Source organism: Panthera onca, chromosome X (assembly GCF_046562875.1).
Source record: "Panthera onca isolate mPanOnc1 chromosome X, mPanOnc1 haplotype 2, whole genome shotgun sequence".
NCBI lineage: Eukaryota > Metazoa > Chordata > Mammalia > Carnivora > Felidae > Panthera > Panthera onca.
In genome coordinates this window covers 20,614,586-20,686,674 of record NC_138357.1, presented here as the reverse complement: position 1 = coordinate 20,686,674, position 72,089 = coordinate 20,614,586, and the positions used below count along the sequence as shown (strand labels likewise).

General features: G+C 39.0%; 1 protein-coding gene and 1 pseudogene across 1 annotated transcript; both read left to right on the top strand.

Moving 5' to 3' along the window:
- The first annotated feature begins 25,044 nt into the window (after positions 1-25,044).
- Positions 25,045-34,737, top strand: LOC145713696 (olfactory receptor 13H1-like). Its single transcript, XM_081792593.1, has 4 exons — positions 25,045-25,055; positions 25,212-25,285; positions 27,163-27,349; positions 34,074-34,737. Exons 1-4 carry the CDS (start codon positions 25,045-25,047, stop codon positions 34,735-34,737), a joined length of 936 nt encoding a protein of 311 aa, XP_081648719.1.
- Positions 34,738-46,765: 12,028 nt separating this feature from the next.
- LOC145713695 (large ribosomal subunit protein eL13 pseudogene) lies at positions 46,766-66,826 on the top strand (annotated as a pseudogene).
- Positions 66,827-72,089: the final 5,263 nt, after the last annotated feature.

Below are 72,089 nucleotides of genomic sequence, written 5' to 3'. Positions count from 1 at the left end.
TAAACATCCACCTAGACTGTTCAAGGAAAACAAACAAAAAAAAATGTCTATCAGGAATAAGAGAAGGGACATCATTATAGTTCCTAAAACAATAAAAAAGAAAAAGGAGAATATTATAAATGACTTCACACAAATAAATTTGATAATTTATTTTTTTAATGTTTATTTTTGAGAGAGACGGAGTGCGAGCGCGCACACACGCACACAAGCAGGGGAGGGGCAGAGAGAGAAGGAGACGCAGAATCTGAAGTAGGCTGCAGACTCCAAGCTGCCAGCACAGAGCCCGATGCAGGCTAGAACCCACAAACTGTGAGATCATGACCCGAGCTGAAGTCGGATACTTAACCAACTGAGTTACCCAGGTGCCCCTATAAATTTGATAATTTAGATGAAATGTACAAAGATACAAATTACCAAAATTAACCCAACAAGAAATTGATCTCTATAACTTTATATCAATTAAAACAATTGAACTAGTAGTTTAGTTTTCCAGCAAAAAAAAAAAAAACCTCGAAGACCACACAAAAAAATGTAATTATGTAACCTGATGGAGGTATTAGCTAAGCTACAGTGATAATCATATTGCAATATGTAAGTGTATCAAGTCAACACTGTACACTTTTATATGTCAGTTATATGTCAATTATATCTCAGTAAAGCTAAAAAAGAAAAAAAACCCTCTAGGATCAGATTTTTTTTTGGTAAATTTAACCAAACATTTCAGAGGACAGAGCAATCAATACTGTACAAACTCTTTCAGAAAACAGAAGAAAACAGAATACTTCCAAAGTATTTTTATGATTATTACATTGATAATAAAATCAGACGATGACACTACAAGGAAAAACAACAGACCAATATCCCCCAAGAACATGTATGCAAAAATTTTCAAAATAATTAGCAAATTGAATACAATTGAATGCATTAAAAGGATGCTACGTTATGAGTATGTGTCTGTATCCCAGGACTGCAAGGCAGATTCAATATTCAAAAAATAAATCAATGCTATTCACTATGTAAATACAATAAAGGAGAAATATCACATGATCATTTTAATAAATGCAGAAAAAGAATTTGATCAAATTCAACACCTGTTAACGATAAAAACTCTTGGCAAACATCCTCAACCTGATTAACAGTATCTGTCATAAACAACAAAACTCTACTGTTAGTGTCTTTCAGGTGAAAGGCTAAATTATCTCCACCTGAGTTTAGGACCCAATTAAAGGTGTCCACTCACACCTCTAATACTCAGTGTTGCACTGGAGGCTCTTACTAGTAAAATATGGTAAGAAAACAAAAGTAAAGAACATCAAACTGGAAAACTGTATTTGCAAACAGCAAAATCTTGTAGGTAGCGAATTCTAAGGCATTTATGAATATAAAAAGCTAGTAGCAATAAGTAAATTTATAAGGTTCACTGATGACTGGATCAACATACAAAAACCAATTTCATTTCTATGAGATGTTAATTCTCTCTGTACTGATCTGTATGTTCTACACAATCCAGTCAAAGTCTCAAAGGAATTTTTTTCTAAAATATATATCACAAACAGGGTGAAACAGGGGTTTAAGAGTACACTTATCATGATGAGCACTGAGTAATGTATAGAATTGTTGAATCAGTGTATTATGTACCTGAAACTAATATAACACTATGTTAATTATACTTGAATAAAAATAAAATAAAACACATAACAAAAACAAAGGACCTAGGATAGCCAAACAATTCTGGGAAAAAAAAAAAAAAAAGTTGAATGGCTCACACCACCTGATTTGAAGAGTGCTCGAAAGCTATATTTAGAATGATCTTGCTTTAAGCATAAGTAAATAGAACAATGGATCAGCATACAGAGTCCATAATTTTGACAAAGATTGCAAGGCAATTCATTAGCAAAAAAAGGTAGTCTTTTCAAGAAATGGTGATGGAACAATTGGATATTGCAGAGAGTTGAATAGCATCCCCCCCCCCCCCCGCGCCAAAATTTACATCCACCCAAAAGCTCGGAATGTGACCTTATTCGGAGAAAGTCTCTCTGGAGATATCATTAGTTAAGGATCTCGGGATGATACCATACTGGAATTAGAAAAGGCCCTAAATCCATTAACTGATGTCATTACAAGAAGAGGAGAAAAGAAGACACATACAGAGAAGGCCATGTGAAGACAGAGGCAGACATTGAGACAAGCCAAGGAATGACTGGAGCCACTGAAAGTTGGAAGAAGTAAGGGAAGATTTTTCCCCGGAGCCTGCTGACACCTTGATTTTGTATTTCTAGCTTCTGGAACTGTGAGATAATACATGTCTGTTGTTTTAAGCCTCCCAGATTGTGGCAATTTGTTATGACACCTCTAAAAATGAATATAGATACGTATAAAAAGTGAACCTCAACTCTTACCTCACACCATACTCTAAAATTAATTGAAGATGGATCATACACCAAACTAAATGCTAAAGCCATAAAGCTTTTAGAAGAAAATATAAAATATCTTTATGACACTGGCAGTGGTAAATATTTCCTGGACAGATCACAAAAGAAATTGAACTTCACCAAAATTTAAAACTTCTGTTCTTCAAAAATACAATAAAAGAAATGAAAAGGCAAACCACCAACTGGGAGAAAAAATATTCACATTATTTCTAATCTGATAAAGTTATTATATTTAGGATATACAAGAAACTCCTAAAAATCAACAACAAAAAGACAACCCAATAAAAAAAAAAGGCAAAAGATTTTAGCATATGCTTCACAGAGAGGAAGATTGCGAATTGCCCGTAGTCATATGAAATCTACTCAGCATTATTTGTCATCAGGGAAGTGTCAATTAAAACCACAATAAGAGGGCCATCTTAAGATGAAACTGTATGAGAACTGTTTGTCTCTATACAAGGCTATTATAATATCATTTATATTCTTATATATTCTTTCTTATATTCTTTCTAATGTGCCTTTTATTCACATGACCTATTCATTACATAACTGAAAGCCTGTATCTCCCACTACCTTTCACTCATTTTCACCCATTTTTCCCCCATCCCTCTTCCCTCTGGCAACCAACAGTTTATCCTCTGTATATACAGGTCTGATTCTGGGTTTTGTTTGTTTATTCATTTGTGTTTTTTTTAGATTCCACCTATGACTGAAATCATATGGTATATGTCTTGATTTATTTCAGTCTGATTTATTTCACTTAGCATAATACCCCCAGGTCCACCCATACTGTCACAAATGACACGATCTCACCCTCTTTTATGACTGTGTAATATTGTGTATATATACCACATCTTCCTTATCCATTTGTCTATCAGTGGATACTTAGGGTGCTTCCGTATCTTGGCTATTATAAATAATGCTGCAATAAACACAGGAATGTAGATAACTTTTCAAATTCGTGTGTTCATTTTCTCTGGGTAAATGCCCTTTGTACACTGTTGGTGGGAACGTAAATTTGTACAACCACTGTGAAAAACAGTATGGAGGTTCCTCAAAAAGTTAAAAATAGAAAAATACCATGTGATCCAATGATTTCAAAAATAGTTTTAAAAAACCAATGCGATACTCACCAGATGACTAAGATAAAATATACCAACAACACCAATTTTCGACAAGAAAATAAAGAAACAGGAACTTTCATATATTGCTGGTGGGCATGTAAAATTTTACAAACACTTTCAAAAAACATCTGAAAACTTAAAAAAATTAAACCTGTATCTACTCTAACCCAGCAACTAGCCTCTTAGGTATTTGTCAAAGAGAACCGAAAACATATGGCCACAAAATGACTTGTTCAAAAATGTTTATAGCAGCATTATTCAACATAGCTCCAAATCAGAAACAACCCAAATTCTATCAATAGAAAAATAGGTAAACCAACTGTGGTATATTCATACCATGGACTGTTACTCAGTAATAAGAAATAACAAACAACTAATACATGCAACAACATGGATAAATCTCAAACATGTTATGCCAAGTACAAGAAGCTAGATGCAAAAAAATGCGTACTGTATGCTTTTATGAAGTTTAAGAACTGGCAAAGCTAATCTGGGGAAATGGAAAACAGAACAGTGGTTGCCAACTGAAGTAGAGTCTGACTAGAAGGGAATACAAGAGATTCTGGGGAGATTGTAGAAGTATTCCATACCTTTATTGGGCTTGTGGTTACATAGGTGTACACGTCTGTCATAATTCATCAGTTTCATGCTTAAGATATGTGTATTTCACTATATGTAAATTCCACTGATTTTCAAAAAAGACAAAGAAAAGAAAACTTAAGTCTCATAGAGGCAGAGGCAAATGGATTCCCCAAAGTTTTGTGTCAAGTTCATGTATGTGCCTTAAGACCTAGACCTCACTGTGTCAACAAATACCTTTATTCTAGGCAACTGATACTCTAACAACAAAAATGAACAATTCCATACTCTTAGCACTTCAGTCCAATCAATCCACTCCCACTTCAGTCCAATCCCAGATGTATGAAAAGCCAATCCACTGTGTCTTCCAGCTTCCCTTCTCTCTTCAGGTGCAGAACTCTGATGTGTTTCAAACTCTTAAGAGAATGGGAGTTCTTCACAGAATGCCTCACCTTTGCTCTCCACCTTACCCAAGCCATATCCCCCAAAGCAAGAATTATAAAGGCATTTCTACCACCTTATTGGGTTTATGATATTCGATGCAAAAGCCAAATAGTGAGCTGTCAGCCTTTTGCTGGAGAAGTAAAACAGTAAGACAGGCACAAGATATTATACCCCTGTGTTTATCCTGTCTTGTAATGTAACTAAAGGCTACCCCTATCCTTTACCTACTTTGCTCAAGTGGCCAAGGATTTAGGTGTTCAAAATCGCTACTGTCCAAGCATCCTCTAATATTGCTGTAGTCCCAGGCATTGCAGAGGCCCTAAAGGACTACAGTTGCAGCTCTCCACAAATACCTCTAATCTTAGATTATGCCAACTCAACAGGATAATTGATGGTATACTCTCAGAACTACCTTATACTTCATAAAGTACTACTCTCAGTTAACACCTCCACGGCATCCTCTCATCTTGAGAACTTGATGAGGAAATCTGCTTCTCAATAATAACAGTAGTTACCATTTACTGAATATTTTAATCAGGCACGGCTGTGCTTTGTTTTATTTTACCCCTAAAGCAATCCTATGAGATAAGTATGACTATTATCATATCCATTTTCCAGATGAAGAAACCGAGATGCACAGAAGTGACACAATTAGTAAGTGGCAGATGTGGGGATTTAATTCAGGATCCGCCTGACAACAGACCTCTCAGTCAAATACTAAGCTATGCTGCTTTCTTGCTAAATCTTTATCAGGCCCATAGCTCGGTTTTGTTTACCAAGGGATTTTGAGCCATGAATGCAGCTTCTGACATTTTATAGTAAGCTTATCCCCACATGATGACAGGAGAAAAGGGGGAATATGATCACAGTTATAAAATTGTTTCAAGAAAATAAAGAAGGGAGAGATCGCTAGCAGAATCTAGTTATCACAATATTTACCTGGACAGTCTCTGTAATCATTGCAGTGCAGGCAAGGGAAACAATAAGTCATTGCCCAGGGATCCCGTCCTTTGAGTATTCAAAAGAGAAGAACTTCTTGGCAATTGAATTTATAGACATTAAGTGCTTTCATTGCAATGCTTGTTTTCTTTTTGAAGCCATTAACTACATTTGGAAATATTTGGGGGCCTCAAGGCAAATTGTTCAGCCTTGATGGGAATCTGGCATGACTTGCAAAGTGTTATAGAAGGAAGGTCCAGAATATGAGGCTTGATCTTTTCCTAAGCACCACAATGGGGTGCCTTGGGGTCCAGTCCTTAAAAGCTTCTACCCTCACACAAAACAGTGGAGTCATCATTTGTCAAAACAGTGAAAGACTTCTTTCAGTTCATGCCACAAGTATGAAGAATTTTTCTAGTTTTCCTGAATACTTTTCCATATTTCTTGCAACAATAGAAGATTATTCAAATTAACCTCATCCATTCAGGTATTTAACATCAATATACCCGCATTCAGAAATAAAAGGAGCTTTTCTATCTCGAGAGCTTCTTATTAACTGTTCTTATCTGGTCAAATTTCACTAGGCAGACCACAGGAAGTTGTAGATCCTAGCGCTTCCCGGATATTGGACTTTCTCCCACATCTCTGCCTGGGAACTGCCAGCTGAGTTATTGCTGTCGGAGAATTATGCAGTGTGTCTGGGCTTTGAGGTTATCTGATCAGCACAGGCATTGGTGAGTAAAGTTTACTTCCCCCAGCCGGAGAATTATAAACTCAGAGTCTCAGGCCTGGCATAAACTAAAAGGCCATTTTGTCCAACTTGTAGTCAATGCCTGTGTCACTTGAGCATCATATTCAGGCTCCTGCAATAATAGAAGAATAAAAATAAATTTACTGAGTGCTTAATGTATACTAAGGATAATGCTTTATGCATTTCATTTAATATTTGTAACATCACTCTAACATAAAAATTATTTTACAGATGACAAAAATAAAGTTCAGAGGAGTTAGATGGTTTGGCCAAGGTTACATAGAAGTGACAGGGCCGAGATTCAAAACCATGTCTGTCTGCAGAGCCCATTGCCTTAAACACCACATTGTCCCTCATAATTGAATTACATGAGATAATTCCCAGCTCTAATATTCCCTCATGATGCTCCTGAGAGTTGACTCATACTTGTCAAAATATCCGTATCAGTGTTAGATTCAGAGAATTCAGTTACCATGCCTGTACCTTCTCATTTTTCTTCTTCCTCTACCAAGAAAAACAACAAACCTACTTTGATTTTCAATATTAGTCCCTCTGTCCATGGTGAGAAAAAAACATATTGGTTAGCATAAAAATGAAACTGGTCATCAAATCATGACTTTTTAAGACAAAATAAAAGCTTAATTTGAAGACAATATGGGAAATGGGAAATTTGGGAACAAAGATAAACCGGCCATAAGCCATTATTAAATAATCCCCCAAAGTATCATTGAGTTCAAATTTAAATAGACTCAAGATCTCCTGGTCAAAATGAATCTCTCAGTTTTTCACTTGGTTCTATAAAACAGAATGGTAAGACATGTTTGTCTGACTTGTTCAAAGTTATTTGTATTCAGAGCTCTTTTCCCCTTCTACCTGCTGGTTTGTGACCTCTTCCAAAGCAGGGACCATGTCTTTAATTTACATCTGTTTTCATTCTGAAGTACCTATACATTTATCCTTCCAACATTTATTGAGCACTCTTTGTGTCCTTGACACTGTATTGAGCACTGGATACACTTGAAAAAATGTATTCTCCGTCTCAGTTTATTGAAGAAACTGAACTCTAAACCAACAGCTGCAATTTAATATACAGAATGCTCTAATAGAAGTATATGCAGAGTACGGTACGAACACATCAGGTAGCACAGTGTCACACACATTACAGATGCTCAATATCCATTTGTTAAATTCAATCTACCTCAAGAGGAGTTTAGCTCAGTAAAAGGGGACCATGACCTATGAGGTAGATCACGGCCACGGTAAGCATCGAAAACCAAGTGCCCTCAGTGCAAGTTCCCCCATGCCTCCCACTTCCCCAAATTAAGACCAGCACACAGACTAAGGATATTAAAATGGAAGAACCGATTCCTTAATTTTAGGTGTTTTTACCCGAACACTTTACTCTGCAAGTGTAATCTTAGGGAATATACTATTATTGTGTGGCCCAGAAATAAGTTGAGTGGGTTGAAACTGAAGATAGTACTAGAAGAGATGAAATAAACTGGTGAAAATCTTAGGGGTAGAGATGGTGGGGGTAGGAGATGGATGGGTAAAAAGTGACAAGCTAAAAGGGATATGGGGGTATGAGCCTCTGAAAATAAGGAATAGACAGTTGTATAATGTTGGTTGGTAGAGAGAAGTAAATAAATTGGTGTTTCCAGCAGAGGTAAACAGTAAACAAGACTTGGTAATCAGTAAGAAGTTGATGAAAACCAATTATCTAAGTAGATTACTGGTTGTTTTGGGATAGTTATTAGGAAAACTGTTTGGGTGGAATACTACTGCAGGAGAAAAGAGGGGGACATGCATGAGACTCCCCCATTACCTGTCTCTTCTACCCTCTGTAACCCCTCTATGGTCACATTTCTTTATTTCCTTGCGCTCATCTTTCTTTTTGATCCCTAATTTTCATCAAACAAGTATTTATTTATCCCTATTGTAGATAAAACAGTATGCCAGCTAAGGACATAAATGACATGTGGTTCCTGCTCTCAAAGAGCTTACAGTCTCGAGAAGGAGATGAATAGTACAATATGTACTCAATTCACAATTTATTGAAGAAAGTGGTTAAGTGTTATAACAGAGGAGGAAAAAACAGAACTACTGTGAGAGAACACTAGAGGAAAATATTAATTCTGACTTAGGAGAAAGACTTCTTGGAAGAGATTAAGAAATAAATGGCTAGAATTTTAGTGGAGAGAATATGGGTGGGTAGCCATTCTGGTCAGAGGGATGGGAGCAAAGTCATAGAAAATAGAAAGTGGCATGTCTGGAGAATGGTGTGTATATCAAACCTAGGGAAGCCAACTCATCCTAGTTTGCCTGTGATTTCCCAGGTTTGGGCACTGGAACTCCTGCATCCCAGGAAAACTCTCAGTCCCAGACAAATAGGGACTGTTGGTCACTCTAAATATGCGTGGGACATTGGGTACCTACATCAAAGAGAGCAAATAAATAAAAGAGAAACCAAGGATCGGTGAATACAACAAACAGAAAACTAGGTAGTACAGATAATAAAGGATAATGAAAGGTACTGAATGTCAGGCTAAGAAGTTATGACTTGACTTTGGAGGCAGTAGAGAATGAAAGGGTTTTTGGATAAGGGAGTGATACAATCAAAACATAAGATTATTCTGGGAAAAAAATGTCCAGTGAAGATGAAAAGGGTAAAATATTTTTTTTTAGTTTTTATTTAAATTCCAGTTAGGTAATGTACAGTGTAATATTAGTTTCAGGTGTACAATTTAGTGATTCAACACTTCCATTTATCACCAGGTGCTCATCACAAGTGCCCTCCTCGATCCCCATCACCTATTTCACCCATTCCCGTACTCACCTCCCCTCTGGTAACCATCAGTTTGTTCTCTATAGTTAAGAGTCTATTTCTTGGTTTGCCTAGCTCTCTTTTCCCCTTTGTTTGCTTATTTTGTTTCTTAAATTCCACATATGAGTGAAATCATATGATATTTGTCTTTCTCTGACTTATTTTGCATAGCATAATACTCTTTAGCTCCACTCAACATTTCATTCTTTTTATGAGTGAGTAATATCCCATGGTGTGTGTGTGTATATATGTATATGTATATACATATACATGAATATATATGTATATATATGTGTGTATACATATATATGTATATATATATATGTGTGTGTATATATATATATACATGAATATATATATGTATAGTGGTCATTAAAATCTTCCAAATGTGTGTGTGTGTGTGTGTGTGTGTGTGTGTGTATGTATATATGTATACAAACACACACACACATTTGGAAGATTTTAATGACCACTATATATATATAGATATATAGATATATAGATATATAGATATTCTTTATCCACTCATCAGTCAATGGACATTTGAGCTCTTTCTATAATTTATTATTGACAATGCTGCTATAAACATCAGGATGTATGTATCAAAATGGGTAAAAATCTATTTTGGAACCTATTTCAGGAGTCCATGTGAAAGATACACAGAAGACTTTGACCAGGGCATCTCTAAGAAGAAGGAGCAAAGGAGCCACAATGAAGACATAGCGCAGTGGTAAAAATCACCAAACCTTAATGACTGATAGAAGAAATTTAAAGAAAGAGGGATGATGACTAAGTTTTCCAACCTGGTTTATTGGGAAAATTCAGGTGCCATTAGTAGAAGTAGGAAAGTAAAAATGATAGTTTCAAAATAGGATACTAATGAATATATTCCAAAAAACATTTTTTAAATTTAGGTTAGGTTTCAACTGTCTGGGGCTTGGTAAGTCAAATGGACTTATGACTCTTAGGCTAAAGAAAGATACCTGGCCTGTATTTAAAAAAAAAAAATTTTTAGCATTTATTTATTTTTGAGAGACAGAGCATGAGCAGGGGAGGGGCAGAGAGAGAGGGAGACACAGAATCCGAAGCAGGCTCCAGGCTCCGAGCTGTCAGCACAGAACCTGATGCAGGGCTCGACCACAAACCGAGTTCGTGACCTGAGCCGACGTCAGACACTTAACTGACTGAGCCACCCAGGCACCCCTGGCCTGTATTTTAGATACCTGGCCTGTATCTATAAGATTTGGAAGCCATGAATACAAAGAATTATGCAAAATCATAAAGCCAGACATGACCATCTATGGAAAGAGTCGAGTTACAGAAATTAGGAAGGCATATATGGTGGTCATTAAAAATCTTTCAAAGGTACTCCAACTCTCATGTTTCACCGGATACAGGACATCATTGCCATTTACCAGACACATGACATCACTGCCATATGATTACTTTAGCCAACTAAACATGAATAGAAGAAGTGACTTATGTCACTTCCAGGCAGAAGCATAAAGAGGCAATGCACAATTCAACATGTTGTTTCAAGCCATTCAAAATCTGGGGGTTGTTTGTTGCTTAACAGTAAGCTAGATTATCTTGAAGGTTATGGAAAATTTTTTAAATTATTTTTTATATAATTTATTGTCAAGTTAGCTAACATACAGTGTATACAGTGTGCTCTTGGCTTTGGGAGTAGATTCCAGTGATTCGTCACTTACATAAAACACCCAATGCTCATCCCAACAAGTGCCCTGCTCAATGCCCTCTAGAAATGCATACATTTAGTGATCAGAAAGAAGAGGGAGCTGACATAGTAAAAGAATAATCAAAAAAGTGAGAGGTGAATTGAGAGAAAGTGAATCTTAGAAGACAGGGAAGAAAAAATTTCAAGAAGGGATAATGGTAAGAAGTGTTAGGTGAAATTAATTGAAGACAGAGAAAGAATATTGGATTCAATCAGTAGTAGTTCATTGGGTCACTTTCTAGTAGGTTCAGTTGTGTGATAGACAGAAGCTGTGAGTTGACTTACTCCTCTTGTATAACTGAAACTTTGTATCCTTTGACTACAGCCTCTCCATTTCTCCATCCTCCCAGGCCCTGGAAACCATCATTCTACTCTCTGCTTATATGAGTTTGATTATTTTAGGCTCCTTATGTACGTAGTTTCATGTAGTATTTGTCTTTCTGTGCCTGGCTTATTTCACTTGGCATAACACCTTCCAGGTCATCCATGTTGTCACAAATAGCAGGATCTCCTTTTATTAATTAATTAATTAATTAATTATTGAGAGAGAGAGAGACAGCAAGCATGAGCAGGGGAGGGGCAGAGAGAGGGAAAGAGAGAATCCCAAGCAGGTCCTGCACTATCAGCACAGAGGCTGATGTGGGGCTCAAACTCACAACTGTAAGATCATGACCTGAGCTAAAACCAAGAGTTGGACCACTTAACCAACTGAGCCATCCAGGCACCCCTCCTTTTTTTAAAGCTGAATGATATTCCATTGTATGCATATGTGACCGGAGTCAGGTTCTTGAGCCCAACAACCATAAAAATGAGGCTGGATCCTAAAATCAAAGGCACAGGTAAGGCCTCACTGGGGCTAAAGCTTTAGTTAAAGGAAGACACAACACCAACAGAGAATAGTTAGACTGGTCTCCCCAGAGGGAAGGCTCTGCTTATATAAAGAAACTTCCCTCGTCCTAGTTGGTTGGAAGGCAACTCAGGCAGCTCGTTGGTGCTTTTTGGAGCTACATGTCCTCTGTTTTAAGTCCGGCTTGTATTTGGGACTGCATCCTCAAGGCATCCTGGTTCTGCTCTGCAAGAGAAGCAGTTTAACCACAGCTGCCAGCAGAAAGCACCCCAGGTGCCCAACATTTTTCACTCGGGACTTGTGCCCATGTACTCTAAATGCCTCAAATATACCACATTTTCTTTATCCATTCGTCTACCAGTGGACATTTAGGTTGCTTCCATGTTTTGGCTACTGTGAATAATGCCACAACGAACATGGCAGTGCAGGTATCTCTTTAAGATCCCGATTTAAATTCCTTTGGATATAGAAGTGGGATTGCTGGATCATCAGTGCTAGAGATCTACCATACCACATAGAGCATACAGTTAACAATAGTGTATTTTATACTTAAAGAAATTACTAAGAGAGTAGATCTTATGTTGTCACAAATTTCTTGTCACAAATAATAATTAAAGAGGGCAGGAAGAAATTTTTGGAGGTAAATATATTTATGGCTTAGTTTGTGGTGACAGTTTCACAGGTATATACTTACCTCCAAACTCATCAAGTTGTATATAACAAATATGTACAGCTTTTTGTATGTCAATCATGCCTCAATAAAGTGTTTTCTTAAAGTCACATTGAGCTGAGGAGCTAACCGGGAGTGTGGAAGTGGAGCTGAGTGATGAGCTTATCCCTAAATTAAAACCTTGGTGAGAGAGACTCTTAAATACAGAGAACAAACTGAGGATTGCTGGAGGGGAGGCGGGGTGAGGGGTGAGCTAAGTGGGTGATGGGCATTAAGGAGGGCACTTGTTGAGATGAGCACTGGTGTCATATGTAAGTGACGAATCACTGGTTTTTACTACTGAAACCAATACTACACCGTGTGTTAACTAATTTGAATTTAAGTAAATTCTTAAAAACATTTAAAAAAATAAATAAAAACTTGGTGAGAAAGGGAAGTTGCTTAACTAGTGCTGTGCCTCTCTTGATAAACATGATTCCTTATGTCTCTTTCCATCACTCTTTGCTTATACTCTTCCTCCATATCACCCTACTTTTGCCCCCTAGATCTCTAGTTCTCCTAGACATCTCTTCTCTCCCTTGCCTTCTCTATAACCCCGTTTCTTCCTGCCATGTCGTCTTTCTCATAATTATGACATCATAGACTCTCCAGGTGCACAGTGGGCCCAGTTCAGCCTGTGGTCCAATACAGGAAATCCATCTACTGTACTGCTGACCGGGCTGAAATTGAATGTTGCATCAATGTGGGAGTGAGCTCACTAATTTATAAAACTGCTTGTTCCATCATATTAAATGACTTTAGTTCTCTAGACGAAAAACCTGTCCTTCTACTCAGCTGAAATATGCCTCCCTTTCGCTTTCTCCCAGTCCCTGTTCTACCCTCAAGTGCCACAAACACAACTATTCTCTTCCGTATCTCCTTCTTGATACTTCCACTCTCTTTTCCCTCCATTCCTCATTCCTACCTCTCACTTCCTGTTCTCTGTCACAGATGGCCCTGAAGTACAAACTAAACATAAGTTTCTTAATGCTTATATGCTTAATATCCTTAGTTTCAAGTGGTTGAGTAAACTGGCCTCACTTTTTAACATATATGTAAATGTAAGTATAGATATATGTAGGCATCAGTATTCAGATCGATGTATTCAGAACACCACATTTTTAGCTCTGAAAACAATGTATAAAAGTGTATATTTTAAACTAGTTTTTGTGCAGCCGGTCTTATGTAAAGAAGTGTTAGGTTTCTTGTTTTTTTTAAAGTGTTTTTAGGTTCACAAAGAAAAAGTTAGGTTGAACATTTTAAAATCCTCTTTTTTGCTTCACAAACAAAACCATTAAAGTTTTTAAAGTTACTTTTTACTTATGTATGGCCCCTGCCTATATGTGGGAGTTGAGTCAGTTACCCTTAGTAGGTTCAATTAAGAGAGTGAAGGATCCTGGAGAACATCACTCAGCACTGCATTTCTTTAAACTCTCCTCCCTATTCCTCTCAAATGCTGAAGCCTTAGCTTGAATGGGCTATTCTGTTGCTTTTCTAAGGGCTTACTGACAGGCATACAGAGATGGTGGGAAATCTGTTCCAGCACTTAAAGAAACTGTTTATAAAGCTCTTCTCTGGCTGAATATTGTTTCTAACACTAGAGGGGAAGGAAAGGTGCTCATAAATGCACTACTGACTTCCTAGATTCCCTTACACCTTGAAAAGAAACAATAAGGTTAAACAAGAGGAAATCTTAGTTATATTTCTTCTTTCAGAAACAATACTCACTTTTATATCTGCATATGTGTGTAATTTTCACAGCGTTTCCCAACCCATTATCTTGTTAGGGCTTCACAATTCTGTGAAGTGAGGTAGGGAAGGCATGTATGTTTTCATCAGTCTATAGATAATGAAACAGCAGCCCACTTAGGTCACACAGCAAGTAAATGGTCAAACCAAAACTAAAATGCCCTTACTTCAGTATTGTTTCCAATGGTTCACACTGGTTCTTTGAGTTCTATTCAGCTCCAGAATGGTATAGTTATGCTGTGGCTATCCTGAAGATCCACTCTGCAGAGGCCAGACTCAAGGCTTTTCCTACCTGTGGCTTCCACTTGACCGTGGGCATCATTTACTATGGCACAGCAATCTTCACGTACATGTGCCCACATTCTCAATCTTCCCAGGATGAGGGTAAGATCATTTCAGTGTTGTATGGGGCAGTAACAGCCAGGCTGAACCCACTTATTTACACTCTGAAAAACAAGGATGTGAAAGATGCCCTAATGAAGGTGGTCAAAGGAAGGATAATGGTCTGATGGCCATAGGTATCTTGCCCAGCATCCTTTTCAATGAGTCACCAATCCTCTGCTTTTCACAATTGTCCACAAAACAGAATTGAATAAAAGATGAACCTATCTCAGATGCAATCAAATGGAAGTTGGTGTTGTCAAAAGACTCTTTTCCATGACAGTTTCATCTTTAAGAACATGGATCCTGAAGATGGTTCTTTAGTGCATGAATTTGTTTTTCACTGATTATAATCATAACCAAGGAAAAGCAAGTGCTAGAACTTGGGATACAGTGGACAATCTAGTCTCTGTGGTACCACACGACGGAAACTGCTGTTTTACATACAAACAAAACAGAATGCCCTTGCTTATAAACTGCCCCTTCCCAGAGAAGGGGTAGCCACAAACACATGTGATGCTAACCCACTAAGAGCAACACATTTCACATACTAGCTCTGAAGCAGCTAGGTAGCCATGGTGTTCACCTGATGAGAGAAAAAGATATGGCAGGGAGGTACACTCCACATTCTCCCTGGCATGCCATTTATCTCGATATGTTGGCTGCAACAAGTTTGTAATTTCCAGAGCCAGATTAGAATGACGTATGGATCAGCTCTTGCTTTGTTTTGCCTACCCTAGCACTTCCCTACCTACAAACGGAAATGAGAGGGAAGAAAGTAAAGGGAGAGGTCTGTATATCTTCCCGGAGCATATACTCTGAAAAGGACCAGGTGACTGCTAAAGATCTAAGACTAGGAGAATAAGAAATTTAGCAAGATTCAGATGTGCATACCCCATCTATTCTAGGTAACATCTATGGTGCTGCCGAATTGGCTTTCCCCTATTCCCTTCCTTCCTATGGAGTTGGTCTGGCTTACCCAGTACTAGCTGTGTTGAATGGGTAAGGGGTGTGAGATTGGGTTCTAAAGAGGTAGAGCTGCAATATACACAGTATATATTTATATGTTGAAAGCAACAGGGACACCACGTTGGTTTAGTAAACCAACATTCATAAGGAAAAGTAGAATTTCAGACACATGAGGGGAACACATGCACTACAAGGAAAGACTAGTCAAGAAGGCTAGAGTCATGGATTGACATAAGGATACCAGATCAAAGAAGAGTGAGAGGCACAGGAACAAAGCCTAAGGAGACTGAAGTGGGCTGACTTAAGAGGGCAGGTTAGTGTAGACCCCTGGTTTTCAAACTCTATGAATCAAATGGGGTATCTTGATGAAATGCAAATTCTGATTCAATAGGTCAGAGTTATAATCTGAAATTCTGGATTTCTAGATTTCTAGCAAGCCTCCAGGTGATTCCAGTTGCTACCAGTATGTAGACCACACATTTGAGTATCCAGAGTGTGAACAATCTCATGCAGAAGAAAAATTTACATACATAAAATCACACAGAAGTCCTTAAACAATTAGACATATTTTATAATTCTTATGCATTTCTATAACACTGAGAATAAAGAATACATTTTTCCATAAAGAACAGATTTCTACCTTGGATTAGTCAGGACTCTATAGCTTATGTGACAATGACTCAGTGATGCCTTTCTTAATCCTTAATGATGTTGTTTACAAAATAACATCTAAACTGGGACTTCTCCAGAGGATAATGAGACATTTGCTGCATAGACAGGGGCTTGTGGGCCATAGTTTTGGCATCAGGCTGGAAAGGACAAAGCAGTGGCCCAGTAACCTAACATCATAAATATATGAAATTTGTCCACCCTGAAACCCACATTATTGCATTGGTATCATTGCAAAACTTAAGGCAAATCATATAAGGAACTCTATTCCCCTCAGTACTAAAGGTACTTTCTTTTAATAATAGCTAGCATTTACATAACACTTAACAATTTATGAATTTATAAATTATTTTCACATATGTTATAATATTTCATATTCCAGCAAACCTATGAGATAGATAGGGCAAATATTAGCCCCATTTTCAGAATAGAAAAGGGACTCAGAGAAGTCAAATGATTCACCAAAAGGCACAACTTATACTCAGGTGTCTTAACTATAAATCCAGTGTAGTTTCCATGGTAGGTACATCATGTGCTTTAAAGTAAATTGTTTTAATGCACACTGATTGCCATTCATTTTGGTGGCGTGTTCAAGTATTCTAATCAAACAACTGAAAAAATATGAATTTAGGTCATAACATGAAATGCTAAACCAAGAGGCATGGGGTTTACTCCTGTATGAGGAGTAAATAACTTACTTCTTTCATCTCAACTACCAGGTCTTGTCAATTTCTATGTCATTCCCAGTCTTTGGTGTGTGAAACACTTCTTTCCACATAGCAGGGATTACTTTACCTAGCTGTCTACCTATTGAGCCCCACCCCAATTTCAATCTTGAACTTAGACAAGGAATATTTAGGTAACTCTAAATACTTTTGTGATTAAATATCAGGGAAATCAACTTCTATTCCACGATTTGACCCTGTGTTTCAGTTGACTTCCATTACCTTCTTCCAATTAGTTCTTTGGGTCATGGTCAGCTGTCTAGTAGTCTAGGCTCTCTAGGACTCATGAGAAGCCTTACTCTTGCCAGCAGTGTTACGTCCTCCTTCCAGAGACTAGAATCCTACCTGACCAGTACAACTTTCTGCTGTCAAAATTCCTAAGTGATGATTGTCTGCCTCAACTACTTAGTACTGAACCTACACACACAATGAATTTCTGATTACCATGTCCCATCAACATGTCTGGGTAAGCTTTCGTTATCACTAACCCCCAATTCTGACTGGTGATGTGTATCCTCTACTTGTTTCTTTTAGTCACCCTTGCCTAAATTATGTCTTACCTACAAGGTCTTGTCTCATATCACTACCTAGATTTGACGCAGAGTAATTACATGGAGATGTTATATTGGGAGTACAATTTCAGAAAATAAGAAAACAGGACATGGATAATGAATCAAGAAAGCAGGGGAAGCCAATTCAAGGATATGTTATTGAGGGGACCTCAGCTAGGTGAGACTCTCTGCTTAATCCAGTTGAATTTTTTAAAGAAGTTGTATGAACTCAGTCCCATTCATGGGTGGAAACAGCGGGATGAATTAATTTTTTTCCCAAATTTCTGAGGGCAAATTGGGAGACAGTGATGTGGTGAAAAAAATCATCATTAACCAACGTTCCTGAATACTTACTTCATGCCCTGCATTGTGCTAAGTGCCTTATATATGTGACATTGTGGAATCCACACACCAAAAATCTCAGATAGGGACTATTCTTCTCTACAGTAGCTAATGAAGAAACTGAGGCCCAGAACGGTTAAACAATTTGCCCATGGTCACACAGCATATAAATGGTAGAGCCAGGATTTTAGCTCAAACTGCAGGATTCCAGGACCCTTAAACACTATTCAGCACTGTCTCCAGGGGGATGAATTTAGCCACCATGTCCCATCTCCCAGTAGATAAGGATTCACCCATCCACCCAGTCCTTAGGCTTCTGAGTTACACATATATATGTAGGCATCAAGGATGGTCTCACAGTAGTGTTTACTAGTAAATCCCAACTCAGGAGTTGAGAGGCATACAATGAAGGTATGAGATGAGGTATTGTCTGGTTGCACCTGCATGAAGTATGTTGGAACCCACACAGCTGACCACCATAGTGACAGCTAGAATAATGTATAAGTGAAGCCAGGATGTACAAAAAAGATGCCTAATATAGCCCAACACCAGAGTATGGCCTTTTCTCCCTGTGCCAGATCCACCCAAGTGCCTGAGTCTTGTCTTTTTTTTTTTTTTTTTTTTGCTACATCTGGCACCTTTAATTATCTCATGTCTAGCCATATCAAATCTCTTTGTGTTATGGGAGTGGCTGGTTACAAAAGACAATAGGAAAAAACCAAATAGGAAAAATATTTCAACACAGGGAACACAGTATGAGAAAAAGTGCTTGGAAACAGAAACTCAGGCCCTGCTTGGTGAGATAGACCACCTTTTTGGATGGATTCCACTTTTTCATAAAGGAGGCGACTGACAGCCAAAACCGAATGGCCCATTTCACAAGCCTGGATGACTTCAAGGGTGTGGAGAAGTGCATAAAAGTGTTTCCCAAGTACATGAAAAGGTGCTGGTGCTGGTAAAGTTTTTAGCAGTCTATGTTGAAATGAAAAGAAAAGAAAGTAAAGTAATGAGTTCTTTGTAGTTAGTTTCATTCAATTTCACAGAGTGTACTAAGCCAATTCAGTGAAGCACTGTTTAGAGTAGCAAATGGTTGGAAATAAAAATTTCCATTAATAAGTGCCTGTTAAATTTGGTAAATCCATGCAATAGACTACTATGCAGACATAACAACAATTAGAAAACTCTTTATGTACTGACATGCAATGCTTTTCAAGATATCCTTTTTCATACAAACAGTGTGTATAGAATACTAAATACACACATGTATTTGTTTCCTTATACATGGAATATCTCTGGGAGAACACCCAAAGAACAGGTAACAGTGGCTGCCTCCAGAGAAGGAAACTGGGTGATAAAGGGAGAGGCGTAGGAGAGAGCCTTTTTATTGTGTTTTCCACGTAATTACATTTTGAATTTTGGACAAGAGTTCTTTAAGTTTGCTTTCTCCTTTTTTTTTTTTACCTTCAAATACTATTTATTTTTTTCAGTTTATTTATTTTATTTTGAGAGAAAGAGAGATCGAGCTCAAGTGGGGAAAGCAGAGAGAGAGAGAGAGAGAGAGAGAGAGAGAGAGAGAGAGAGAGAGAGAGAAAAGCCCACCAGGTTCCATGCTGTCAGCCCAGAGCCTGAGCTGGGGACTCACCAACCAGTCTGTCTTTTTGTTATTCTGCTCATAGTTTGTGTCTCAGTCCTGGACCTGATCTTCTGCCTTTAGACATCTGCTTAGTACCTCACTCTTTATAGGACTCAGAGCTTGCTGTGCTTTTGCCAGTCAGTGTCCTCTACCATTACCACCACCTGTGCATTAGCATCCTAATCTGCAATGGTATACTATACTGTGACTGGGGCCCTTCTACCTACTGATTCACCTTTCTGGTATACACAACTTGGTTGCTTTCCTTCTAAACATTACTTATTCCCACATTTTTTCTTTACTCTTCTCTAAGTGCCTGTGAGACCATCCCTGGTAACTCATGTTGGATCTCCCTGATGTCAAGTGTTTGCCTGGACAACCCTTCTTAAACATTATGTTCTATTTCTCAGACTGGAAGTCTTCCCATGGAACTTCGAGGCGATCCTTTCCTTTCAGTATTTCTTCACACCAAATGGGGCCAAATTAGATTATATCCTGTGGCAGAGATTGCTTGTTATCTGTGCCATTATCCATTCTCCTCATCTTCTTTGGTGACAGACGACTGAATTGTATTCAAATAGCAACATATCTAGCTAAAACACAATAGCTCTCAGATTTTCTTGAAGCTAAGTGTGTCTGAGTGACTAAATTCTTATCAAGGAAGTAGAAGTAAAATTGTGGACAATTTCTAGCAAGTCCTAAATAGAAGCAAATCAGCACCATCTTTTCCCCATCCTCCATTCTTTCTTTATGGAATTACGTTTTTTAATGTTTGTTTGTTTGTTTGTTTTTGAAAGAGAGAGATAGGGAGAAGGGGAGGGGAGGAGAGAGGGAGAGAGACAGAATCCCAAGCAGGCTCATGTTGTCAGCGCAGAGCCTGATGCCAAGCTCGAGCTCTTGAACTGTGAGATCATGACCTGTGAGATCATGACCTGAGCCAAAACCAAGAATTGGACACTTAACCAGCTGGGCCACCCAGGCACACCCCTCCCCGTCCTCCATCCTGATGTGTAGAATGTAAATGTGATATCTAGAGCCCTACCAACCTTCTTGGTCTATGAGAATGTGGGCAGAATAGTTAGCTGGAAGGGCTATGAATCCATGAATATTGCAGAACCACCATAGTTATTCTGGGCTTCCATCTTCAGTGATCTGCTATGTGACATACAAAAAGCCATCCATCTTGTTTCAACCACTAAACATTTTCTGGCCCTTGAAGCTGAAACTGATTCTGACTGACACATTGTCCCTGCCAGTGTGCCACCTCCCTTTGAAGATAACTATGCCTTTCTCCATAATGTTTCTTTTTTATTATTGGATTTTTTAATTTTTTTAAGTTTTTATTTAAATTCCAGTTAGTTAACATAGTGTTATATTAGTTTCAGGAGGACAATATAGTTATTCAACACTTCCACACCTCACCCAGTGCTCATCATGACAAGTGCACTCCTTAATCCCCATCACCTACCTCACCCATCTGCCCAGCTTCCACCCCTCTGGTAACCATCAGTGTGTTCTCCATAGTTGAGACTCTTTTGCTTTCTTTGCCTCTCTCTTTTTTCCCCCTTTGCTCACTTGTTTGTTTCTTAAATTCCACAGTGTTCTAATACTCAGCATGTCTGACTAAAGATACCTCCCTATATAGGTAGGGAGTATAGATATTTATAGATTTTTCAACCCTATCCATAGTGTTAATTCCTTTACTGCCTACATACTGATTTATTATTACTCACTGTATATTTGGTGATTATTGCTTTATAATTAATTTAATTCTCCACCCCAAACCATGAGGAGAGGACATACCATGGCATGGGTTAAACGTGGCTTTTCCAAAACAACCTGAGAAGATGTTGGTTGGAGCAAATTCAAACTCATGAACACTGTCACGTTAATATTAGAGTAATAACTACCAAAGTTCTATTTACTGCTCAGACATCTCTTCTGAGCTCCAGTCACACACATTCATGGAAAATGGACCCATATTTACCTCAAGTTTTATGGACAACCCATATAATACCATTCAAAAACAGAGAGCTTCATCTCTCCCCTTAAATCTCCCTTTCCCCATGTTTTCTGGGTCTCATTGAATGGTACCACCATCCACCTGAGAGTCATCTTCTATTCCTCTTCCGCCCTCACTACTACCTGTAATTATCCTTGAAGATTTGCCTATATATTCCTGTGATAAATCTCAATTCCATCCCTAGTCACTCACCTTACCGTCTCTCCCTTTTCCAGGGAAATCATTTCTTTTTTTTTAAGTTTATTTCTTTTTTTTTTCTTTTTTCTTTTTTTTTAAGTTTATTTATTTTGAGAGAGAGAGATAAAGTGTAAGCAGGGGGAGGGGCAGAGAGAGAAGAAGAGAGAGAGAACCCCAAGCAAGCTCCACAATGACAGCGCTGACAGCCCGATGTGGGGCTCAAACTCACAACTGTGAGATCATGACCTGAGCCAAAATTAAGAGTTGGATGTTTGACTGCACCACCCAGGTGTTCCAGGTCCCATCATTTCTTGCTTTGACTATTGCAACAATTTGAGACATGGTCTCTTGAGCAACCCACTCCAATACAGGCTCCACACTATGGTGTCACCTATCTTTCTGAGATGTGTCAGAGTATATCACTCTTGTTTAAAATTCCTGGTGGCTCAGTAGGTTGAGCATTCAACTCTTGATTTCAGTTCAAGTCATGATCTCACAGTTTGTGAGTTTGAGCCCCGTGTGGGCTCCATGTTGACAGTGCAGAGCCTGCTTGGAATTCCTGCTCTCTTCCTCTCTCTCTGCTCCTCCCTTCTCTCTCTCTCTCTCTCTCTCTTGCTCTCTCTCTCTCTTGCTCTCTCTCTCTCTTTCGCTTAACATAAATAAACTCGAAAAAAAAGTCCTCAATGATGTCCAGTTTTTTGGAGGCAAGAAGCTAAACTCTTCATTGTGACATTTAAGACCTTCAAAGATCTGAACCCAGCCTGCGTGGGTGAACTGACTGTTGCCGATCCCACCGTACAAATGTATTACCATTCCCACAAACCCTTCATTCATTTCCAATCGCTATATAGGATTGATGTGGACTCTGCAAAATGGGTGCATTTAAAACCAGTGAACTATCCAATCTTAGGAACCCAGCAAGATTATCTCCTCTAATTTAAGCTTTCTTCAACTACTTTTTGTCTCTCAGCATGAAGAGAAAATCCCTTGTTCATTAGGGTCCCGGCACACAACTTTGTATGTGCTGACTTTGTGCATCTCTTATACTGTGTACATGATTGCGCAATGTAGCACTCCTTCCATGTCTTAGAAAGCAGGAGAAACCAGCACTAGGACAAACCCGTGCTGCTGTGTGAACTTCCCCAGACACTCACATAGATATAGGGCCTTCAGAGGGCCATAGAACATTTTGCAACAAAAAGAAGTCCACCTCTAGTCCCCTGTACTTCTCACCCTACTGACTTCAGGGCCTCTCTTTTCCCCCAAGTCCCCACCAGCCCCTTTTACTTCCTGCCCAGGCCTGGTATCACCCCAGTTCCGGGCCTGGACTTGCTGAGGAGATGCAAACCCTTCTTCCCAGGTACCTCTCTAACCCAGTGGCAACTTGGCCTCCTGAAAGATGAGATGCATTTGAGCGGCTTGGCTCCTCAGCATAGCTGATGGTTTCCAACTGCTAAGGACTCTCTGTTCATTTGGAATTGGTCTGAATAGTCTCACGTGGCTAGAACCTAGTCATTGTCACTAAACTCAAGATATCAGAGAAAATACTAACTGGAAATTCTTGTCTTTTTCTTTTTAAAAAATACAGAACCTCTGGGGTGTCTGGGCGGCTCAGTTGGTTAAGCGTCCGACTCTTGGTTTCAGCTCAGGTCATGATCTCGTGGGTTCGTGAGATCAAGCCCCTCGTCAGGCTTTGCACTGACAGCATGGCTGCTGCGTGGGGTTCTCTCTCTCTCTCTCTCCCCCCCCCCACTCATGCTTGCTCATTCTCTCTCAAAATAAATAAATTTTTAAAAATTTAAAATACAGAATCTCTAATAAATAGCACCCTTTCCCCGCCAAGCTGAGAGTCAAATGGAACCAATGCAGACGAGTTGTCTTGTTTTCTGCACAGTTAAGAAATAGGGAATTCAATGTGTATTTACAACGATAGCAAAGTTAAAATAGCTCATACTATGTTGCCAAATGAAGGATAACAGAGATATAAACACTGTCTTTAAAAGATTCTTTTAGAAGAAAAGTATGAATTGAATCATTTACTGAAGTACTGTTTGAACAGATGGTGTGATTAACAGCTAACATGTAAGCCATCTTGGGAGCTTATGGAAAAGTAAACAAGTGGAGCTAAAAAGAAATCACTTTATTCCCCAAAAGGTTCTTTCATTCATTTTACTAGGAAAATTGGAAAGTCTGTGTTTAGAAGCTCTGTTTCCTTGGGGGTTGTCAGGAGTGAGCAGGGAGGAGAGTCTCTGAGTATGAGCACATTGATGCAGGATTGAGCTCCAAATTTGTCTCCTGAAGGATGAGACGGGTCTGAGCAGCCGAGACCCTCTACACAGCTGACCCTTCCCAACCACGAAAGACACTCTTCATCTCTGCATGTCCTGAAAGGCCTCATGTGCCCGGGTAGAGGAGAAGGGAGTCAGGAGCTGGGAATCAGCTATGTAACAGGCACTCCGCTAGGAACATTCCAAGCACTGTTTCCTCTAAGCCTAGCTCACCATGGCCCCGGGAGTCACACGTTATAAGGCTGATTTTCCCAGTGGGGAAACTGAGGTGGGGAAAGGGGAAGATATCTCCCAGAGCCCGCGTGGTCATGTCCTTTGTGGAGCTGCCCTTGAAACGCTGGCTGTTGACCTTCAGGCCTTAGGAGAGGCAGCTGATTGCAGAGGGAAGAGCACTGACCATGTCTGGAGGCATGGGTGTGAAAGGGTCCTCTGCTAGCTAGTGCCTCAGGGACAGCAGCTGTTGCCTTCTGTGCCCCAGTTTCTCCATGTTTAAAATGTGGGAGTGGCACCACATGGGCTCCAAGGTCCTCGTTCGGGTCTGAAAATGGTATCAGAATTATCAATCCAGCTGGCTTCCCCAGCCCCATCGTTCCTGATCATCGTCAACTGAAATACAGAAAGAGTCCTTACACAGGGGGGCAGCTCTAGCTATGGTGCCACCTACGTAGGCAAATCTCCAAGGAATCGGCTGACCCTTGGCAGAGCTCTTTCTCCACTGCCTTACCTTAGTGTTACCGTATCCACTTAGTGATGGCCCACCACGCGTCGTCCTAGTGTTTTCATCTGACTAATATTTACTGAGTGTGTAGTAATGCTCCAAACACTGTGCTAGGCACTGTGGAAACAACTGGGAGCAAGGACACAGTGTCTTCCTTCCTAAAATTAGGCCCCGTGGGGGAGATACAGAAGCAAACAGATAGGTAAAACACCGAAGGATAAGTGTGGGCATAAGAAAAGGGAACCAGAGTTCTACCTGAGGAGTCAGACTATGTTACCTTGAGGTAATGATGTTGACATCAGATTAAACTTTTTGTCAACCATCCAGATATTTAGAATCACCCAGGTGACTGCTGCAGATTTGCTTGGCCTATTATCCCGGCACTTGGTAGCACTGAGGTGAAAATGTTGGATTCCCATGCCATTTAAGGCCATGCCAGGAAGGTAATGAAATATTTTGTTTCCAAAGTTCTAGAGACTTAATTAAGGAGGAAAGCAACTTTAGTGTTAGTAGTCTGGAAATAAACTCCTTCTCTTGGGCATGTTCCTGTAAATACTTCTGAACTCTTTCATGTGAACGGCCTTCTAATTGCCTCTCAGGGACCTAATCCTGGAGGCTTCGAAATGGTTTCCCTTTGCAACTTTGAAACCTTTGATACTGTGTTCCCTGGCAGGTGTGATTCCACCTCTGTCCCTGACCTTTTCTAATAATTGGACTTTGGGAGTGTTCCTCTCCCCATTTAGTAAAGTTGCTGCTGCTTTTGAGTTACATTTGGAATTAACTTCAGGGCTCTGCTAAATGAAAGGAAAGCATATGTGTTCATATGTGATACTGTTCATTCAGCCCAAGGATTCTTTCATGTCAACAGAAGAAAGAAACTCCTATAACCCCTCAAGTACCTGTCTGCCAGGACACTTACTACTCTGCACCTCACCTTAAAGACAGCTGTGTCAAAATATTACCCCTCATCTCATCACTCAACTGTGAGTTTCTACAAGCAATAACAGTACTTTCGTTGCCCAGAGCCAATGCCTTGTATGTAGGAGATGTTGTTCAATATTTGGCCAAACTCCAAATTTCCAATGTTGCTTTATTGGTTTCTCAGTACTGTTTTATTGTCACATAAAGCCTGCCATAATTCATTCCCAAAGTCAGCCATCGTGCTATCTTACATAGCAATATTGTTTCATTATTTTGACAGGTGCTAAAATTAGCCTCTAAACTTCTTAACTCAGAGTTAATGTTTTCTAAACATTATATTCATCTCCAGTAATTTTCATAACAGCTAACTTCTAGTCTTATGGATCACTTGCTTCTCCTGGAGGAGAAAGGAATGGTATAATCTGTTCTTTAAATTACCATGCTGGACTGCTCATTAGGCTACAGTCGAATCGAGGGCCAACAAGTATAAATAAAGGATTTTAATAATTCCTTATAAGTTTACCAATAATTTATTATTACAGTTATTCCATTTAGTTTCCATGAAAAGCTTTATGTTAACTTGCTTATTGGAAAAAAATCAAATATTCACCATGATTTTCTATGGACTTTATATTGACCATAAGAAACTAAACATACCTGAAATCATAGAGCTAGAAGAGTCCTGAACAATTGTGTAGTGCCACGGGAAAATGCTTGAGTGGGAAAGCAGTTCACATTTTGTATAGCTGACATCATGACTATGAAAATAGCATAGGAACAGGGAAAGAGCCCAAATTCTGTTAATGGTCACAACTAAACAGTGGAATTCTCTGTGGTTTTGTTCAGTTACCTATGGTTTTCTATGGCTTCCATGTTTTCTCTACTGATTGGAGAAAATGTTGATTAGGAACAAAAATTGTCCATAGTGAGATCCATTTGCTTTATAGAAGAGGAACCTAAAGTTCAGCATGTTCTAGCAAAACCAGGACAAGAAATTTGGCCTCAGCACTTTTCGACTAAGTTGTTCTTTGAATTAAGATTTGAGGAAGATGTGGATTTATTTATAATTTCCAAGCTCTATTGAGATATTACTGACCTACCACATGGTCTAAATTTATGGTCTGCAATTTGATGATTTTATACACTTATATACTGAAAAATGATTACCACTATAGCATTAGCTAACATCTCCCTCGTGTCACCTAATTACCATTTCTTTTTTGCAGTGGGAACATTTAAGATCTTACTCTATTATCAACTTTCAAATATATACATAGTATTATTAACCATAATCACCACACTGTACATTAGGTCCCCAGAACATATTCACCTTATGAGTGGAAATTTGTACCCTTTGACCAACATATCCCCATTTCCCCCACCCACCACCTCCTAGTAACCATGGTTCTACTTTCTGGTTCTATGAGTTTAATTTTTTTTAGGTTCCACATATAAGTGAGATCATAAAGTATTTGTCTTTTTCTGTCTATTCCTGTAGAATTTCATGTTTTAATTAATCTAAACTTTGGGTGAAATAAGAATTCTGTGCATTTTAAAAAATGTAGCTGTCAATCTAAATTCAAGCGGGACATGAACAATGAATATGCCTACTTGGTTTCCTCCTTTTAGACAAAGCAGTCATTTGGACTGATCATCTTGCAGGGATCCCTCGTCCTACTCCTGAGTTTCTCCTCTCAGTCATGGCTCTTACCAAGTGCCTGTTGCCGGCAGTGCCTTTGGTCACCCAGGGAGTCTCATCACCTCTGCTGCAAGAGGAGATTAGACTGTTTTGGCAAATGGTTGTCAATGTGTCCGGGTATGAGTTGGATTCACTGAAAGGACCTGAACTTTTACATGATGGGTGCTAATTCCTGCTAATTGCCATCACCTCATAATTAAATTGGCAGAAATGTCACTCCAGGGGCAGGGCATATGAAAACCAGCAGGCTTAAAAGCAGCCTTCTAGAGAACTCTGAGATTGGGGAGTGTCAGATCAACAGGCTGTTTCTAGGCCTCAGTTCTTGGAGGGATTCAGAGGACACAGGGTATCACGGAGGAGTGCTGTTAGAAGCAGGACACAAGACCTGTGTATGCATAAGGAACCACTGTTTGCAGTGACCTGTGCTGGGTACAGGAATAAGCAATGGAATAACATTGGGCTGGGTAGTTCCCAATCAGTATAATGCAAAAAGCAAATGCAAGGTGGTGTGCAGGCTAGAGGACATGATTTCAAGAATAATTAGCATCCCATCTACATCAGCAATTGGCAAACTATAGCATGTGGGTCAAAAGCAGTCCAGTTGCAACAGAGACCTACGGCCTACAAAATCTAAAATATCCTTTACATGACTGATTACAAAAAAAAAGGTAACCAGTCCCTGTTTCAGATCATAAAAGAGAAAGGTTGGAAGAAGTAAACCTGAAAGGAAATCAGGACAAAACAGCAGTTAAGGAGACCCCAACCTATTTCTGAAGCTCAGAAATGGAAGAACTTAACAGAGGAGACAAGGGTGGTGGGGGGAAACTGTGCGCTCGGATTAAAATATACATGGATGAGGATATTTCTATAAAGGTGATTCTGAATCATCTAAAATTGAAGCTGGCAAATTACAGCCCAGCCATCAAACTTGGCCCACTACACGTTCTTTTTAATTGTAGTTTTATTGGAAGACAATAACACCCATTTGTTTATATATTTTCTATGGCTGTAGCATTAGTACAAAAACCTTTAATAACAAGCTAAGACATTTAACTCTTCATTTCTCCTCAAGCCCCCTCCTCTTCTGGTCTTTCCCAAAGGGTAAGCTCTGTGAACCAGCATCGAGGGCTCTTTCTCTCCCTTCTAGGTGTACCTAGTGTTGTTCACCTATTCTAGCCACATTTCCAGTATTATCATTTTTATTGCCAGTAATCTGTAAGAGCAAGTGAGAGAAACTTTATCTTCAAGCAATATTTTGGCCTCATTATTACATGTGATATCCCAAATCATGGGTAACGTAGTAGGGTTGAAATTTTAAGATTTAATTTCTACCCAAATTTCTCCTGACATATTGATTAAGGGATTAATGCTATGTTGCAAGGATGTCTCCAGTGACATGCCAAGGACCCTGTTGTGTTCAACACTTTTATCAAATGACTTTGGTAAAAATCCAGAGGGCAAATGTGCCAATTTTTAGGTGATACAAAAAAAGCAAGAAGTACTTAGGTGAAGTTTTGGATACCAGAATTAGCATTCAAAAGGACCTCAGTGGAAGGGAACTCTGGGCCAAACTGAACAAGATGAAGAACTGGTTAGCAAATGGTAAAGCTGAGCCTTGAGGTTAAAAGAAAACCAGTTGTGCAGTCAGTCACAAGAAGTGATATAATTGTTTTGAGAGTAGTTTCTGTGGAAAAATCAAGGTTTAGGGGCCTTACTTCCTTGCTAAACATACTACTAAAAAAAATAACTGGCCATCCTAGGATCACTTAGTATAAGAATGCTGCCACAGTTTGTAGTTTCTCCATGATGGACACTGGTCAATCCATGATTTCAGAAGGGTTTATGGTTCAAAGGACGACTCTTCAAGAGGACACTGGAAAAAAAAATCAGGAGTAGATCTGGGTTTGTAATTGAAAGGTCTTAGAACAAACTATATCATCTGAATTGAGATAGAAGGACCATGGTTAACTTGGAGAATACATTCTGTGAGGTTGTTATCACTAATGAGTTTCTGCAGTAATCCTAAATCTTACACAGGAATTGAAGAATTTCATGGGACATGAATTAGACTTTCAGTGGTAACACTGAGAAAGTCCAGGACAAACCAGGATGATTGGTCACCCTACACTGAGCTTCGCTACACTTACCTCCTATCCAGCAAGTAGTTATACTTGTTTTTGCCTTAGTCTTATTAGCGCTTGCTGTTCCCTCTCCCGTATTCTCTCTTCCCCTAAATTTTCACATAGTTACTTTGTGTCATTTTGGTCCCCACTCAAACATCACTTTCCTCAAAAGCAAATATCCATGATAACAATCTTGTTCCACTGTTCTTTCATATCATCCTCTTTTACTTTCATCTTAACAGTTATTACTATCTGAATTACTTTATTTGTTACTTGTTGTTTTCTGTCTCATCCCCACAGAATAGAAGTTAAATAAGAAGGGAACTCTTGTCTCTTTTGTTCATTGCTACATCCTCAGCAAATAGAACAGAACTGACACACAGTAAGAAATCAATAAATATGTGTTGAATGGATAAACGAATGAATTATTCTGTATGACCACGAAGCCTCGATTGAATCCTCCCATGTACACACCAAAAAGCTCTGAGGAAAAAATACCCACAAGATAAGTAAAATTCAGTTACCTAGTAAACTTTCAGAGTAGGCCACACAGATCAGTATGCTATAGGGATTGGGTCTAGTAGACTCCGGCTATAAGGCAAGAAAGTTGCTGTCAATTAGGCCTTATGAGATTGCTCGATAAGTATTGTCTACACCCAGAAGAGCTGCGTCTGTGCCACTTGCATGCTCTGTGCTGTGTACTTAACATGAAAAAAGTCTGTTTTCATCTTAAATCTCTTGTGATTATCTGTCTCTGGTCAAACTATCATCAGAGACTTTAAGAAATTTGAAATTAAAAGATTCAGAGAAAATGTATCTATGTCCCCACAGCCAACTTCCCTTTTAGAAACATTGGCCATGGAATTTCTTTCCATTATGGACTCCTAAAGTATATGGTTATTTTCTCCCAAGATTCTGGTCCATTCCATCATAATTAAGTCCATAGCATCATTTCCCCTCAATGCTTCTTTAACCTTCTGAGAAATGAAATTGTCACTAAGGCAAATCCCAAATTTATCAGAGGCTCTGCTTTCAGAGGAATGAGACTTCTGTCAGATGCCTGGACAGCTGAAGCCTTCCATTCCTACTGTAGCTTGCCTCTAATGCCAGTTCTGTAATCTTCATTAGGGAAGCATCAACCATGTCCTCTGTGAAATATTTCATGGATGGCACAGCAATTTCTCCCAATTTGTATGCTCCTGCAAATGTTCTCCATCTTATTCTCCTTCATATTTTGCAGATTTCCATCCAGGTTTAATATGTTTTTTTAATATTTGGGGGTGAGAAAGTCCCTAGAATAGAATCTTGAGGAATGAGTATCTCACATAGGCAGAACCTTACCATCAACCCTCTATGGAAGGAGTGACCCACAAATGCCCAGTAAGAAGTGACTATCTGGCTGAAAGTCCCCTCTCCTGTCGTCTTTCTACAGTCCTGTCAGTCAACACAATATTTTTTTTTTTTACCAAGAAATTGACAAGTACAAATTCAGGGGAAAAAAGATATTCAGGGCCAGATGGCCCCAAACAGTATCATTAAATGCAATATAAAAATACCTGAATGGAAGAATCCATTTAGTCAAAGTGACATCAAAAGCTTTTATTTCAGCATTTTTCAAGACTTTCCTCTGTGCAAGGAAATGCCAGAGAAAACAGAGGCAACTCAGATATGGTCACTAAATCCAGGGGCTTACAAACTCCAAAATGTACACTCAGCCTTACTTCCATGATATGGGGTCTAAATTCTTCGAGTTAAAAAAAAACTAAATAAAAATAAAACTTTACCTAACCTCTGTGATCCCACAATCATACTTGAAAGAGAACTGGATTGACCAACATAGCGTTATCATTTGCAGAACCCGGCAAACGCAAAAGTTATGCAATCATCCTACGTTGTACATCTTGTTCTCCAAAATTCCTCAATATAAATTCTTCATAGCACTACCTGAACATTTAACTTGCTAGCAGAAAAGAAAATAAATTAATGATGAACTGCTCAGAGAGAATGAAGTTTCTCTTTGAGGAAGACTGGCTGTGGTTCCCCAACACCACTATATTCAGTGACCAAAATCACTGCTATATGGAATGGTCACTGAAATTCTCATAAACCAGATTAGGAGGAAAGTGACCATTATTTTAATGAGCTAAATATAGCAGAAACTTCTTCCTCCTTTGCCTTCTCTCTCTATTTGTATTAGACAAGGATACCTCCTAAATCCCAAAAGTGGAAACTATTCTTCAAGACTGAGGTCATGAATTTAAAACCACCACAAGATTATCCAAATTTCCAAGGTTCCTTCTTGCATTTGAATTGTGCCTTCTTTTAACGCTACTTAAATATTTTTGGTCTGTAAGTACACTATACATTTTTGGCAAACACCAATATTTTAAAAAAATATCTAGATGTATTCAGAAAGGACATCTCCTCAATTTATTTTTCTGTGGCTTGGAACAAAGTAACAGAATTTTGGACACTTCAAGAAGAAATTTCATTTTCATATTTGTGCAGGCAAAGAAAAATTGCATGTCATGAACTGGCATGAACTATATTATTATTATGTATGCTAGACAATGAATTTCTTTATTGTTTTTTGGACACCAACCTTTCATGGTAGCCTCATTACAAGACTTCTGTGTGTAAATAAAAGAAAAATACATTTAACAAGTAGAAATAAATGTGCATGATTCACCAGCACAGTTAACTCAAGATTTTCCAGCCTTATAACCACAACTGATAGGAAGATTTATTACCACAGCTGCTTGTATTAAACTTCTTTTCCTCGCAGTTGAAGGAATCAAATTTCTTCTTGGAGATTAGTCATTTGTGGGGGTGTTGCCAACTGCAAAATGCTTCTGTTATGAATGAGGTGCACTTCTCTGTTGCTGTCCTCCAGCCCTAAGTCAGTGAGTAATTTTCATCTTTTTATGTGTCTTTTCCCGCCTACCATCAGGAACAAATTTTAATGACTTACACAGTCAAACTTTCTTTCGTTGTTACTCAAACCTAAAACTTCAGATGGTATTGTTTCTAACAATGTGATAATATCGCAAGTAAAGGTGGGATGAAATGACATTTTGGCACATGTTTACAAGGATGAAATTCAAGCAGAAGGAAAGGTCTACATGGGATGTGAAAGTGGGAACGGAGCTAACGTATCTTATGTAGCTAATAATTGTGCCTGGCACTGTGCTAGGTTCTCTATAGACATAATCTTATCTAATTCTTAGAACAATCCTGCAAGAAACCAGGTGATATTCCCACTAAATATATAAGGAAACTGACTTTCTCAAGATTGTGCAGCTTATTAGTGGCTGAACCACAATTTAGGCTTAGATTCCACTGACTCCCTCACTTTCTTTCTGTATTTTGACATTCTGCTTTTTGGGTATGAAGAATTACCCAATTATATGCAGCACTAATACAACAATACGATATGGAGAGATTTGATTCTGTGTCTAAATAAGAAAATCCTACAGCCAAAATAGATTTCAATGGGTCATCTGTTTCACTCCCTACTGAAATCTCACAAAACTGACAAGGCTCTGTCTTTTCCTTCCTTCCTCCCTCCCTCCCTCTCTCAGTTCCTTTCTTTCTTTCTTTTTCTTTCTTTCTTTCTTTCTTTCTTTCTTTCTTTCTTTCTTTCTTTCTTTCACACTTCTGGAAACATGCATTCCAAAATTTGACTTATCTCTCTTCAAAATTTCCAGTAACGATTGTCTTCATAAAATCCTTTTATCTAATACAATCTTCCCATCACCCTTTAAGCTCTTGTTTGTATTATACGGAGATGGTAGTATCTGAACATAGTAAGCTTCTGTCATTGAAGATATATGTCAGAACAATTGAACAAAGAGTGATGTTTTAGTAAATCCACAAGTTGCTTCATTTATTTCATGTCATTTTGGCTGGTGTTGTTTTTCCATTGACTTGAGTGATTTCTTTAGCTACATATACACTTTCTAATTTACCATCCATATGTGGTTTTAATATGACATGTAAGAAGCAAAAAAAAAAGAGTTGAAAAGCAAATAAGCATTTCAAGCATTCACAATTATATCATTGAGCTTAAAGTTAAAAATTATTTGTTAATCAGTGAGCCAACTTAAATAGAGCTGTCTATAAATGTGCATTTTTGGTGGGGAGATGTAGATACTTGCCTCTTTTTTTTGGTCAAGAATAAAGTCAGTCATCTAGCTATGACCCTTTATGAGAGAAATAATTCTGTTTAACTCAATGTTAATGACGGTCTTACTTGATCAAGTGTAAGTACCTCTAATGGGGATCTAACACAGTCCAAACAACTTAACCTCACAAGGTTCCATAAGATAGGAAAACGAAGAGAACCTGTATTTTCATCATTGGATACTTGAGCAGCTGAGTCTAACTCAGTAAAACAAATGACACATAACAATTAATCTGAAGTCTAGAGCATGAACTCTAACAGGCTACTGAGATGCTATTCCTCTTATTTCCTAATATAGGTTACATTACATTTTCACTTTCCCAGTACTTGAGATGACTAAATGGGCAGTCTAAAGACAGACAATGCCTCTGAGGTGACTGAATTCATCCTCGTTAAATTTTTCCAATAACCTCAAACCCAGGCTCCCTTGTTGGGACTGCTGTTTTTCTACCTGGTCACAATGTTTGGGAATAACTTTATTGTTGTAGTGTGATGGGATTCTCAACTTCATATCCCCATGTATTTTTTTCCTCAGTAATTTATCCTTCCTTGATATCTGTTACTCCACCAGCTGGGAACCATATGTCTTGGCCCAATGCTTCAGGGACTTCCCCATTATTTTCTATACCAGCTGTTATGCCCAGATGACCACATCCCTCTTTCCAGGGATGACAGAATGTCTCTTCCATGCTGTCATGGTTTATGACAGGTTTGTTGCAATCTCCAATCCCCTGCATTACACCACCATTATGAATAATGAAGTTTGCGTACAGTTGGCCTTGGGAACCTGGGCAAGTGCATTCTTAGTAGCAGTCTTACCATTCATTGCAATTCCTGTTTGTTATTATGGACAGAATGCCATCAGCCATTTTACCTGTGAGATCCAGGCCCCGCTGAAGCTCATCTGCTCAGACACTCCTGTCAGTCTGATTCTGGGTCTGGTTATCAGTGTGTTCATATTGACCTTGCCTTTCACTATCATCCTTATTTCCTACTTCCACATTGTGGTTATTGTGCTGAGGATCCATTCTGTAGAGGCCAGCCTCAAATCTTTCTTCACCTGTGGACCTTATCTAACTGTGGTCAACATATTTAATGGTATAGCCATCTACATGTACCTGAAACCTCAAAGAAATCTCAGGAAGAGGACAAATTCGTCTCAATATTTTTTTAAAAATTTTTTTAACATTTATTTTTGAGACAGAGAGAGACAGAGCATGAACGGGGGAGGGTCAGAGAGAGGGAGACACAGAATCTGAAACAGGCTCCAGGCTCTGAGCTGTCAGCACAGAGCCCGACGCGGGGCTCGAACTCAGGGACCGCGACTTCTCAATATTTTATGGAGCAGTTAGTCCCATGTTAATTCCCCTCACTTACACCCTAAGAAACAAGGGTGTAAGAGGTACACTGAGGAAGTTAGCCAAAGGAAATGAAAAATCCTAATGGCTCTCTTTAAATCTCTTCAATGTGCAGGAAAAACAATGAGAACTCAGTCTGTAAAATTTCAATTTTTTTTTTTAAAACAAACAACAGGGGCAACTGGGTGGCTCAGTTGGTTGAGCGTCCAACTTCGGCTCAGGTCATGATCTCGCAGTCCATGAGTTCGAACCCCGCATCGGGCTCTGTGCTGACAGCTCAGAGCCTGGAGCCTGCTCCGGATTCTGCATCTCCTTCTCTCTCTGCCCCTCCCCCACTCGCGTTGTGTGTGTGTGTCTCTCTCTCCCTCCCTCTCTCTTTCATTCAAACATAAATAAAGATCAAAAAAAATGTTTAAACAAACAACAATAAAAATCTTACTGAACATTCTACTAGGTCCCTACTAGGCACACTCATTAACAAGTTTACCATAAATGGTAACATTTTGTCAAGTCACATTGTGACCTAAAGCCATGAATGTGCCCAAAATAGCTCAGAGAGAGAATAATAGTAAGAGATAGGTAAAGGTGGATGCTACAGCTGTAGTAGTCTATCAGGGACAGGTTCTTTTCTGAGGTATAAAGAGCCAGTTTTTTGTGACCAACCATCTTTGTACTTGCCACACAAGGATAAAATTCATATATAGCACACTGATTATACAACCATTGTATATTTTATAGGCGTCTACCCCAATTTGAACCTAATGGACAAATAATCCCTTAATTCCCACATTTAGGTGATAACTTCTCATAGCAAGAAGTATCTTTTGTATGTATAAAGCACTTTATCGCTTAAAAAGTGTTTTTAGGGTTCCGGAAGATGGCGGCGTAGGAGGACGCGGGGCTCACAGCGCGTCCTGCCGATCACTTAGATTCCACCTACACCTGCCTAAAGAACCCAGAAAACCGCCAGAGGATTAGCAGAAGGGAGTCTCCGGAGTCAAGCGCAGACGAGAGGCCCACGGAAGAGGGTAGGAAGGGCGGCGAGGCGGTGCGCGCTCCACGGACTGGCGGGAGGGAGCCGGGGCGGAGGGGCGGCTCGCCGGCCAAGCGGAGCCCCCGAGTCTGGCTGGCAAAAGCGGAGGGGCCGGACAGACTGTGTTCCCACAGCAAGCGCGACTTAGCGTCTGGGAGGTCATAAGTTAACAGCTCTGCTCGGAAAGCGGGAAGGCTGGAGGACAAAGGGAGGGAGAGCTGCTGAGCCCCCGGACGGCAGAGCTCAGCTTGGCGGGGAACAAAGGCGCCAGCGCCATCTCCCCCGCCCATCCCCCAGCCAAAATCCCAAAGGGAACCGGTTCCTGCCAGGGAACTTGCTCGCTCCGCGCAAACACCCAACTCTGTGCTTCTGCGGAGCCAAACCTCCGGCAGCGGATCTGACTCCCTCCCGCTGCCACAGGGCTCCTCCTGAAGTGGATCACCTAAGGAGAAGCGAGCTAAGCCTGCCCCTCCAGCCCCCGTGCACCTTGCCTACCCACCCCAGCTAATACGCCAGATCCCCAGCAACACAAGCCTGGCAGTGTGCAAGTAGCCCAGACGGACACGCCACCCCACAGTGAATCCCGCCCCTAGGAGAGGGGAAGAGAAGGCACACACCAGTCTGACTGTGGCCCCAGCGGTGGGCTGGGGGCAGACATCAGGTCGGACTGCGGCCCCGCCCACCAACTCCAGTTATACACCACAGCACAGGGGAAGTGCCCTGCAGGTCCTCACCACTCCAGGGACTTTCCAAAATGACCAAACGGAAGAATTCCCCTCAGAAGAATCTCCAGGAAATAACAACAGCTAATGAACTGATCAAAAAGGATTTAAATAATATAACAGAAAGTGAATTTAGAATAATAGTCATAAAATTAATCGCTGGGCTTGAAAACAGTATACAGGACAGCAGAGAATCTCTTGCCACAAAGATCGAGGGACTAAGGAACAGTCACGAGGAGTTGAAAAACGCTTTAAACGAATTGCAAAACAAAATGGAATCCACGATGGCTCGGCTTGAAGAGGCAGAGGAGAGAATAGGTGAACTAGAAGATAAAGTTATGGAGAAAGAGGAAGCTGAAAGAAAGAGAGATAAAAAAATCTAGGAGTATGAGGGGAAAATTAGAGAACTAAGTGATACACTAAAAAAAAATAATATACGCATAATTGGTATCCCAGAGGAGGAAGAGAGAGGGAAGGGTGCTGAAGGGGTACTTGAACAAATTATAGCTGAGAACTTCCCTGAACTGGGGAAGGAAAAAGGCATTGAAATCCAAGAGGCACAGAGAACTCCCTTCAGACGTAACTTGAATCGATCTTATGCACGACATATCATAGTGAAACTGGCAAAATACAAGGATAAAGAGAAAATTCTGAAAGCAGCAAGGGATAAACGTGCCCTCACATATAAAGGGAGACCTATAAGACTCGTGACTGATCTCTCCTTTGAAACTTGGCAGGCCAGAAAGGCTTGGCACGATATCTACAGTGTGCTAAACAGAAAAAATATGCAGCCGAGAATCCTTTATCCAGCAAGTCTGTCATTTAGAATAGAAGGAGAGATAAAGGTCTTCCCAAACAAACAAAAACTGAAGGAATTTGTCACCACGAAACCAGCCCTACAAGAGATCCTAAGGGGGATCCTGTGAGACAAAGTACCAGAGACATCACTACAAGCATAAAACATACAGACATCACAATGACTCTAAACTCATATCTTTCTATAATAACACTGAATGTAAATGGATTAAATGCGCCAACTAAAAGACATAGGGTATCAGAATGGATAAAAAAACAAGACCCATCTATTTGCTGTCTACAAGAGACTCATTTTAGATCTGAGGACACCTTTAGATTGAGAGTGAGGGGATGGAGAACTATTTATCATGCTCCTGGAAGCCAAAAGAAAGCTGGAGTAGCCATACTTATATCAGACAAACTAGACTTTAAATTAAAGGCTGTAACAAGAGATGAAGAAGGGCATTATATAATAATCACAGGGTCTATCCACCAGGAAGAGCTAACTATTATAAATGTCTATGCGCCAAATACCCGAGCCCCCAGATATATAAAACAATTACTCATAAACATAAGCAACCTTATTGATAAGAATGTGGTCATTGCAGGGGACTTTAACACCCCACTTACAGAAATGGATAGATCATCTAGACACACAGTCAATAAAGAAACAAGGGCCCTGAATGATACATTGGATCAGATGGACTTGACAGATATATTTAGAACTCTGCATCCCAAAGCAACAGAATATACTTTCTTCTCGAGTGCACATGGAACATTCTCCAAGATAGATCATATACTGGGTCACAAAACAGCCCTTCATAAGTTTACAAGAATTGAAATTATACCATGCATACTTTCAGACCACAATGCTATGAAGCTTGAAATCAACCACAGGAAAAAGTCTGGAAAACCTCCAAAAGCATGGAGGTTAAAGAACACCCTACTAACGAATGAGTGGGTCAACCAGGCAATTAGAGAAGAAATTAAAATATATATGGAAACAAACAAAAATGAAAATACAACAATCCAAACGCTCTGGGATGCAGCGAAGGCAGTCCTGAGAGGAAAATACATTGCAATCCAGGCCTATCTCAAGAAACAAGAAAAATCCCAAATACAAAATCTAACAGCACACCTAAAGGAAATAGAAGCAGAACAGCAAAGGCAGCCTAAACCCAGCAGAAGAAGAGAAATCATAAAGATCAGAGCAGAAATAAACAATATAGAATCTAAAAAAACTGTAGAGCAGATCAACGAAACCAAGAGTTGGTTTTTTGAAAAAATAAACAAAATTGACAAACCTCTAGCCAGGCTTCTCAAAAAGAAAAGGGAGATGACCCAAATAGATAAAATCATGAATGAAAATGGAATGATTACAACCAATCCCTCAGAGATACAAACAATTATCAGGGAATACTATGAAAAATTATATGCCAGCAAAGTGGACAACCTGGAAGAAATGGACAAATTTCTAAAGACCCACACTCTTCCAAAACTCAATCAGGAGGAAATAGAAAGCTTGAACAGACCCATAACCAGCGAAGAAATTGAATCGGTTATCAAAAATCTCCCAACAAATAAGAGTCCAGGACCAGATGGCTTCCCAGGGGAGTTCTACCAGACGTTTAAAGCAGAGATAATACCTATCCTTCTCAAGCTATTCCAAGAAATAGAAAGGGAAGGAAAACTTCCAGACTCATTCTATGAAGCCAGTATTACTTTGATTCCTAAACCAGACAGAGACCCAGTAAAAAAAGAGAACTACAGGCCAATATCCCTGATGAATATGGATGCAAAAATTCTTAATAAGATACTAGCAAATCGAATTCAACAGCATATAAAAAGAATTATTCACCATGATCAAGTGGGATTCATTCCTGGGATGCAGGGCTGGTTCAACATTCGCAAATCGATCAACGTGATACATCACATTAACAAAAAAAAAGAGAAGAACCATATGATCCTGTCAATCGATGCAGAAAAGGCCTTTGACAAAATCCAGCACCCTTTCTTAATAAAAACCCTTGAGAAAGTCGGGATAGAAGGAACATACTTAAAGATCATAAAGGCCATTTATGAAAAGCCCACAGCTAACATCATCCTCAACGGGGAAAAACTGAGAGCTTTTTCCCTGAGATCAGGAACACGACAGGGATGCCCACTGTCACCGCTGTTGTTTAATATAGTGCTGGAAGTTCTAGCATCAGCAATCAGACAACAAAAGGAAATCAAAGGCATCAAAATTGGCAAAGATGAAGTCAAGCTTTCGCTTTTTGCAGATGACATGATATTATACATGGAAAATCCGATAGACTCCACCAAAAGTCTGCTAGAACTGATACATGAATTCAGCAAAGTTGCAGGATACAAAATCAATGTGCAGAAATCAGTTGCATTCTTATACACTAACAATGAAGCAACAGAAAGACAAATGAAGAAACTGATCCCATTCACAATTGCACCAAGTAGCATAAAATACCTAGGAATAAATCTAACCAAAGATGTAAAAGATCTGTATGCTGAAAACTATAGAAAGCTTATGCAGGTAATTGAAGAAGATATAAAGAAATGGAAAGACATTCCCTGCTCATGGATTGGAAGAATAAATATTGTCAAAATGTCAATACTACCCAAAGCTATCTACACATTCAATGCAATCCCAATCAAAATTGCACCAGCATTCTTCTCGAAACTAGAACAAGCAATCCTAAAATTCATATGGAACCACAAAAGGCCCCGAATAGCCAAAGTAATTTTGAAGAAGAAGACCAAAGCAGGAGGCATCACAATCCCAGACTTTAGCCTCTATTACAAAGCAGTCATCATCAAGACAGCATGGTATTGGCATAAAAACAGACACATAGACCAATGGAATAGAATAGAAACCCCAGAACTAGACCCACAAACGTATGGCCAACTCATCTTTGACAAAGCAGGAAAGAACATCCAATGGAAAAAAGACAGTCTCTTTAACAAATGGTGCTGGGAGAACTGGACAGCAACATGCAGAAGGTTGAAACTAGACCACTTTCTCACACCATTCACAAAAATAAACTCCAAATGGATAAAGGACCTGAATGTGAGACAGGAAACCATCAAAACCTTAGAGGAGAAAGCAGGAAAAGACCTCTCTGACCTCAGCCGTAGCAATCTCTTACTCGGCACATCCCCAAAGGCAAGGGAATTAAAAGCAAAAGTGAATTACTGGGACCTTATGAAGATAAAAAGCTTCTGCACAGCAAAGGAAACAACCAACAAAACTAAAAGGCAACCAACGGAATGGGAAAAGATATTTGCAAATGACACATCGGACAAAGGGCTAGTATCCAAAATCTATAAAGAGCTCATCAAACTCCACACCCGAAAAACAAATAACCCAGTGAAGAAAGGGGCAGAAAACATGAATAGACACTTCTCTAAAGAAGACATCCGGATGGCCAACAGGCACATGAAAAGATGTTCAACGTCGCTCCTTATCAGGGAAATACAAATCAAAACCACACTCAGATACCACCTCACGCCAGTCAGAGTGGCCAAAATGAAGAAATCAGGAGACTATAGATGCTGGAGAGGATGTGGAGAAACAGGAACCCTCTTGCACTGTTGGTGGGAATGCAAATCGGTGCAGCCGCTCTGGAAAGCAGTGTGGAGGTTCCTCAGAAAATTAAAAATAGACCTACCCTATGACCCAGCAATAGCACTGCTAGGAATTTATCCAAGGGATACAGGAGTACTGATGCATAGGGGCACCTGTACCCCAATGTTTATAGCGGCACTCTCAACAATAGCCAAATTATGGAAAGAGCCTAAATGTCCATCAACTGATGAATGGATAAAGAAATTGTGGTTTATATACACAATGGAATACTACGTGGCAATGAGAAAAAATGAAATATGGCCTTTTGTAGCAACATGGATGGAACTGGAGAGTGTGATGCTAAGTGAAATAAGCCATACAGAGAAAGACAGATACCATATGTTTTCACTCTTATGTGGATCCTGAGAAACATAACAGAAACCCATGGGGGAGGGGAAGGAAAAAAAAAAAAAAAAAGAGGTTAGAGTGGGAGAGCCAAAGCATAAGAGACTGTTAAAAACTGAGAACAAACTGAGGGTTGATGGGGGGTGGGAGGGAGGGCAGGGTGGGTGATGGGTATTGAGGAGGGCACCTTTTGGGATGAGCACTGGGTGTTGTATGGAAACCAATTTGACAGTAAATTTCATATATTAAAAAAATAAAAAAAAAAGTGTTTTTAAATAAATTATTCTAATTTATACTTATAATTTCTTGTTTTAAAATAGTTTGCATGTTATACATATTAATAAATCTTTTCTCAATGAACATTGCTTCTACAAATATTAAATTTCTATCATATAAATCTCTTACAAAAATGTCTAAACTGAAATTGTTATTCTTTTGCCTTCTCCTATTTCTCTGCCTTCTCTTCCATGATGTGCCTTAGCGACCCTCTGGTCATTTCTACTCCCACTTCTCATACACATTCATGAGCTTTAGCATTTCTGTTCTACCCAAGCATCTTCAAGTCCAAGATTGTGATTATTTTTCTTTCTTCCCCATTTAATAAGATGCCATATGCACTTTCTATTATTGGCAATTAACATGTATTGTTCACTTTGTATTATGGTAATTTGTTGATTCTTTTTCTCATCTTAACTTTGACTCTGAAATTTTTCTGTCATAGCACATTGAGGAGGTGGTTATGTCTTGTTTCTAAAATTTTCTTTCTTCCCACACTCTTTTCTTAGGTAGATGGTTATCTGGTCACATTATTTTCTACCCTTAGCCTTTCTCTTTACTTTCTGAAGGTTGATCATTGTGGGTGTGTGTGTGTGTGTGTGTGTGTGTGTGTGTGTGTGTGTAATTGATAACCTATACAAAAATTTTAGAATGGTTCCTGGCATATAGTAAGCATTCAATAAGTTGCTATTTTTTGAATAGCAAATTTTTTATAGGTTGCTAAGATATTATTGTGATTTTCTGAAAGTTTCCAAACACTCCTACTGTTTATTTTCCCAAGTCAATCTCCTTTATACATTCTCCACTCCAGAGTGTACGACGAGAAGCCTCAGAACCCCATTTGCTAGTTTTAGAAACACAGTTATATCATATTTCTCTTTGGCTCTTGCTTTTATGGCTTTACTTTTAATCTGTTTAACTCCTATTCCAGTTCCTCTGACCTATGCTTGATATATTTTAAGTAGAGACAGCCCCAAACTTAGGAATGAGTTATGTTCAAAAGTTAACTCATAAGTCATCAGCTTGGAACTCAGAGCACGTTTTCCCCACAGAGACAGTGTAGCTACATTCCAAAGGCAGCTCACCAACACCTATTTAGGTCACCATTCTATCACTAATAATACTAAAAGCCCTGGGAACATTTTTAAAGTGTGTTTATTGGAAGATAGGTTTTGAGTCCACATTTGGATTCTAAAAACACAGGCACTGTTCGATGGTATTACTACTTCAAAAAAAAAAAAAAAAGTCTTCCATGAGGATTAGTGCAACCACCCTCATGCCCTGATGAGTGTATGGGGAAATATCTACAAGATGTAAGAGTGGAGCTGAGGGAGCTTCTCTAGAGACTACAAAAGTAATAACTTTCTTCTATGTATGGGTCATGCACAATTCAGAGGGCTACTAGTCCTCCCTTCATTTCTCTTTATGTTATCACTGGTATTGGATGGCTTGCTAACACAATGCCTGGGGCTATTCATTTTACAAACATTTACTAAATGGCTACTGTATGTTAGGGATACAAATCCAGGTAAGTTATTCGCTGCCTTTGAGAGATTCATAATGGAGTTGGGGAGTAAATAAGCACAGTGGAGTGCTGTCGATACTGTGATCCATATTTGTACAGGTTACAAAGTCGAGTTCTAAATAGACAATCAGGAAATATTTAATAGAGGAGATGACACCTTTAGTAGAGTCTTGAGAGAGATGTAGCTTGCCAGTTGGATAAGGGAGGACAATTATGGACGCAACATGAACAAGTACTGAGGTACAAAACCCAGCTTGGTGTACTTCCAGATACTGCCAACAATTTAATTCCCACAGCAGAAGGTGTGGGAAGTGTTTTGGCAATATAGAAAACTCGCGAAGAAAGCAGTAGGCCAGATTATGGAGAGACTGCTATGCTATATTAAGGAGCTAGCACTTTATTTACTCTACAGGTCAACAAATTATGGCCCAAATGGCCAAATCCAGCTCTAGGTTTGCATAGCCCATGAGCTAAGATTGGTTTTTAAATTGTTAAGTGATATAAGAAAAACAATAACAACAACAGCTAAGAAGCCTATTCAACAAAGACTGTGGGCAGCCTGCAAAGTCTAAAATATTTACTCTCTGTCCATTTACAGAAAAAAGTTTGCTGAGCCCTGTTATAGGTGGTGGGAAACCATTAAAGATGTTTAAGCAGATCGGTAACATGTTCAGAATTGTGTTTTTAAAAGCTCACTTTTACAAAAAATGTATAAAATTGATTGAAGAGGTATAAGATTGGACATAGAGTCAACTAGGAGGCTGTTAATAATCTGCGACTTGATGCAGAAATGAACTAAGAATGTAGCAAAAAGGATTTGGAAGAAACTCAGGTCATTGGAGTACCCCTTCCTTTTTCATTTTTACATGCAATTTCATTTACATTCAGTATGCATTTTCTCAGAAGCAGGGTCTTTAGCACAGATATAATAAAGGGTTTCAGGGGTTGGGTGATCTCATCATGAACGTCATTCACTTCTTTTCTAACATTCAAAGAACACATAGAGATATGGAGAGGGTAGGGTCCAAAGTCACATAGTTGTGTTTTATTCATATATGACAACCCCCTTCTCTGATCCAGAATAACTTTGTACGGCATATAAAATTGCATTTTGTTCAAATAAAACATGTTTATTTAAATATAATAAATGTCCTCTGGCTCCTTGCATGATTTCTAAAGTTCACTCCTCACCTGTTACTCCTTTAGACATACTGTTGCATTTCATGAATCATGAATAGTACTACTATGAGCCTCAAATTTTTTTCTATAAAATATTGTTATTCAACATAGTACTGGAAGTCCTACCCACAGCAATCATACATCAAAAAGAAATAAAAGGCATCGAAATCAGTAAAGAAGAAATAAAACTTTCACTATTTGCAGACGACGTGATTCTCTATATAGAAAACCCAAAAGATTCCACCAAAAAAACTGCTAGAACTAATAAACAAATTCAGCAAAGTCACAGGATACAAAATCAATCTACAGAAATCTGTTGTATTTCTATACATCAATAATGAAGTAGCAGAAAGACAAATTATGAAAACAATCCCATTTATAACTGTAACAAAAATAATAAGACACCTAGGAATAAACCTAACCAAAGAGGTGAAAGATCTATACTCTGAGAACTATCAAACACTGATGTAAGAAAGTGAAGATGACACAAAGAAATGGAAAGACACGGACTGGAAGAACAAATATTGTTAAAATGTCTACACTACCCAAAGCAATCTACACATTTAATATAATCCTTATCCAAATACCAAGAACATCTTTCACAGAACTAGAACATATGGAGCTACAAAAGACCCCCAATAGCCAAAGCAAAATCTTGAAAAAGAAAAGCAAAGCTGGAGGCATCACAATTTGGAAATTCAGGTTATATTACAAAGCTTTAATGATCAAGATAGTATGGTACTGGCACAAAAACAGACACATAGGTCAACAGAACAGAATAGAAAATTCAGAAATAAACCCACAATTTATGGTCAATTAACCTTTGACAAAGCAGTAAAGAATATACAATAGGAAAAAGTCTGTTCAACAACTGGTGCTGGGAAAACTTGACAGCAACATGCAAAAGAATGAAACTGGATCACTTTGTTACACCATACACAAAAATAAATTCAAAATGGATTAAAGACCCAAATATGAGACCTGAAATCATAAAAATCCTAGAAGCGAGCATAGGCAGTAATTTCTCTGACATTGGCCGTGGCACCTTTTTTCTAGATAGGTCCACTAGGGCAAGGGAAACAAAAGCAAAAATAAACTATTGGGACAAAATAAAAAGTTTTTGCACAGCAGGGGAAACAATCAACAAAACAAAAAGGCAGCCTACGGAATGGGAGAAGATGTTTGCAAATGACATATCTGATAAGGGTTAGTATCCAAAATATATGAAGAACTTAAAAAACTCAACATCCAAAAAGCAAGTAAGCCAATTAAAAATGGGCAGAAGACACAAACAGACATTGTTCCAAAGAAGACATACATGTGGCCAATCACTAATCATCAGGGAAATGCAAATTAAAACTACAATGAGATTGGGGCGCCTAGCTGGCTCAGTCGGTTAAGCGTCCGACTTCAGCTCAGGTCATGATCTCGTGGTTTGTGAGTTCGAGCACCGTGTCGGGCTCTGTGCTGACAGCTTGGAGCCTGGAGCCTGCTTCGGATTCTGCCTGCCCCTCCCTCCCTCTCCCTCTCTCTCTCTCTCTCTCCCCTGCTCACACTCTCTCTGTCTCTCAATAATAAATAAATGTTAAAAAAAAAAAAAGCTGGGAAAAAAAACTACAATGAGATAGTACCTCACAACTGTCAGAATGGCTAAAATCAACAACACAGGAAACAACAGGTGTTGGTGAGGATGTGGAGAAAAAGGAACCCTCTTGCACTGCTGGTGGGAATGCAAACTGATGCAGCCACTGCGGAAAATAGCATGGATGTTCCTCAAAAAGTTAAAAATAGAACTACCCCATGATTCAGCAATTGAACTATTAGGTATTTACCCAAAGAACATATAAATATTAATTCAGAGGAATACATGCACCCATATGTTTATAGCAGCATTATTTACAATAGCAAAGATATATAATCAGCCCATGTGTCCATTGATAGATGAATGGATAAAGAAGATGTGTATATATACAATGGAAAATTATTTAGTCATAAAAAGAGTGAAATCTTGCCATTTGCAAGGACATGGACGGAGCTAGAAAGTATAATGCTAAGTGACATAAGTCAGTCAGAGAAAGACAAATACCATATGATTTCACTCATATGTGGAATTTAAGAAACCAAGCAAATGAGCAAAGGAAAAATAAAAGAGAGATAAAGAAACCAAGAAACACACTTAACTATAGAGAACAAACTGATGGTTACCAGAGGGGAGATAGGAGGGGATGAGTGAAATAGGTGATGGGGATTAAGGAATACACTTGTCCTGATGAGCACTGGGTGATTAAAATAAAAACTTTAAGAATATATATAGTTATTTTCCTGCAGAGGAGGAAGGCCTGTAGGCAGCAGCCATGGCACCCAGCCCGAATGGCATGATGTTGAAGCCCCACTTCCATAAGGACTGGCAGTGGCATGGCCTCATGGTTCAACCAGCCAGCGGGGAAGATCTGCAGACTCAAGGTCGGGAAGCCAAAGCAAGGCCCAGAGCCTCCATGTCCGGACCCATCCAGCCCATCCCATGGTGCCCCCACAGTGAGGTATCACACCAAAGTGCAAGTTGGCAGGGGCTTCAGCACGGAAGGGCTATGGGTGGCTGGCCTACACAAGAAGGTGGCATGGACCATTGGAATCTCAGTGAGTCCAAGAAGGTGGAACATGTCCACAGAGTCCCTGCAGGCCAATGTGAAGTGGCTGAAGGAGTATGGCTCCAAGCTCATCCTCTTCCCCAAGAAGCCATCAGCCCCTAAGGAGGGAGATGGCTCTGCTGAAGAACTCAAATTGGCTACCCAGTTGACAGGACCAGTCATGCCCATGTGGAATGTCTGTAAGAAGGAGAAAGCCAGAGTCATTAGAGAGGAGAACTTCAAGGCATTCGCTGGTCTTCACGTGGTCCATGCCCATGCCTGGCTCTTTGGCATCTGGGCAAAAAGAGCCAAGGAAGCTGCAGAACAGGATGTTGAGAAGAAAAAAATAAAGTATCACTGGCAACTTGTGATTATGTATATGTATATGTATGGTTAATATGTAATGTTATATGTATATGTGATATGTAATGTCATATGTATATATAATGTCATATGTATATGTAAAGTCATATATATGTGTGTGTGTGTGTGTGTGTGTGTATATATATATATATATATATATATATATATATATATATATATAAAATGTCAGTGACTTCCAGTTTATAAGTTTTTCTTTGCTCAAATATCATTCACTCTCTTTGTTTCATCATATTGGTGATTTCCTTCTTATTCTATATACTATAGAAACCCACAGATATAATCATTCTGTCATAACCTTCAACATACACAAGGCTATATTTCAATTATATCTCAATACAGCGGCAGGGGGGAGAAACCTAAAAATAAGTGTTTGCTCAGCTCATGCAAAAAAGTCCTAGAATAATAATATCTAAATTTTGTTCAAGATATTTTCACAAATACCATCTCATTTGATCTTCACAACAATGTGAAGTCACTTTACAGATGAGAAATTCAAGGATCTGGAAGCTCAAAGATTCTCCCAAGGTTGCACAGCTGGTAAGTGGTAGAAGTGGGACTAAAACCCATCTCTGACCCCAAAGCGTGTAGATTTTGCACTGCGCCACGTCCATAACAGAAGCAGATACAGATTTTCTCAACATCTTTTTCATGATGCTCACTCACACTTGAGCTGTGAAGTCTGTGGCTGAGTCATTCTTTCCTTTTCTGCTCGCTTTTGTGTGCCCCTGTGTTAGCCCATTCCTGCATTACAGCTCCACAAATGACCCTCATAAACTGACTTCAAGTCACCTTAGCTTATCTGTCTATAATCTCTCAAACACATGACAACTATCTTCCCTTCTTGCACCTGAGAAAATGTCAGTAGCCTTGCTTGATTTTGTTTCTTCCCTATATTACCCAGACTCTCTCAGTCTATTGCAGACGTTTGTCATTTGCTCTTTGATTTTCTCTATTTCTGTTCTAATTTCTTTATTCATTTTCTGTGCTCTCCATTAGTTTGTTCTAAAATTGAAAATATATTTTTCTCTTCAAAGCATTTGGCTTCATTTCTTTCCTTGAGAGCTTTCTTCAAATTATTTTTTCATCTGTACCAATCCTCTCTGACAGCTTGAAATGAAAGCTGGGCTTCTCTCCCCTTGACCATTCCTCATCATTTTCAATGCCTTTTCTTTACTTATATGAATTTGCTCATCTCCCATTTACCTCTGCCAAATTTCCAAGCTTTTAAGAAATTAATTTCAGCTATTACCATTGCATGATCAGAAAAAGTGCTATCTTTCATTTTATACATCGGACCTCTACTCTCTCTTGCATATAAATCCTGTCAACCCTACTGGATCACTTCCCTTTTATGTGAGCATTCTGCAAAGTGTTAGCATACGCTTCCAAATTATCTTTCAAGTCTACATTTTTACACACAATTTTCTAAGTATTCAGCTCCACTGGTCAATTTCCAATTATCTCTGGCCCTATTCCCTCTTCTGAGATGTAATTGAAATGTCCCTCTTCTCCAAAACCACTCTACTTTATGAAGAATGAAGAAAGGGCACCGAATCCTTAATTTACAAATCCAAGCTGTTCTTCTGTCTAATTGACATCCTCCATCATGCCTTCCAATTCAGATCTCCTATCTTTGAGACATTTACATGATGATATTTTACCAAAAATCCTCTGTTGTAGTATCTTTCTCCTTTTCAATAACAGAAAAACTCAAACAAACCATGTCATATGAATAATGGACTAGTACTATAAGCAAGCAACAGCATGTTGCAGAGATAGAGTAATTGGATAAATTATTTGTGGGTAAGAAAAATATGGATTATTTCTATGACAGATGAATTTGAGGTAGGTTTGGAAGCATAACTAAAATTTTAATAAGCAAAGTGTGGTATGGGAAACAATCATGTCATATTCATTCCAAATGGCAAGAAAAACTGCACCAAAGTGTAAATGCTTGTCATAGGGTGTATTTCAGAATGGCTGCTCCCATTGGCTGAAAGATAGTTTGCTAGTATTATAAATTAAGGACAGATATCATATGTTTTCACTCATATGTGGATCTTGAGAAACTTAACAGAAGACCAGTGGGGGAAGGGAAGGGGGAAAAAATAGTTACAGACAGAGGGAGGGAGGCAAACCATAAGAGACTCTTAAATACAGAGAACAAACTGAGGGTTGATGGGGGGTGGGGGAGAGGGGAAAAGGGGTGATGGGCATTGAGGAAGGCATTTGTTGGGATGAGCACTGGGTATTGTATGTAAGCCAATTTGACAATAAATTATATTATAAATAAATAAATTAATTAATTAATTAAATAGTAGGAAAAAAAGAAAGATAAAGTGGGGCACATTCTAGAGCATATTGTTAGCCTTAGAAGTTCAGTTTTATCCTATAGTAAAGAATAAACCATTGGAAGTTTTTTAAATGGTGGTAACATAATAGACTTTCAAATCTTTACTGAAAGAGTGAATGAGTGAATCAAAGATAAATCCAAATGTTTTATTTGGGTTACTAGGAAGAGAGCAAAAGTCTTAACAAGGGAAAGAAAGAAGGGTACCTGCTGGCTTTGGTCAAAACCAAACATAATTGGATATAACTGAATGTAAGTTGCTTGAGAGCCATTCAATCGAGCTGTTCATCAAATATATGGATATGCAGGGCTGACAGGCTTAATACACAGATAAAAATTGGAAGTCCACCACACAGAAATGAGAGTTAAAACTGTAGAGGTGAGTGAAATCACCAAACACTAAGTCAGAGAAAAGATCAGAAGGAGTATTCATGGAGAATACCCACGCTTACGGAGTAGGGAGAGAAAGAAGCAAGTTAAGGAGAAAAAGCATTGTATGAGAGTCAGAAAAAGAATCCAGAGGCCGAAATATTATTGAAGCCAAAGAAATAAGGAATTTAAAGGAAGGAGGTGTTTACCAATGCTGAATGTTTCCAAGATACAGAGGAGGATGAGTTGTTTTTTTTTCTTAATATGAAATTTGTTGTCAAATTGGTTTCCATACAACACCCAGTGCTCATCCCAACAGGTGCCCTCAGAGGAGGATGAGTTCTAAGAAGCATTAAGTATGACAATTAGGAAGTCATCAGAAATCTTTAAATAAGATATTTCAATAGACTGGAAGGTGCAGGAGCTAGATGGTAGGTGTGAAAATGTAGAGGCAGCAATTGTAGGCTACTCTATAGGGAAGGCTGGTAATAAAAGAAAGGTAAGAAATGAGACAGTTCATGAATTTATAAGGATGAAAGGATGAAAGTTCTTAGAACTGGAGAATCCACTGTATGATTTTAGGCATAAGGAAAGGAGTTTGGTATAAAGTAGGATATACACATGCACACACTTGTGTGTACATATATGGATATATGTGTGTATTTGGAGGGAGAGAAAGGCAAGGAGAGTGGGAGGGAGAAGGGGGAAGGGAAGGAAAGAAGTAAAGGAAGCAGGGAGGGGAATAAAAATATAGGGTAAAAATGATAGCATGGGAAGTGAGGATAACTACTGAAGCAAGATCCAGAAAAATCAAGAAGAAGTGGAATCAGTTAACCATGTACATGCAGTAATTAGCTCTGACAAGAAGGCAGGTGGGAGCTTCTTCCTCAGAGGTAGAAAAAAAGGATAGGTTCCGATACAGAAAAGAGTTAAAGTTAAGGGAGAAAAAGAAACAAATAGATATTCCTCTCTGACCAATTTGAATTTCTATTACCCATTTCTCTATTCCCACTACTTCCAAGTCTTGGACTCCATCTTCAGGGAACCTGTAGTATTTACTTTCCTGCACTGCAGATGTTTTACGTAGCAAACCAACATTGTCTTTTTCTTTCAGCAAACACTAGTTTACCCCACCTATTTTTTGCTGTCCTTCTGTTTTATTATTTCCCTTTACTCCTTTCTCTATCCCTACCTGATGTCCATTTTTATTCTTTACTTCAACATAAACGCATGATCCGCATACATTCGTTCCTGAATCTCTCCTTTTCATAGACTTTTCCTGAGTAGTGAAGATTATGGCTAGTGATTGCTATGTTTTTAAAAAGGTTGAACTGTGATAGAAAGTGATATCCAGAGAAGGGATAGGATAGTGGGAAAAAAACTGGAACATATTTGTAGGATAAGAGTCAACAGAAAAGGAAGTGAGGTACTAAAAACAAAACAAAACAAAGAAATTGATTCTAGAGCAAGTGGAAGGAAATGAAATCCAGAGCACAGATAGAAGGACTTTTCATAAAGAAATGAGGATACTTTTCCACTGAAGCAGGAGGTAAAGAGTCAGTGATGGGTCACATGCATATGTGTTTGTAGGAGGAAGGAAAAGACCTCTATTCTCTGGAATAGTAGGGATGCCAAGTACTAAAAATGAAGGTAGAAGTGATAAAGTAAAAGATGGGAGGAGGCTCATAGAGGTTCCAACAAGCTATTGTGGGAAATGGAGGAGAGAGTACACTAGGAAAACATCAGATTATCATACACCATGGAGGGTCAAAGACAGCTTGAGATCCATAAATATTAAGAAGCACAAATCCACATAGTTGTGATATCTCATCTTAGCAATACTTAGCAGCCTACGTGTAGGAAAAGATGGCCTGAATAAGGCCTAAGTGTAGAAAAAGAGTTGAATTAATTCAGGTGAAATTAAGCTAGAGATGGATTCTAATGTCCCAAGAGAGTATGTTGTGCTTGAAAAACGACAGGGGTTTGTTATGGCTGAAAGCATAGTATATGAAGCTGGAAAATTTTCATCAGGAACCTAATTATTGGTGTTCTCCTTTGGCAATGGGGATTTATTGAAGTGTTTTCAGCATGAGAATGACTTGATCAGCCCTGTATTTTGAAAATATCACTAGGGAATATGTGTGGAGGGTAGACTTGGAGGAGATATTGGAGGCACAGAGGCTATTTAAGAAGTCATTTCAACAGTATAGATGAGAAGACCTACACAGAAGTGGGCATGGAGAAGAGGAAATGGATTAGAGAGATGTACAGAGACATTTGTTTGAGAATAACTTGGAGAAACCTTGGGGACTAAATGAGATTTTAATTTATTTCAATTATTGTATTTCTTCCTACAGTTCCCTATTACTCTACTCTGCAGCATAAGTGATCCTTCTTCTGGTAAAAGCCAAGAGAAAAAAGCTTAGAACTAAATGTAACTAAAAGTCATAGATGATTACATTTTGTAATGCAGTCTGAAGTCTGGAATTGTGAGGCCTCCAGCTTTGGTTTTCATTTTCAACATTACATTGGCTATTCGGGTTTTTTTCTGGTTGCATACAAATTTTAGGATTGCTTATTCTAGCTCTGTGAAGAATGCTGGTGTTATTTTGATAGGGATTGGATTGAATATGTAGATTGCTTTGGGTAGTATAGACATTTTAACAGTATTTTTTCTTCCAGTCCATGAGCATGGAATGTTTTTCCATTTCTTTGTGTCTTCTTCAATTTCTTTCATAAGGTTTTTATAGTTTTCAACTTACAGATCTTTTAACTCTTGAATCCAGAAATGGACCCACAAATGTATGGCCAACTAATCTTCGACAAAGCAGGAAAGGGTATCAAATGGAAAAAAGACAGTCTCTTCAGCAAATGGTGCTGGGAAAACTGGACAGCGACATGCAGAAGAATGAATCTGGACCACTTTCTTACACCATACACAAAAATAAACTCAAAATGGATATAAGACCTAAATGTGAGGCAGGAAAACATCAAAATCCTAGAGGGGAGAGCAGGCAAAAACCTTTGACCTCGGCCACAGCAGCTTCTTACTAGACATGTCTCTGGAGGCAAGGGAAATAAAAACATATATGAACTATTGGGACCTCACCAAGATAAAAATCTTCTGCACAGTGAAGGAAACAATCAACAAAACTAAAAGGCAACCAACAGAAGGGGAGAAGATATTTGCAAATGACATATTGGATAAAGGTTTAGTATCCAAAATCTATAAAGAACAACTCAGGAAACAACAGATGTTGGTGAGGATGTGGAGAAAGGGGAACATTCGTGTACTGTTTGTGGGAATGCAAACTGGTGCTACTCTGGAAAACAGTATGGAGGTTCCTCAAAAAATTAAAAATAGAATTACCATACAACTTAGCAAGTGCACTACTAGGTATTTATCCAAAAGATACAAAAATGCAGATTCAAAGAGCACGTGCATCCCAATGTGTATAGCAATGCTGTCAACAATAGCCAAATTGTGGAAAGAGCCAAAATGTCCATTGACTATGAATGGATAAAGATGTGGTATATATACAAAATGGAATACTATGTGGTGATCAAAAAAGAATGAAATCTTGCTATTTGCAACATACATGGATGGAACTGGAGGGTATTATGCTAAGTGAAATAAGTCAGAGAACGACAAATATCATACGATTTCATTCATGTGGAATTTGAGAAACTCAACAGATGAACACAGGGGAAGGGAGGTAAGAATAAGATAAAAACAGAGAGAGCGGCAAACTATAAGAGACTATAAAGAACAAACCGAGGGTTGCTGGAAGGGAGGTGGGGGGGGGATGGGCTAAATGGGTAATAGGCATTAAGGAGAGCACTTGTTGGGATGAGCACTGGGTGTTATATGTAAGTAATGAATCCCTGGTTTCTACTGAAACCAAGACTATATGTTAACTAACTTGAATTTAAATGAGTAAATTTCTTAAAAAAGAAGAATAAAGAAAACTCATAGAGTATTCTTGAAATTTGAGCAGTCTAATGGAAAGACCATGGGCTTTGGAGTAAGACTGACCTGGGTTCTAAACCCATGCACCACCACTTAATATCTGCACGGTTTAGCATTATTAACTTCACTGAGCTTTAATTTCTTCCCGTGTAAAAAGAGGATCATATATATTGTCCAGAGCTATTGTTGAGTTTAAATGAAATACTGAATACACGTGTAGGAAGTAGGTGGTTTGAACAATTCCTGGTATATAGTAAATGCTCAACAAATGGTAGTTAGTTCTGTTTCCATTGTTTTGTTACTAATAGTATCTTTGCTATTACCTCCGTGTTCATGTAGTGCTTTTGCCAGGTTCTGCTGCCCTGTAGAGGCCAGTTTTATAGTGTCACAGCCCATTCCTGGCTTTGCACTGAAGTCATACTAAGCCACACTGTAGACCGATGGCTCCTCAATTATTGCTAAATAAGCCACTGTGCTTTAAGTACCCTGTGTGCTTTAGGTCACATGGTGTAGAGGACCTTCCCTGCCTCTTCTCCCCCCACTGAGTCAACTGGCACTAGATTTACACCAATGGCAGAGGTTGTCCCTCAAATCAGACTGCATTTTCCTGGCAAATAAAACCATACCACACATAGATACCTTCTCAAATCACGTGTTTAATGGTTGCCACACTGTTTGTACAATAAACCTCATGCCATTCTATATGTTATATCGATATTTTCCTAGATATGCCTCACCTACAATTGCCTGAAAAAGTACCGAATGGAAGAAGGCTCTCAAGTCCTATCAAATAAGTGGCTCCTCCAAAAGCAAAATCTTAGCAGCCAAGACCCCTCTAACTGCATCATGGGCAGTTGTCACTGAAATAACATCTGCCAAATGAGTGGCTGCCCACAGAGACTGCCCTTCACATAACCTTTGGTATGTAGTTGTGCCTCTAATTACACCCTGTGAATACAGAAATCTTGCCATATAGTGGCTCTCCTCAGATTATACATGTACAGACATGATCAAAATAGTTTGCTATATTCTTCTAAAATCCACTATGGTTCCTTTAACAGAAGTAGCATGTTTGGGGTTCTGTCCTCAGGAAGTTACTGGGATGTTGCTCTAAAGGATTATTTTTCCAGAACTTTAAGTGATAACCTGAGTTAGAGGTACAAAATAGTTTGTGCATGACTGGAAATCAAAATGTTAGGGATTTTCCAGAAATTTCCTTCAGCATTACCCCTAAGGCCTTCAATTAAGAAGACTTCTGATAAGACCTTATTAGGTGCTCTTGCCAATGGTTTCAATCAGGCAGATATTCTAGAATGTTCCTTCGCCCAAGCTAGAAATGAGCTTAATGGCATTCTCCATGCTCACATGGAAAAGTCTGATTTCATCTTTAGTCTTTTGAGTACAGGAAGTCACTGTATGTCTACCTAAAAGTCCAAATTGAGGAATAACTGGGTGTCCCAGAGCTTGCTCAAAAATTAGAGACGACGAAGTACCATTTTCAGTCCTACATCATCATTGTTCAATGTCTAGTTGTTGGACAAAGTGCCCCTGGCCTGGAATATTGAAAAGAAGACAGATGAATCTCTTCCACAGCAGCATTTTATTGGTCTACCCCTTGCATTTCTAAAGAATAGTGCTGGGGGAAATAACTTAAAATGACAGACACTGGAAAAAGGGATAGATGCTCCCAAGGAAACATGAATGAATTTCATGCTAAGGCATGTAAACATTATCTTTAAGGCTAAGAATGTCCACTAAATGATTTCAAGCAGAGAAGTAACATGGTTAGATTTACATTTGAGATAGGCTCTAGTTGTTGGGTGGAGAATAAGTGGGAGAAGTCAACATTGCATGTGGGGAGAATGTCTATAAGGCCATTGCAGTAATCCAAGTGAGAGAAGATGGTGGCCAGTGATGAGTAATTTGGAAAATTGCGTGAATTCAAGAGATATTTAGAAAACAGAATGAAATGAGTGAGGTAATTGGATGAGAAAGAAGATGGAAAGAAGAATGTGTCCCAGATGGTACCACCAGTTTGATGACTTGAACAAGGTGGTACTATTTACTAAGATGGGAAATACTGGAAAATGAGCAAGTCTGTGAGGCAAAGAAGGGGTATGGTAGGTAAGGTTTTGGCATGGGGTATAAGTATCGAGGATAGTGGGTGGCAAGGAGAGTAAGGAAAATACTAGCTTCTTTGAAAACTTTGAGTTTAAGATGTCTGATGGATATTCAGGTGGCTATATATAGAAGAGCTGGTTGCATATATATGTGGAGCTCAGAAGAAAAATCTGGGAATATATATTCTGAAATCTGCATGCAGATGGTAGTTGAAAGCATATGTCCCTTTTAATTGGCCCCTTTAATTTCTCCTCTCATGCCCATGGCCCAAGGAGCTCTGCCTAAAACGTAATCCCACCAATCCCTGAATTACTAAGAATTATTTAATCTTCTTCCTCATGTCTTCTTACCCAGCCCAGGCCTCAGTGGCACCATCTGATATATCCCTCAGGAGACTGAGCAAAATTCTCTGCATCCCACACAGTTGTTTGCAGGTTCTACTGATACCCAGAGCTTTGAACCTCTAATGGCACAAGGGTGCCCTCCAGTGTTCAGCACGATGCATTCAGGGGCAAAGAGAGAACAGAATTAGGAACCTTTGCCTTCAACCAGCACCGCTGCCCCGCCCCTCTTGCTTTTGGGGAAATTCACTAACAACATGGAACACCAGATTAGGAAGGAATCTACGTACTTCAGATTCTGGCAGGATATGAGGAGAGTTGAGCTTGCAATATATTTCTTCAGTAGTCCCACCAGTTAGGAGATAACCTGTAATGCCATTTGTTGAGTGGAAAGAATAAGCCCTGCATTCTGGATTCTCAGCAAGTCACAGGGGGAAACAAGATGGATTGGTCAGAGTCCTATTATTTTTTTCAGAAATAACAAGCCTCAGAGCATGAATACAGATATGTCTGCAAAAGTAAAGAAAGAAAGGAAGCCATGCCACAGGCCTCCTGGACATGCTAGCCTCTGAAAATGTACCAAAGCAAGGCTAATCACTTTGTTCACCAATTCCAATGCCACCACTGGAAACTCATTGCTATACTAACCAGGGTCCCAGAGTGAGAGCAGAAGATTCACCTTTTACCCTTACCTACAAAAGGCAGTGAGGAGGGCATTTTATAACAGAATTCTGGGTGGTATGCTGCGGCCTTTACACTGGTAACCGCATACCAATGTCATCCTAGTTTAAATGGAACTCTCTTAGTTGGGAGGAATAGAGATAATTATATTGACATGCTCATAAGAAAACATGGAAAAAATAGTATTATCAGTGTGTTACTGCTCATATAGACTTCCTAGTCTATTGCCTTTACAGAGTAAGATCCAAGTACCTCACTATATCCTAAGGAAATCTATGCTCTTTATCTTACACTGCACTTCTGCCTTAAGTAACAGCTATGCCCACTATGGCCCTACACCATCTGTCTCTTCCTTACCTGGGATTTGAGACAAATACACCACTTACCAGAAAACATTTTCAGAATTGAAGGCAAAACTGCATGGGAATATGATTAATCTGGGATCTAAGGCCCATGGTTACATCAGGCACTTGAATTGTTTCCCTAAGCCTGAGGCCAAGTCCTTCCAATACCAGAGTGCTTACTATTTATCAGGGGAATGGTACAATGCTAGGTATATCACATTTCTATAATCCTTTGATTTTACCGGACATCCCAAATCACCAGGTTTTGAGGCCAGATCATCTGCCCTAACGAGCATGTCCTGGCACATCATGCAAACTGATACCTTTAAGGGCATCCGTATCCAGCCATAATTTTAAAAAATGATCAGGGTTCCTGGATGCCTCAGTCAGTTAAGCATCTGACTCCTGATTTCGGCTCAGGTCATGATCTCATGGTTTGTGAGTTTGAGCCCTGCATCAGGCTCTATGCTAACAGTACAGGGACTGCTTGGGATTCTTTCCCTCTCTCTCTATCCCTCTCCTGCTCACTCTCTTTCTCTCTCTCCCTCTCTCTCTCTGTCTCTCTTCTCTCAAATAAGTAAACTTAAAAAAATGATCTCGCAGCAGAAGTCCATGCTGGTGCTGGACTAAAAGTAGGGTATACCCCAAAACAAAAATGAAAAGAACAGACTAATAGGTTTCCCCCTAATTTAGAAAGTCTGACCTCAAATACCATGCCTATGTCCAGTGATCTTTCAAGATGTTGACTAAAGTTCACGTAGGCTTTTGGGGCATCCATATCTATACATCCTCCAATACAGTAGCATCTGGGAGACCTGTGGCCAAAACAAGAAATACCTTTGGGAAGTCAAGAATATAATATACTGCTCATAGCCCCTATATGTGTCTCTAAGATTCCACAACATGAGAATTTATCATTAACTTGCATCCCTGCCACTGCCATATCTTCAATCTGGTGATTATGGAATTCCTCACTAAAAATTCCTCACACTTTATCCTTATTCTGGTTCTTAATCCTTTCGCATCCATAATAATTTAAATTATTCATCTATGTAGTTTCCAGGATCTTTGAAGCTTCTAAGATCAAGTTTGAAGAGTACCATTGAAAGCCCTTCATCATGGTATCCATTATTAATGCCTAAATGGAGCACAACCAATTTTTAAGGAATACTTCTGATGTTCTATCTATGGATAACTCAATACTTCCACCTACTCAGAAGAATTGGACTGCAACATAAAACATCCTTTTATATAAAATACCTCTTACAAAGCAACCATGTTTTCTACCCCCAGGATAGCTAATACCTGCTAACTGGTCAATACTATGGGAACTACAAGATCTTCACAAGGGCTTGAAGCCAAGGCTGGTATACACTGAGGGAGGATATTCATATGAAAAATTCTATGTAACTGCTTACAGGCAAGTACCTACCGCCCACACTGAAGGATGATCAGTTGGGACTTTTTGAGGTGATAGCAAGTCAACTATCTTGTTCTTTTGATGCCAACTGACCTCTTCATTTGCATACATTTTACTTTCCACCATTCTCTAGAATGTCTGTTCACTGGGAACCTAGGCTCACTGCCCACTCCCAAGCAGACCCAACAAACTAGCGAGGAGAACCAGAGTACATCACAGGGGAAGGGATAGACTTTTGGCAGGAAAACTACCAAACCAATTGAGAAAACTATCGTCCACAAAAGCAGCCACAGAATCATACTTTCCGAAAATCTTCCAGAAGGCACTGTTTTCCATAGGTCAAATTTCTGACTTGCCTTTCCCAAAGAAAAAGGTAGTGAAGTAGCATGGTAATGTCAAAATATTTGACTGCTACCTACCCTCCATGTGTCTGACTGCATCAAAGAGCTCTGAAAAAAAAAAAAAGACACAGCAAACATCCAAATTCTAGTTTAAATAACCTCCTCCTCTTGCATTAGCTATCTTTGGTCCCTGAGGCTCTTGGTTCTTCATTTTGGTTACAACTACCAAAAGTTAAGATATATAACTCTAGGACACATTTTTTCCTGAACAAGTTTAGAATGTCCCTGCCAACACTTTCCTTTTTAATTCATCTTCTTTGGGGTGCTTTCAACAGGATCAACCCAACTCTAGGTTGACACATTTTTTTCCTTATTAATGTCATAAGTAAGTTTTCTGCCTTTATTTGCTCTTTAAGATGACTCTGCATATCTCTGCTATAATTCCATTATGTGCTGATTTTCAAGCTATAATATCAAGGTCAGTTTCCCAACTGACGCTACAAGGAGCCCTACAATCACAGCTTTTTTTTTTTTTTTTTTTTTTTTTTTGTCTACAGGCACTTTCTGAAGTGTGGCACATGTAGAGGGAAACCAAGTAGAGTGAAACACTACCAGTAAGGTTGTGAAGACAGAGACTGTATTTTACAGAAGCTGAGGAAGCTAGAATTTTTAAAGCAGAGTATGAGAGAGGAAACTATGCAGAAAAATCACACCAGGAATCTCCTAAGGGTTCCCTGTGACTATTCTGTTGAATACTAAGATGTGCATGCATCAGGTAAAATGCCAAAAGGCTAGACAAATAACAGTTAATAGAAAGATTTCAGTTGAATAATTTCTAGCACTCACATGCAGGGATAGGACACACTTGACTTCCATCCAGCTAAAGCAGATAAATGTTACTGAAACCTGAAGCACTCACTAGATTTCAGAGGAATTAGTTTCCTGTGGCTGCTGTAACAAATTATCACAAACTTGATGGCTTAAAACATTAGAAACCTATTCTTTCGCAGTTCTGGAGGCCAGTAGCATAAAATCAATGTGCCAACAGGGCTGCACTCCCCCCAGAGGTTCTATAGAATACTTTCCTTGCCTTTTCTAGCTTCTGGTGACTAATGGATGACTTAGCATTCCTTAACTTGTGGCTGTATCACTCCAATCTCTGCCTGCATCTTCACATCACCTTCTCCTGTATTTATGTATGTGTGTGTGTGTATGTGTGTGTGTGTGTGTGTGTGTGTGTGTGTGTCAACTCCCTCTGCCTCGCTCTTATAAGGATACATGTGATTGCATGTAGAATCTACCCAGATAAGTCAAAATAAGTTCCTCTTTTCAAGATCCAAACTTAATCACTTATTTACATATACAGTAATATTCACTCTTTTACAATAAAAGGTAATATTGATGGATTCTGGAGATTTAGAAGTGACTATATCTTTGAAGGCGGGAGCATTTTTCACCCTATAACACCTTAGCAGTAAGGCTACAATAAACCTGAAACAAGGCTCATATTTGATTCATCCTAACAAAGCTTGAAAAAAGCCTTGAGAGTAACACCTGCAAGATGGCAGAGTAGGAAGCTCAGGACCATCCTTCCCCTGACAAATATACCCATTTAGCAACAACTCATGGAGAAATTTTATTCGTGAGAAATCCAGAGATGAAGTGAAAGGTTCCTGTACTTTGAGTGACTGTGACACCAGATTCATCGAAGCTAGTCGGATGATTTGAGACATCTTGCCCAAGTCCTTGCCCCCAGTGCAATGCCAAATGATCAAAAAGAAATCCTCAGACTGCTGGCTTTTCTAGGGGAAAGGAAAGAGATGGTTTGCACATCCAGCACCACAACTTATCTGAGGGGCCTCCCCAGAGGATTGACTTCTGCCCTAATAGTCTTGGAGCTTGAATGTGTCCATCACAGTCTAGTAGGCTAGGGGAGAACAAAGACATCAGCTTAGGTTGGTTAGTGCCATATCTTTCCCTCGTGGCTCAGCACACAGGAATAGGAAGCAAACATTTTACTAGTGGGTTACTAGGGGTAATAATGAGTGGTGCAACTCCTATTTCCATCTCTTGATTCTTGGACCCATGAATCATGACTATCAGTGAAATAGCACCATACATACATATAGGACATTGATTCAGAGCATAGTCAGTCTCCTGTAGAACCTTGCCCCCATCCTGCAAGGTATTGCCACTAGCCAGCAACGTAATCAAAGGGCAGTTTGACCATTCTATTGGGCCAGCTGCTTCATGATGATGAAGAACATAATAAGGCTAGTGAAATCCACAAGCAGGGCCATTACCACATTTCTTTTGCTGCGAAGTGAGTTCCTGGATCGGAAGCAATGATGTGTGGAATACCATTAGGGTACATAAGTAATTCTGTAAGTCCATGAATGGTAGTTTTGGCAGAAGCATGGCATAGAGAAGGCAAACCCTATCCAGAGCGTCTATTCCAGTAAGGACAAAACACTGACCCTCTCATGATCAACTTGGCATCAAATAGCTAGTGAAGAAGTATATATCAAAATTTTAATTTAAAAATATAGCATCATTTCTGATTGCTAAAAAAAAGTGAAAGACTTAGCTGTAAACCTAACAACATGCAAAGAAATTGTATGCTGAAAACTATACAAGAAAGGAAATTTTAAAAATCTAAATACATGGAGAGACACAGCATGCTTATGAATTGAAAGACTCAAAAGAATAAAGGTGTCAATCCTCCCCAAATTAATATATGTATGTAATATAATTCTTACCAAAACCCAAGCAAGATCTATTGTAGCCCATATATATCTATTACACATAGGTATATAAACAATATACCTACAAAAATACCTCGCCTAGGTTTTGTTAGGAACTATTGTAAAATTTATATGAAAAGTCAAAGGAACTAGAATAGCTTATAAACAGTTTTTAAAAAGTACAAAGTGGGAGGAATAAATCTATCCAATTTCAAGATTTATTATGTAAATACAGTAATAATGACTGTATGGTATTGGCGGAGTGATAGACACATAGATTGATGAAGCAAAATAGAAAACCCAGAAATAGATATATACAAATATACCCAACTGATTTTGGCAAGGTGCAAAAGCAATTCACTAGAGGAAAGATAGCATTTTCAAAAATAAATAGTATTGGAACAATTGGAAATCCAAAGGGAAAAAAGTGAACCTCAAACAAAGATTCACACTTTAAACAAAAGTTAACTCATTCTTTTGAGCTAATAAATGCTTGTTATCACTCTAAAAAAATTTACTCAATTTTCTATCTGAAACCAACAGCACGGACAACAAGAGCAAGAATAAATAAAATTAGACCAAGCCAACTTAAAGTTTCTGCATAGCAAAGAAAACAATCAACAAAATGAAAAGGCAACCTACGGAATGGGAAAAAATATTTGCAAACCATATATTTGATTGGTGGTTAACCCCAGAATATAGAATTAACTCTTACAAGTCAATAACAAAAAACCCACAAGTAACCCAATTCAAAAATGGGCATGGAACCCTTGTACACTGTTGGTGGAATGTAAACTGGTATAGTTACTATGGAAAACATGGAAGTCCTTTAAGAAATTAACAATAGAATTACCATCTAATCCAACAATTCCACTTCTGAATACAGTAAAGCCTTGGATTGTGAGTAACTTGTTCTTTGAGTGTTCTGCAAGATGAGCAAATATTTCTAATAAATTTTAACTTGACAATTGAGCAATGTCTTGCAATACCAGTAGTATGTGACTTCGAATGTCACATGATCACAGCTGAGCTGATGGGTCTTCTCTCTCCCTCTCTCTCTGCGGGACTGTGGGTGATCATCTCCCATGCTCGGGTGCTCGGTCTCAGGCTCCGGTGTTTCACACAAATCAGTGATTTTTCAGAACGTTGGAGGGTGCCCACAACTCATACTAGTGTATTTTTTGTCACTTCAGAGCGCTTATGGACAGTCCTTTGCTTTTCCTTAGAAGAATAAGCTTAGGAATGCTTTGCTTGATTCTAGGTTAGGCTGCCTGCAGATATAGACCCTTTCCTCTGCTGCCTTATTGCCAGTTACACTAAATACAGTATATGACAAGAGTTTATTAATACTGTACTGTAGTCGACATCCATTAGTGATAGTGAAAGTCATCCTACACAATAACCCTCCTCTCTCGTTTCCCTCGCACCATCCACGAAGGTTTTCAAAGGTAAGTGCAAGTTAATTTATTTTTCTTTATATTTTGTATTTTATTATTTTGTATTGTAATCATTTTTACATGAATATTTTTGGGCTGTGGAATGAACCATCTGAGTTTCCGTTATTTCTTATGGGGGAAATTCACTTTGATATACAAGTACTTTGGATTACAAGCATGTTTCTGGAACAAATTATGCTCACAAACCAAGGTTTTTACTGTATATATATCCAAAGGAAATGAAATCACTATCTCAAGGAGGTATCTGTACCTCCATGTTCATTGCAGCATTATTTACAATATCCAAGACATGGAAACAACCTAGATGTCCACTGACAGATGAATAAAGAAAATGTGATTATACACGTGTGTGTGTGTGTGTGTGTGTGTGTGTGTGTGAATTCTGACATTTGTGGCAACATGGATGGACCTTGAGGTAATTATCCTAAGTGAAGTAAGTCAGACATAGAAAGACAAATAAGGTATGATCTTATTTATATAATCTAAAAAGTCAAACTCATAGAATCAGAGAATAGATTGGAGATTGCTGGGGCAAGGGGGTGGAGAAAATGGGTGATCTGGTCAAAGGTACAAACTTCCAGTTATAACATGAGTAAGTTCTGGGGATATAATATACAGCATAGTGACTATAGTTAACAATACTGTATTGTACACTTGAAAGTTGCTAAGAGAGTAAATATTTTTACCACACACAGGAAAAGGTAACCATATGAGATAAAGGATGTGTTAACTAATCTTACTGCGGTAACAATTTGGTAAGACATGCACATACCAAATCATCACACTGTATACCCTAAACATACACAATGTTATATGTCATTTATATCTCAATAAAGCTGGGGGAAAATAAGGTCAATTTTACTCCAGTAAGAAAGCCAAAGTTAACTGAGAATTTCTGAAGTATCCATTTTCATTCAAGATAATCCATATTGAAATCTATAGTACAATGATATACTGAGCTGGCTGCCTAGCAGATTGTTTTGCTTATATTTTTCCACATTTGTAACCAGAATACATTGGTTATTAAATACTAATATAATGGCTGTAATGGCTAATCAATGATTTACATAAAAATATGTCAAAGGAATAATCTGCCCCCCCTTAAAATGGGGAAAAGACCTGAATGGACATTTTTTTTCCAAAGATGACATACGAATGGCCAACAGCTTTATGAAAAGACTCTCAACATCACTCATAATCAGGGAAATGTAAATCAAAACCATTATGAGATGTCACTTCACACATGGTAAGGTGGCTATTACCCAAAAGTCAAAAGATAACAAGTGTTGGATAGGATGTGAAAAAAGGTAACCCTGCACACTGTTGGCAGGAATGTAAATTGGTGCAGCCATTATCAAAGACATTATAGAAGTCCCTCAAAAAATTAAAAATAAAATTACCATATTATCTTGCAGTCCCACTTCTTAGTATATACACAAAGGAAATTAAAGCTGTATCGCAAAGAGATCTGCACTCCCATGTTCATTGCAGCATTGTTCATGACAGCCAAGACATGGAAACAACATGAGTGTCCATCAACAGATAAATATATAAGGATGAGCTGGACAGATTCTTGTGATTGTTTCACAGTATACTTACCTCTAAACTCATGAAGTTGTATATATTATGTGCATCTTTTTATGTCAAAAATAATTTAAAACATAAATTGAAATCAAAAATTAGAAAAAGAAAAGTTAGAGAGGGAGAGAGCCAAACTATAAGAGACTCTTAAAAACTGAGAATAAACTGAGGGTTGATGGGGGGGGGGAGGGAGGGGAGGGGGGGTGATGGGCATTGAGGAGGGCACCTGTTGGGAGGAGCACTGGGTGTTGTATGGAAACCAATTTGATAATAAATTTCATTTTTTATTTATTTTTTTTTTTTTTTAAATTTTTTTTTCAACGTTTTTTATTTATTTTTGGGACAGAGAGAGACAGAGCATGAACGGGGGAGGGGCAGAGAGAGAGGGAGACACAGAATCGGAAACAGGCTCCAGGCTCCGAGCTATCAGCCCAGAGCCTGACGCGGGGCTCGAACTCACGGACCGCGAGATCGTGACCTGGCTGAAGTCGGACGCTTAACCGACTGCGCCACCCAGGCGCCCCGTAAATTTCATTTTTTAAAAAAACCAAAACTTAGAAAAAGAAATAAAAACTTTTAAAGACTACATATTTTCTGATTCCTTTTATATCATATGTTCTGAATAAGCAAATCCAGAGACAAAAGTGGTTTCCAGAGAGTAGGAGATGGGGGTGACGAAGAGTGACTACTAGTGGGTATAGAATTTCTTTGGGGGTGATAAAATGTTTAGGTATTAGTTGTAATGGTTGGACAACATTGTGAATATACTAAATACACTGAATTGTACACTTTAAAATGGTTAATTTGTGGAGAGGCCAAGATGACAGAACAGCATGGAAGTCTTTTTCTGTGTCTCGCATCTATGAAATGCAGCCAGATCAACACTAAACCATCCTGCACACCTAGAAAACTGATTTGAGGATTAACACAACAATCTGTACAACGTGAACCACAGAACTCAGCAGGTACATGGCGTGGAGAGGCGAACTGGGGAAGAGAGAAGCTGCAGAAGGCAGGGAGCTGTTTTAGTGTGTGGAGAGAGGACAGAGATGGGGGAGAGGCAGGGGGAATACAGGAAAAGCACCCCCCCAAAACCAGCTGGAGAGAATGTGGAAAAGTGGAAACAGCCGCAGGGAGTGAACTAAAAAGGGAGAAAGGAGAAAGGGGAGGGTTTAAATTCCATTAAGAAAAACTTTATAAACGGGGAGCGCAGAGTCTGAGGCTCCACAGCTCGATACCTGGCGGTGCTCTGGTGGGAAGGGTGAATCCCCAGGAGCAGAGTGGAATCTGGGGGTCTTCAGGCCACATGGGAAGCAGTTCCCCTACTGGGAGGACATCTGGTAGAGGTTGTACGGCCCCCCCCCCCACAGGCAAAGGCCTCAGTGGACCTGGGAGAACAACCACATTTGCTGGTGCTGGAACAAGGTTGTTGGGGGTGAAGCCTGGCACCAGGTATGTGTTGTGATTTTCCATAATCCTTGAAACGCTGCTGCTAAACAATCGCGTGAACTTTTTCTGGGGGGGCTGGCACTCAGCCACAGTCTCTGGGCCTCGGCAGCAGCACGGTCTCTCCAACGTTCCTGGTTGCGGCCGACACCCGGCCGCTGCTCAGTGAGACCATTTGCAGCGGGGTGGAGCAGGTCAAAGCCGCAGTCTCTCGGGAAACACGGCCACATCTGAGATAAAACTCAGGAGGGAGGTGTCCCCAGGCAATCTGACAGCTTGGTCACGGACAGTGTAAAAGCGGGAAGTGGACGGAAGTGGGAGACAAAGGATAGGTGCGCAATTGCTGATTGGAGAGAACAGAGTTCCGATACTAAAGACTGGGTAGCTGGGTGATGCCATTTTCACCGCTCCCGCGCATGTGCATACACACCTACAAGTGCCACAGCAACAACACCAGTAAGCTATTCAGCGCCATCCAGTGGAGAAAGGAGCTGATACACTAAGCCCCGCCCAACTGGGCCAACCTCGCTCTTCAGGAACACAAGTCTTTCTGCCTGCTTCCTTTATGGACTGTAAAGCACTTCATAGTTTGACTTCTGGGGAAAACGAAGTAATTTCAATCATATTTCAGTCTGTTTGTTGGTCCATCTATTCAATTTTCTTTTTTTTCTTTTTTTTCTCTTTTTCTTGAATACAGAAAGAGAAAAAATATATTTTTATTTTCACTTTTTATTAAAAATATTTTTCTTGGGGCATCTGGGTGGCTCAGCGGTTGGCATCCAACTTCGGCTCAGGTCATGATCTCACAGTTCAGTTTATGAGCTCGAGCCCCGCGTCCAGCTCTATGCTGACAGTTCAGAGCCTGGAGCCAGATTCACATTCTGTGTCTCCCTCTTTGCCCCTCCCCATTCATGATCTGTCTCTCTGTCTCTCCAAAATGAATAAATGTTAAACAATTAAAAATTTTTTTTCTTTAATTTTTTTCTACTATATTTTTTTACGTTCACGTAAATATTTTCAAATTCTATTTTACTTCCATCATTTCATTTAATTCTAATTCACTGTATTCATTTTTCAAATTTTCAAATTATTTCCTTTTTTTTTCTTTCCCCTTTTGTCTCTAATCTGCCGAGCAGAAATAAAAACAAGCAGAAATAAAAACAATAATGAGAATATTATGAGCAACTATATGCCCATAAAATGGGTAATCTGGAAGAAATGGACAAATTCCTAGAAACATATATACTACCAAAACTGAAACAGGAAGAAATAGAAAATTTAAACAAACCCATAACCAGTAAGAAAATCGAATTAGTAATAAAAAAAAATGTGCCAAAAAACAAGAGTCCAGGGCCAGATGGCTTTCCAGGCGAATTCCTCCAAACATTTAAGGAAGAGTTAACTCCTATTCTCTTGAAACTGTTCCAAAAAATAGAAATGGAAGGAAAACTTCCAAACTCTTTCTATGAAGCCAGCATTACCTTGATTCCAAAACCAGACAGAGGCCTCATGAAAAAGGGGAACTATAGACCAATTTCCCTGATGAACATCGATGCAAAAATCCTCAACGCAGTATTAGCCAACTGGATCCAACAATACATTAAAAAAAATTATTCACCACGACCAAGCAGGATTTATACCTGGGATGCAGGGCTGGTTCAATATCCACAAAACAATTAACAATTGATGTTATTCATCACATCAATAAAAGAAAGGACAAGAACCATATGATCCTCTCAATAGATGCAGAGAAAGCATTTGACAAAATACAACATCCTTTCTTGATAAAAACCCTCAAGAAAGTAGGGATACATGGAGCATACCTCGAGATCATAAAACCCATATATGAATGACCCAACGCTAATATCATCCTCAATGGGGAAAAACTGAGAGCTTTCCCCCCTAAGGTCAGGAACAAGACAGGGATGTCCACTCTCACCACTGTTATTCAACATAGTATTAGAAGTCTTAGTCTCTGCAATCAGACAACACAAAGAAATAAATGGCATCCAAATCGGCCAGGAGGAGGTCAAATGTTCACTCTTTGCAGATGACATGATACTCTATACAGAAAATCCAAAAGATTACACCAAAAAACTGCTAGAATTGATTCATGAATTCAGCAAAGTTGCAGAATATAAAATCAATGCACAGAAATTGGTTGCATTCCTATACACCAACAATGAAGCCACAGAAAAATCAACAAATTGATTTACAGTTGCACAAAAAAACATAAAATACCTAGGAATAAATCTAACCAAAGAGGTGAAAAATCTATACACTGAAAACTATAGAAAGCTTATGAAAGAAATTGAAGAAGACACAAAAAAAATGGAAAAAGATTCCATGCCCCTGGATAGGAAGAACAAATATTGTTAAAATGTCAATACTACCCAAAGCAATCTACATATTCAATGCAATCCCTATCAAAATAACACCAGCATTCTTCACAGAGCTAGAACAAATAATCCTAAAATTTGTATTTTACCAGAAAAGATCCCGAATAGCCAAAACAATCTTGAAAAAGAAAACCAAAGCAGGAGGCATCACAATCCCAGACTTCAAGCTATACTACAAAGCTGTAACCATCAGGACAGTATGGTACTGGCACAAGAACAGACACTCAGATCAATGGAACAGAATAGAGAACCCAGAAATGGACCCACAAACGTATGGCAACTAATCTTTGACAAAGCAGGAAAGAATATCCAATGGAATAAGGACAGTCTCTTCAGCAAGTGGTGCTGGTAAAACTGGACAGCAACATGCAGAAGAATGAACCTGGACCACTTTCTTACACCAGACACAAAAATAAATTCAAAATGGATGAAAGACCTCAATGTAAGACAGGAAGCCATCAAAATCCTCGAGGAGAAAGCAGGCAAAAAACTCTTTGATCTTGGCCACAGCAACTTCTTACTCAACACGCCTCCGGAGGCAAGGGAAACAAAAGCAAAATGAACTACTGGGACCTCATCAAAATAAAAAGCTTCTGCACAGCGAAGGAAACAATCAGCAAAACTAAAAGGCAACCAACAGAATGGGAGAAGATATTTGCAAACGACATATCAGATAAAGGGTTAGTATCCAAAATCTATAAAGAACTTACCAAACTCAACACCCAAAAAACAAATAATCCAGTGAATAAGTGGGCAAAAGACATGAATAGACACTTCTCCAAAGAAGACATCCAGATGGCCAACCGACACATGAAAAAATGCTCAACGTCACTCATCATCAGGGAAACACAAATCAAAACCACAATGAGATACCTCCTGACACCTGTCAGAATGGCTAACATTAACAACTCAGGCAACAACAGATGTTGGCAAGGATGCAGAGAAAGAGGATCTCTTTTGCATTGTTGGTGGGAATGCAAGCTGGTGCAGCCACTCTGGAAAACAGTATGGAGGTTCCTCAAAAAACTAAAAATAGAACTACCCTACGATCCAGCAATTGCACTACTAGGCATTTATCCATGGGATACAGGTGTGCTGTTTCAAAAGGACACATGCACCCCCATGTTTATAGCAGCACTATCAATAATATCCAAAATATGGAAAGAGCCCAAATGTCCATCGATGGATGAATGGATAAAGAAGATGTCGTATATATATATATGATGGAGTATTACTCGGCAATCAAAAAGAATGAAATCTTGCCATTTGCAACTACATGGATGAAACTGGAGGGTATTATGCTAAGTGAAATTAGAGAAAGACAAATATCATATGACTTCACTCATGAGGAATTTAAGAGACAAAAGAAATGAACATAAGGGAAGGGAAACAAAAATAATATACAAACAGGGAGAGGGACAAAACAGAAGAGACTCATAAATATGGAGAACAAACTGAGGGTTGCTGGAAGGGTTGTGGGAGGGGGAATGGGCCAAATGGGTAAGGGGCACTAAGGAATCCACTCCTGAAATCATCATTGCACTATATGCTAACTAATTTGGATGTAAATTTTAAAAAAATAAAAATAAAATTAAAAATAAAATAAAATAAAATAAAATGCAAAAAATAAATAACACCATGTAGGCTAGAAAAAAATCAATAGTATTTCTATATACTTAAGTCAATTAGAATTAAAGTGGAATTTAAATAAAATACAGGCTCATCTAGTAATATAACCCTGTCTTAAAGTGAAGTAGTTTGGGACTTTAATTACATCTGCAAAATCCCTTTAAAAATAGCACCTAGGTAGGGCGCCTGGGTGGCTCAGCCAGTTAGGTGTCTGACTTCAGCTCAGGTCATGGTCTCACATTCGTGGGTTTAGGCCCCGCAGCAGGCTCTGGGCTGACAGCTCGGAGTCTGGAGTCTGCTTTGGATTCTGTGTCTCCCTCTCTCTCTGCCCCACTCCTGTTTGCAATCTGTCTCTCTCTCTGTCTCTCAAAATGAATAAACGTGAAAAAACATTTTTTTAAATAGCACCTAAGTGAGGGCTTGATTGCATAACCTGCAAAAGCTATACATACACTAAGGGTCAGGAATCTTGGGGCCCATCTTAGAACTCTATCACAAGTATTGATACACTCGACAACGTGGGTAGATCCATAAACATGCTTCATAGAAGAAGCTAATGAAAAGAAGATTTCACATACTGAATAACTTCACTTAAGTTAAATTCTGGAAAAAAACAAGGCTAATCTATGGTGACAGAAAGTAGATCAGTGGATATGCATTCCTGGGGTTGGGAGGTATTACAGATTGCAAATGAGCACAAAAGCACTTTTGGAGTTATGGAAATTTACTATATATTGATTGCAGTGTTGGTTACACAGGCATACACATTCATCAAAAACTGTGAACTCTTTTAATGAATGTATTTTATGGCTCATAAATTACATGTCACTACAACTGATTTTTTTTAAGTGAAGGCAAAAAGAAGGAAATCTTTCAGATGAACAAAAGCTGAATCAGTTTGATACCATAAGCCCTGCACTATAAGAATAATAAAAGGCCTTTAGTCTGAAGAAAATTATAGATTAAATCTCAGATATATACAAAGGAATGAACACACCAGAAATAATGTACAGATTTTCCTCAGCTTATGATAGGGTTATGTCTCTATAAATCCATTGTAAGTTGAAAATATTGTAAGTCAAAAATGCATTTAATACACCTAACCTATAGAATATCATAGCTTATCCTAGCCTACCTTCCACGTGCTCAGAACATTTATATTAGCCTATGGTTGTGCAGAAATCATCTAACACAAAGCCTATTTTATAATAAAGTGTTGAATATCTCATGTAATTTATTCAATACTAAACTAAAAGTGAAAACCAAAATGGTTGTATGGGTGCAGAATGGTTGTGAGTATATTTGTCCAGCATCACAAGTCAGTATTGTACAACATATCACTAGCCCAAGGAAAGATCAAAATTAAAAATTTGAAGTACAGTTTCTACTTAATGCATATCACTCTCACACTATTGTAGTCAAAAAATTGTAAGTTGTACCATCAGAAATTAGGGATCATCTATATATGAGTGAC

Bases quoted from the DNA above. Each gene is read 5' to 3' on its own strand.
- LOC145713696 (XM_081792593.1), top strand. The intron at 25,286-27,162 runs GTGTGATTCCAC...TCCTCCTTTTAG, and splicing joins GATACTGTGTTCCCTGGCAG to ACAAAGCAGTCATTTGGACT. The intron at 27,350-34,073 runs GTATGAGTTGGA...TTTTTTCCTCAG, and splicing joins ATGGTTGTCAATGTGTCCGG to TAATTTATCCTTCCTTGATA.